The 72,089-nt window shown below is 34.5% G+C and overlaps 4 protein-coding genes and 1 non-coding gene across 5 annotated transcripts; 2 read left to right on the top strand and 3 right to left on the bottom strand.

Annotated features, from left to right (window-relative positions):
* Positions 1–4,556: 4,556 nt before the first annotated feature.
* Positions 4,557–6,688, bottom strand: LOC110115699 (AAA-ATPase At2g46620). Its single transcript, XM_020849017.2, has one exon. The coding sequence runs from the start codon at positions 6,337–6,339 to the stop codon at positions 4,864–4,866; it is 1,476 nt and encodes a 491-aa protein (XP_020704676.1). The 5' UTR covers positions 6,340–6,688; the 3' UTR covers positions 4,557–4,863.
* Positions 6,689–24,378: 17,690 nt separating this feature from the next.
* Positions 24,379–26,712, top strand: LOC110115734. Its single transcript, XM_020849070.2, has 2 exons — positions 24,379–24,524; positions 25,895–26,712. Exons 1-2 carry the CDS (start codon positions 24,403–24,405, stop codon positions 26,373–26,375), a joined length of 603 nt encoding a protein of 200 aa, XP_020704729.2. The 5' UTR covers positions 24,379–24,402; the 3' UTR covers positions 26,376–26,712.
* Positions 26,713–27,552: 840 nt separating this feature from the next.
* On the top strand, positions 27,553–57,316 carry LOC110115788 (UPF0160 protein). Its single transcript, XM_020849160.2, has 7 exons — positions 27,553–28,007; positions 33,353–33,499; positions 51,541–51,633; positions 51,797–51,988; positions 52,448–52,567; positions 56,719–56,790; positions 56,888–57,316. Exons 1-7 carry the CDS (start codon positions 27,744–27,746, stop codon positions 57,122–57,124), a joined length of 1,125 nt encoding a protein of 374 aa, XP_020704819.1. The 5' UTR covers positions 27,553–27,743; the 3' UTR covers positions 57,125–57,316.
* LOC114580813 lies at positions 51,029–51,147 on the bottom strand. Its single transcript, XR_003702393.1, has one exon. It is a non-coding gene; the product is annotated as a 5S ribosomal RNA (ribosomal RNA).
* A 9,367-nt stretch (positions 57,317–66,683) lies between the features above and the next one.
* LOC110115706 (mitochondrial import inner membrane translocase subunit TIM23-1-like) lies at positions 66,684–67,650 on the bottom strand. The gene has a single exon (XM_020849022.2). It carries the CDS (start codon positions 67,494–67,496, stop codon positions 66,921–66,923), a length of 576 nt encoding a protein of 191 aa, XP_020704681.1. The 5' UTR covers positions 67,497–67,650; the 3' UTR covers positions 66,684–66,920.
* Positions 67,651–72,089: the final 4,439 nt, after the last annotated feature.

Below are 72,089 nucleotides of genomic sequence, written 5' to 3'. Positions count from 1 at the left end.
AAAATTTAATCATGAAAATTTTTATAGGTAAAATGAAATAATACACATATTTCAAAAAATCATAATTTTGTAAAAACTATTATTTGTTTGGGTTTAATTATTAATTACCACTGTATTTCATGTTCACTTATCAAAATCTCTTTAACAAAATAAATAAATAAATCCACACTAATATTTATTTATATCCATTTTATTAGTGGTCTAATTAAGGCTTCGTTTGGGACGGCTTTTTTACTGCTTTCTAAAATGAAGTTTTAGTACAACATTTTTTATTTTTGTACTAAAACTCCGTTTTAGAAAGCAGTAAATAAGGCTTCGTTTGGGACGGCTTTTTTACTGCTTTCTAAAATGGAGTTTTAGTACAACATTTTTTATTTTTGTACTAAAACTCCGTTTTAGAAAGCAATAAAAAAGCCGTCCCAAATGAAGCCTAAATGTATTTTTTCTATATTTGAAAAAAAAAAATCACTGTAAGAAAAAATCTTAAATTGTTAACTTGAAATATTAGTTATTTACAATTTTCTTACTGTTTCATTTTTAATCCGTAATTACAAATCCATTTAACTATTGATATCTTACTATTTTTAAAAAATTGTGATTAAAAGTTGCTTTTTACAGTTAAAATTGTTGATGTATGTTAGCTCTAAGAAAACAATGTTTGATTAAAAAAAGTACTTATAATATTTATAACAAATTTAAGCTTCGTTTGGGACAACTTTTCTGCAACTTTCTAAAATGACTTTGTAGTACAAAAATTTCTAATTCACAAAATTTTGGTATTTAAAAGCTGTTTTAGAAAGCAGCAAAAAAGCTATCTCAAACAAAGCTTAAAAAAAATTACTTTCCTTACAACAACTTGACAACCATCTATTTATAATATTGCAGTCATTCCAAATAGACTGTAAGCATCTAATTCACATGTCCATAAGTTTCTCTCTTAAATCTTTAAATCAAGATAAGAATTTCTTAATTATAATCAATTAATCATAAATAATAACAAAATGTAATGATGTAATTTAAAGCCTTAATCATGTATCTAAACAATATATGACTTAATAATTCCAACTCATATTTTTCATCAAGTGTTTGGATTATTGCTTATAGCTAGTTTTTACATATGAATTATTATTTTATTTGGGACAATTAAACTCTTGACAGCACTAGAAAAGCAGCGATCAAAAGCTATTCCAAACAAACTCTAGATGTTTTTAGCATTGTTTATAAGCATCTAATTCACATGTCCATAAGTTTCTCTCTTAAATCTTTTAATCAAGATAAGAGAATTCGAATATCTTATTTATAATCAATTAATCATAAACAAGAACAACTATTAATGATGTAATTTAAAGCCTTAATTAATTATGTATTTAAACAATATATGACTTAATAATTCCAACTAATATTTTTCATCAAGTGTTTGGATTATTGCTTATAACTATTTTTAAAAGATGAATTATTATTTTATTTGCGACAGCTTTCTTGTAACGTTTTGAAGCAATATTTTAGTTAAAAAAAACTCTTGAAAGCACTAGAAATGCAGCGATCAAAAGCTATTCCAAACAAACTCTAGATGTTTTTAGCATTGTTTCATTAATTATAAGAAGCGATAATTGTTAAGCTTCATGAGAACTCAAATTTATTGTAATATCTCCATTTGTCTAAAAAAAATCAAATCAATATCTTTTTGACCATTTTAAGCTAAACTCGCACTTTCACCACATGTCAATGTACCATTACACTTACAAATGCCCTTTTTATTTTTACCAAATTATTTCATAGGTCATACATTTCTTGATGATCTAACATTATGAATTTGTGAAAAGCATTTATTGTTTCTATCACACTTTTTTTTCATATAAATATTTTTCATATGTAATTATCATTTTTTCTTTTAATTATAATACCCAGTGAAATAATATTAAATAACCTTATTAATTTAATTCGACTAGAAAATCATAGTTGGTACTGAAATGGTGAAAAATTGTCATTTATTTTAGTTATTTTGTTGAATAAGATTACCATTTTATGTGTTTTATGTTATTCAATAAAGATTTGGCAATTTTCTTAAATTTGACTTTGATCATCTTTTTAATTACTAAAGTAACATTTTCTAAATAGTTTTGTTGCATCTCAGAATATTCGTGGTGGTAGAGAGTGATATAGTTTAGGTTTTAGCTTTGTACGAGAATATGGTTATAGTATTTATAAGAGACACCATAATTTTTACATGAAAATCTCTGAAAAGGAGAAAAATCATGAGGCCTAACTGAGTTTGAATGAATCCACTAGTGTTGACAATTGATCACAAATGAGGTCCTTCCTTAGGAGGAAAGTTTTGAGTCGATGTAGCAAATATACATCATATAGAGTGCGTTGTATAGTGTTGACAATCAGTGTTGCTATGTTCGTTTGAACGGTAGGAACATAGTCGGCGAGCTAGCGATGTAGGTTGGTAGGATCGTAGTCGGGTTGGCAGTGGTTGGAAGGACCGTAGTCGGGCAACGGAGATCGAAAAGGCCGGTGGTAAGAATGATCAAAGTTTGTTATTTTCTTAAATTTGACTTTTATCATCTTTTTAATTACTAAAGTAACATATTTCTAAATAGTTTATTCATATTTACCAAGTTAAGTAAGAGCATGTTTGTTGAAATCCTCTTCGAGCGGTGTTCCAGCTTAATAATTCTTATGCTCGGTTCGTTAAAATTAGGGGTATTAATTTCGAGTTACGGGTCGGGTTCGGTTCAAACTCGAAACTGACCCGGCACTATTCAGGTCAACCCTAACTCGACCTATTTTTTTGCATACGGGTCGATTTTCTAGACCCGAACCCGACCCCCGACCCGACCCGCTTCGGCAGCGACAACAGGAGCCGGGCAGCGGCGTTCGCAGCGAACGCGATGGCGAGATGGCACGGCCGTGCGACAGACGAGGCGATGCGACATGAATGCGATGGCGTGGCAGACGAGGCTCGATGCACACGGGTAGGCTACGCGCCTATGCGGGCAGGCGGGGGCAGACGGGGCAGGCGGGCAAGCGATTTTTTTCGGGTCATTTCGGGTCGATCCCGGGTTTTCAGGTCAACCCGAACCCTACCCGATTTTGCAAACGGGTCAATTCTTCAAACCCGAACCCGACCCGCATTAGGTTGGGGTCAACCCAAAATTTGCGGTTCGGTTCGGGTTTTTAGGTCAGGCCAATATTGACAGGTCTAGTTAAAATCATGATTGCTTGAGGTTAGTTTGAGCTCGGCTTATTAGCTCACGAAACAAGTTTTATTGAACCAATCATCAATTAACACTAATTGTGTCATATGTGCTGGTTATGAAGAAATTATAAATGACACCTCATCTTTTCCTAAAACAATAATTTATAACGAAATATCATCACATATTTGTTGATAGTAACTTGAGAGAATCAAATAAGATTAATTTTTTACGAAGAAAAATAAATCTATATGAGTTTAACGTTTATAAATTTATTAAAAGATGAGTGAAAACAATCACATTTTATATTAAATTCATCTCGATATAAATTTCAGAGTTTTAAAATACATTTTATTAAAAATTTAATTAGAATATTTTTTATTATTTCAAAATTTTGATTAAAATTCATGTAAGGATATTCTATTATAATTTACAAAAATCATTAAGTTTATTTTGAGTTTAATACTATATATGAAGAATTTATAATACAATTTATTTTAACGTTAAATTAATGATTTTCAAATTCCATTATGATAAAATAAATTATATTTGAATGTATTTGATATTATATAGAGTATATGTAGGAGCTGATTCTGCGAGCCAAAAATTTAAGTGTACTGTGTGATTGATTGATATTTATTAAATAACAAATCATCAACATAAATTATAAAGAATTTCTGAAGATGACATGCATGTAATTAACAAGGCGCGTGCAAAAATCGTGGTCAGTTGAGGTGGCTTTGGCCGTCCAAGCGCACTGGCCCGGACACCGTGACCCGACGAGCGTAGGTGTTACGGACCACGATGCATTTTGTGTTCAGAAACGCGGGTTGATTTTTTGGACCTCGAACCCCGACCGCTTCAGGTCATTGTTTTTACTAAATTTTTTTATTTAATTCAATTTTTATTTATAATCTAAATCCAAATTTAATGTAATTTTATGTTCAATCAATTAAACTAAATTCAAGCGTCTAATAGTCAATTGGCAACATAATTTATTATTTTTTTGAAAATAACATTTATTTTATTTCATAGCATCTTTTAAAACTCTCTTAAATTAATAAAAATGAGTTCAAGTCAAAGTTGATTTCGATTTCTGGGTCAACTCGTTACCCTGATCACCGGATTCCAATTGTAATCGGATTTTAGGTTCGCTATCAAATAATGACAACCTATATTTATCTTAATTCTAATAATTTTTATATATAATTTTTTCTATTATAATATAAGTTATATATATTTTTTGAATATTTAAATCAATTAAAATAAACTCACACACACAACACAAACATTAAACTCGAATCTAAATGACTAAAAATATTTTAATTGCTAATAAAAAATCCCAATCAACATTGCAAGATGAGTTTCATATATAAATTAGGATAAATTTTTCTCTAAAACTGTCTATTAGACTATTACTATGAAAAAAAAAAAGACATATTTCCCAAAAAAAAAAAGACAAACTTAACCACAAGTATTGATACTTGTACCTGAATTTACAATTTACACCCTAAAGAAATTGAATTTTATCACTCAGCCACAAGAATCCGGGACGACGGAATCGAACTAATGCCGTGGCGGAGCCACAACTCCAGTCAGAAACCCACGACACGGAACCGCCTACTGACACAGACATGTCCGGTGTCCCAATGCAATTAGATCATCTCCTCTCATCCACTACGCCGCCGGCATCCGCCGCATTGCCGGCGACGTCCGCCGGCGTTGTCCCCTCTCGTCTGCTTCCGCTCCGCAACTTTATAAGACCGTAAAGCTTCCTGATCTCCCTTACCGTCGTATCCTTCCCGAACCCTAACCCCATTCGCCCTGAAGTGCAATCGATTAATTCCGACTCCGACAACCGTCGGCTTCCGGATGAATAGTTCGTGACGAGCGTCTTCTCCGCGTCGTTAAAAGAGGCGGATCGTTGCAGGGCGTTGATAACGGATTTGAGCGCTCGGCTCGGCGATCCTCGATTAGCGATCATGATCTCGCCGATCTCGGCGGGGCTTAGTTTTGCTCCGGTCTGAAACCCTTCTTCCACCTGTGGGTAGAGCTTGTGGTCTTTTAGCCCGAGGTAACTGCTTGCCAGAGTTTTGAAGGCGGTGAAATCGCAGAGGGGAAAATTGATATGGACATCGAGACGACCTGGTCGGGTCACCGCCGAATCGAGCTTGTCCTTGCTGACGCTTGCAGTGAATACCATCACCCGCTCCTCGGTACAGCAGGAAAAGATGCCGTCCATGAAGTTTAGCATCCCGCTGACATCGCCACCGGCGGCGAGGTATCGGTCGAGATCCTCGATTAAGATTATTGACCTCGGGGTCGTATCAAGGAGGAGGGAGCGGAGATCGGCGGAATCGGATACGACGGAGAGGTCGAGGTCGTAGAGATCGTAGCTGAGGAATCGCGCCATGGCGGCGACGAAGCTTGATTTTCCTGTTCCCGGTGGGCCATGGAGGAGGTAGCTTCGCTTCCACACGCGGCCAAGCCGAGTGTAATAGGCCCGCCCCTTTAAAAACGATTCAAGATCGGACTTCACCCTATTCTTGATGTCCTGTTCCATTGCGACGGTCTCCATCGTGGCTGGATGCGTCATCTGAACGGATCTCCACTTCCCGGCGGCGATCGTGTACATCCTAATCTCTTTCCGACGATTCTCGATCTCCTCCGCAGCGTTCTCCACGTACTGAAGATACGGCCGGAGCACGCGGTACCGATCCTGCCGCCGAAGCCGGAGCACAAGGCATCCCCCATCGCCGGCTCCTGGGTGAAAAGTCCAAGAAACCCGAGCCCCGAGAAAAAAATCGTTAATAATCTGTCCAGCAGCGAGCTGAGCCGAGAACTCGTTAGGCCGGACTCCGGAGGAAAACAGATTGGTGTGATCGGAATCCTCGGCGGCAGGAAGCGTGGCAACATAGGCTGCCGCTTTTCTATACAACGGATTCTCCTGCAATCCTTCACCGTATCGCGGGACATTGAAGCTCTGGTACGCTTGGGTTCTTTCCTCTCCCCATCGCCACAATCGACCGAGGAGGTATGACAGGGATTTCAGAGACAACACGAACCGAAGTATCGAAATGATGAAGACAACGGCGACGACCGCGCGAAGGAGGTTCGCCGCCGACGAGGCGATCATTGGATTGGGGAAGTCGGAGAATAGAGAAGATGAGGTAATAGTTTTAGAGATCAAAGCATTTGATTTTCTTTCTTTTATGGTAAGAAATTTATAGTGATTGAAATTTCAGCTTTTTGTTAATGAAGAATGGGGGCGAGAATTCTAAGCTTGGAATGAAAAGTCGGCGTGCCATTTGGACTTTGGGGTTAGGCGATGAATTGGTCCAAATAAATGGGTTTTGTGAAATTAATTGATTTCTTCTTCCCTTTTCATACGAAGAGAAGAACGATAAATAAATAAATAAATAAATAAATATTTGAATAATGCGGTCCATAAATTTGTAAGTTTCATTCGGTGTAATAGTTTTTTCTGATTTGTGAAACTTTGTCATTTATTTTTCGTAGTGGATTTCAAGTTTGATATATTGGGGAATTGTTGGATGAAGATTAGGGGTGCAAATGAGTCGAGTCGAGCTCGAGTTATGAGGTGTTCGAGCTTGACTCGCGAATTAAATACCGAGTTTGAACCCGAGTCGAGCTCGACCTCGGCTCGTCCCACTGAAACGAGCTTGTCAACCTGCTCGATTTGAAGTTTCGAGCTCCAATTTTGTGCCTGAGTTTCGATCCCGCTCCCGAGTTTCAATCCCACATCTGATGCCCAATCTTTCGTTTCCCGCCCGCCAACTCAGCTGCTTGCGATCTTGACGTTCATCTGGCATCCAACCTTTTGTTTTCTCGAGTCCGAGTTCTGACTGTGATACCGACGTTCATGTGGTTCTCGTCTTTCGACATGCAATTTGTCTTCCGCGTGTGATATGTCGTCCCCCGTTGTTTCGCTTTCATCGAGCCGCTCGAGTAAACAAGTCTAGCGGAAGGTTGCTCGAACTCGATAAGGCTATCGAGCTCGAAATCTTGCTCGAGCTCCACTCACGAGCTAGATAAATTGACTCGTCGAGCCTGAGCCGGCTCATGAGTTAGCTTGACTTGGTTGCACCTCTATTCAAGATATTCTAATTATATTTTTTAAATAAATAGCAAAGGAGGCTCACTGATATGGGTGTAAATGAGTAGAATCTAATCGAGTTCTTACTTTATTAAACCTGCATTGTTGACCAGGAGCTTTGCTTGAGCTAAAAATATGAGGACTCAACATGAACTTGAATGCTCGAGTTTAATTCATTAATTTTAGCTGAATTTCTTATTTTGAATAGGGATAAGAAATACTTAATTATGCTAATATAAATATTTGTATGTTAATTGATATTAATTGAGTTTTCGACAAGCTGATAAATAGAGCCGAGTTAAGCTCCAGGTAGAGTTTTTATATTATATGAGGCTCACTGTGTGAGCTCATTAGTCAGTTGAGTTCGAACTGGCTCGTCTCACTTACTTTAGTTTTTGCCAACCCATCATCATAGCTTAATATTTGTAATTAAATTTTAGCTTAATTTCATAATGTCATGAAGTTTTTTTTTTAATAATTATAAATATTTTTTTAATTCAATTATAAATTTTTTAGTGAGTTCGAAAATTTTAAATGATATGATAATATCTTCTGTAAAATAGAAGGGATTATTTTGTACTTGATGTTTTTTTTTTTTAAAATTCTGACTTAAACTAAATTGAGGCAGGCAGATTGAAAACGAATTTAATTAATATAATTATTTTTTTGTGAACATAAAATGATTTAGATTTGGCTATGGATGAATTGTGTGTGGTGCTTGGCCATAGATTAAAGGTTTCTTTTAGTTAATTTTCTTATGAATTCTAATGCAATTTTTTAAAAAAAATTATTAATAATGAATAAAAAAAAATTAAATATAGTGGTAAGCTATATGAATTAAAATAATGTATCATTATATATTAATATATATATATATATATATATAATATATATATATATATTATTTATATATATATATATATAATATATATAATTTAATATTGAATTGTAATGTAGGTGGTAAAGAGGTCTGGGTCAGTGGCTAATTGATGGCGGGTGGACTGTGTGGCTGACGGTGTTGGAATTGTGGCAGTTGGCTGCAGTGGTGGTCGGCCGCAGTTGGCGACGGTGACTGTGGTGGTGGGCAATAGAGGCAGATGGGGGTTGTGGTGGGTGATAGTGGTTGATCACAATGGTTACTGTAAGCGGCGGGCGGTTGTGCAGACGATGATGAGCGACAAGCAAATTAGCCAACCTTGAAATTATTTATACCCCTTTTATTTCAAATCTAACAACTTCTTAATTCAAATTTTATCTCCAAATACATTTGATATCAATTAATGGATATGCCATGCAAATTAGCCGAATTTATTTGGACGATTTACGTCATAAATGTGTTAATATAATATTTTAAATATTATGCATATTAATGTTGGAAAATTTTGAGTAAGGATAATGTCAACTAATTTTTCATCAAATTAGACTTCAAAAATTAATATGCGGCATGACAAATATTCTCAATAACGTGCCAATTTGCAACACGTGATATAAAAATCTAAAAAATACATTGCATCTTAATTATTAATTAATTTTAAATATTTTCACAGCAATAATTTCACATTTCTCTTAATGTTCTTTTTTATGATTGTATAAAATAATAAGAAAGTTATTCTAAAAATGATTTTGTTTAGGACAACTTTTTTATTATTTTTTAAAATAATTTTTTAAATTATAAATTTTTTTATGAAAAATTACTTTAAAAAAATAAAAAATTTATTCCATAGGAAGCCTTCGTACGTAAATATTATAGGAGACATTTAGATAGGGAACTGTGTGGTGATAAGCAACGTCATTTTGTGGTGGACTTTTTTGGAATATAGCCCAAAATGCAATTTTCTAAGTATCAAAGCAATATCATATCCTATCAGAAATGGTGGGTTACTATTTGTTGCTTGCTTCAAATGTGGTGAAAATACATGTAAATAGTTCATATTTTAATTTTTAGGAATTTTTTTGGGGTATTTTGAAAAATTTGCGGCGATAGAGAGATTTAGAGTTTAGCATTATGATTTTGTATAAAATCTAGCGCATAAATAGACAAGAGTAGAGATGCAATATTCATAAGAGAGTCCAATATTTTTTCTTTGAAAACCTTCAAAAAAGAAAAAAAAAACACATCAGGTTTTATCACATTTGAATGAATCAATATAGTGTTTGTAGTTGATTACAAATGATGTCATTCATCGGAGGAGGGTGTTGTTCAATATAGTAAATACATAGTGTACACTACAACATTGAAGATGTTACTAAGAGAGTATTGGTATATTTGTTTATCAATAGATCGTAGTTGGCAGGCTACGGTGGTCGAAGGGACCATATCGGCGCTGAACTGGTTGTAGTGGCCGCAGTTGATGTAAGACGATGGTTGGAGGGACCGTAATCGACCGATGATAGTGATCGAAAAGACAATGCTCAACAGGTGATAGTGGTGAGGGGCCGTAGTCGGTGGATGACGATGGTCGGAAGGATTTGTAGTTGATGGGTGGTTGTGGTCGTATGGAATGTAGTGCGCGGGCAACGGTGGTTGGAAGGATCGTAGTTAGCGGGATGACAGTGGTAGACAAGAGCTCCGATGGTGGCAACAGTAGATGGAGGGAGCAAGATAATTCTTTTGTTTTATAATTGTAGTAATAGGAAATGCACAATTTTTATATAAACATCTTATTAAAAAAAAAAAGAAATTATGGAACTGATCTCATTTTAAATCATTTCTCCATTTGATTTCAATGATATATCTATTCTTATAATGAGAGACGAGCAACAAATGCAACTTCTATCAATGAACTTTATCTAATTATTATCAAACTCTTCATCGTGGAAAATTTTGCAAAATACAACAAAACTTTATCTAAATTATCAAAACACTCTTCCAAATGTACAATATTTATTTATTAATTTCGAAGGACAATCACATAAAAATCAATCAACACCATTAAAATTTTGAAAAGTTTGAAACCACCCGAAAAGTTTATCCTTGTTGGTTGACGGTGATCACGACCAAATAAATGAAGCTGTTCAATTTGGGCCACGCGATGATTGGGCCACCTTGATTTCTGATCGGGTGGGATAGATCCCAGCTGTCAATTATTAAAAAAAAACTTCGGCTGGCCCATTTATTGATCTACTTCTTGTTGGGCCCACCTCTGAACTGGGAACCGTCGAGCTCGTCAAGTTTGGTTGGTTGGAGCCTTAAAGGGCATCCAGTATGATTTATTTTTTAAAAAAGTAAATTAATTATAATTATATTTTAATAATATATTTCAAATATTTTGATTAAAAAAATTAGCTTTTTTAAGCTTCGTTTGGGTATTTTTGCCACTAAATTTTTACAACTTTTAAGAAATTTTTGTACTTAAAAACTACTTTGTTAACCAGTAAGAAAATTATACCGACCAAACAAAATCTAAAGTTTTATTGAGATTGCTTTATAAAATAGCTTTTTAGTACATAATTTTTATTTTAATAAATTTTTTCTGCAAAAAAGGTACTGTACAAAGTCTTATAAAGTTGTCCTAAATAAAGTCTAAGGTTTCGTTTGGGACAACTTTCTTACTGTATTTAATATAGTTTTTTGTACAATTTTTTTTTAGTTATAAATTTTTATACTAAAAAATTATGTTAATAAACAGTATAGAAGCTGTCCCATAGATTCTTTGCTGCTTTCTAAAACAACTTTCTAGTGCAAAAATTTCTTAAATTAAAAATCTTTGTACTAAAAAATAGTTTTATAAATTAGTAAAAAAGTTGTCCCAAACAAAGCCTAAGTTTAAATAACAACAAGCTTGTTTCTAAATAATAAAATATGGCAATAATATTTTGTATTTTAGTTCAATTTGGAACAATTTTCTTACTGTTTTTAAAGTAACTTTTTATTTCTAGTTCAAAAAATATTATACCAAAAAACTATTTCATGTAGTAGTAAAAAAATTATCCCGAACAAAACTTACTCTCACAAATCATTTTTTGAGGTAAGTGTGAATGGTACTATTTAGTGATTTGAAGTTTTGGTACTATATGAGAGAGAAGCTAAGATAACTAATTAAATGATTAAGTTATAAATGATTTTTTATGACCTTATTCAGCGATATTAAAATTTCTTCTAAAATTAGTCAAAGTCTTGAGATGTTTCGATATATCGATGCTCATTCTGAAAAATCATATATTTTATAATTATAATTTAAAATAAAAAATTATTATATGCTAGAATATTTATAATAATAAAGAGATAATACAATATCTTCGTCTTATTTGAAAGTCCAGCGTGGAAAAAAATAAGAGAACACATGAAACACTATAAGCAAAAATTATTTGTTGGGGCTTGGCTCAACTAAAATTGTTCCATTAGATAAGCATCGATACAAAGATTTACTTATGCTCTAATTTAGTATGGGTTACTACTTACTAGTTTGAACTTTTAGAGGGGAGATTAAACATATTGTGGAGGTGAGAAGAGTGGAGAGGAGTTTGGATGGTTATGTATAATGACGTTGGTATGATGATGACCCGATGATGATATTTCAATTGAGTTAATCAAATATAGGGAATCTAACAGTAGCAATCGGGCCATCATCCTTGGTTGAGCAACAACAGTCCAATGATGGAAGTTAAATAACAACAGTTTGATGATGGTGATTGGACAATGAAAGTCTAAGAGAGGAGGTTTGAGATGAGGTGGTCTGATGACGATGGTGGTCTAATAATGGTGGTTAGGGAACGGTGGTCCGGTTGCATAGGTTCAATGATCGTGGTTTAACAACGGTGTTCGAGTGGCGACAGATTAAGGAGGATGGTTGGATGACTATGTTTCAAATGACAATGTGCTCGTCATGGCGATCTAACGATGGTGATTTGGTGTTGGCGGTCCTACGTTAGATCTCATATGACATTAGTTTGATTATAAAGGTCAGCGTCAGTGGTTTGATGACGTAGGTAAGTGGTGTGGTTTGATGTAGAGAATGTTGTCTATTTATAGTCTATTACATACACATTTTCTATAAAAATATAGTTGAAATTCAAAACGCTCTATTAGATTATATAGGAGCTATCCCCTTGATCATAAGGTGTTTTTTTAAATGTTTGAGTGCCTTGATGATATCATAATTAAGCAATTTTCAACTTGTTAGATTCATCTATCCAATATTTACATTTTGATTATAAGCATACAAGTTTTGAAGACCATTTCGACTCATTTGAAGTTGGATCAAATCACTTTGAGATTGTTGAATTCATCGCATCAAGATGTTCAATTCAGTTAACTTATCAAACATAATATTAGACGACCAACATATATATATATATATATGTTGCTTCCTCGAATATACGCGGCAATAGAGAAATATAAAGTTTAATGTCTTAATTTTATATGAAGATCCAACACACAAACAAATGAAAGTTTGAGATATACATCGTTCATATGAGACACCTGAGTTTTTACGTGAAAATTTTTCAAAATGCGTAAAAATTATGGGGCCTTGCCCAATTTAAATGAATCCACTAGTGTTTGTAGTTGATTACAAATGAGGTCCTTCCTTGGGGAATGTCTTGGCCCCATGCAACCAATATACATTATATAGAGTGCCTTACAATGTGGGAGTTAGAAGAATCATAATTGACATGTTCGTTTGGTCAGTATGACCATAGTTGGTGGACGACGAAAGTCGAAAAGATTGTCATCGGGTGATGCGGTTGTAGGGACCGTAGTCAACGGGCGACGGAGGCCGTAAAGAGTCTAAAGACCATATTCTGGTGATGGTGATCGGAATAACCATAGTCAGCGGACGACGAATGTCAGAAAGACCATAGTCAGGTGACGGTTGTCGAAAGGACCATAGTTGGAGGTTAGAAAGATTGTAGTACGGTTACATTGGTCTGAAGGATTGTAGTCGGTCGACGATGGTTGGAGTGGACCTTAGTAGGCGGGCGACGCTGGTCTGAATGGACCATAGTCGGCGGGAGACGGTGGTCGGAGTGCAAGTCTGACGATAGTTGTTGGCCTGATTGAAATTCAGAGATAGTCCAATGACGATTGGTGGCTGGTGGTGGTCGAGTCACGGCCGATGGCTGGGCAGAAGTCTCGTGACAAACTGGTGGCAAGGTGGTGGCCGATTATGAGCTTGGTGGCAAGAGTGATATCAATTTTATCTTCTTCTCCTCTCTTCCTTGCCTCCCCCCGTTCTTTGGTTCCCTTTCATCTGAAGAATGAGTGACTATTTATAGCTTTTTGTGAATGACATGACTAGTAAATATGAAAAATATAATGGGCAAGTTTGGAGTATTTCCAATAGATGATCAATATCAACTCTCTTGATCATTGACCATTTATCAAGTATTTAAGTGTCTTAATGATGTCAGAATTTTGCAATCTAGGACTCATTGGATTTTTCTCGTCGAATCAAGCAGGCTGACGATTCGACGCCGAAAAAATATAAGCATGTCATATTTGGTTATCATTTGGTCATCCAATTTATGGTTTTAAGATTCTAAAAGTGCTTCCAGTCCTGATTTGGACTTATTTGTGCTCGAATTGAGTCGAATTTAGTGTTGTTGGATTCGTCTTTTCGAGTCGTTCAATTTCATTATAAATTTGCTGAAATTGAAGCTCATATGATCCCAAATTTATTTTTGAAAATTTCCGACTCAAATTTGCCTAGAGATTCATACCTGGTCGAGACAAATTTTTGATGACAAATCAATTCGCAAATAAAACTATAATTGACGACTTCAGTGATCTGTAGTGCTAAAACTCAACGTTGGTCAGTACAACATGACCAAGCGAAAACTCACGCTCCTTCCAATTGGCCTATATATTTTTAAATAAAAGCGTTCTCTAACATTTTGTATTTTTTAATATTAAATAAATAAGAATTAAAAAAAAAAACAAAAACTATGGAGTTCAGACGCCTAGCAAGTTAAAAAAAAGAGAGAAATTGCACCCAAAAAAAGAAACATTTAGAAAAAAATTATAATATTTTATTTCTAATTTGTCTTATGATAAAATTTATTTTATGTTTTATTTTGTCAGTGTAAATTCATATTTTGTTTTAGATGACAGATAACAATTAGTTGGATGAGCTTTGTTTTATTAAGGAGCTGTTTGATTTATGGTATTTAAAGCGCATTGTAATCTGAATATGCTTCATAGAATACTATCAAAGCATTCAAAATACACTGCTTTTATTTTCATCTGTATATACCCCGCCAAACAAGAAAATTAGTTTTCCTGCATTTACTTTGCAGACAATCAAACAGTTTCATTGTATTATAAATACACTATTTTCTTTTTTCAGTTAATTTTTGGGCTATGATTATTTGTAAATATTGGCTGAACAATGATTTACATAAAAAAAATATATAATTTTGGTTTGATTTAGTTAGGTTTCGTTTGGGATGGTTTTCTTATTGCTTCTTAAAGCAGTTTTTTGGTATTAAAATTTAAATTTTTATACTAGAAAGCTGCTTTAAAAAGTAATAAGAAAGCTGTCCCAAACGGAGCCTTAGTCTTGATGCAAGCATTTGGAATCTTTTTATTTAATGTGTTTTCTTAAGTATTTTTATATTTTATTTTTTAATAATAATTATGACAATGACTCATCATTATCATTGTTGTCGCTATCTTTTCTCATTGGTTGCCTCTGCTACTCCAACGATGAATTTTATGGGCATAAATAAATTATTTGATATTCAATAATAATAATAATATATATGATCTCAAATGGCATCTTAGTATAATTATGTGCTATGCAAAAAAATTCAAATGAATTTTATATTGAGGGTAAGTTGGAATCCTAGTGACCCAATATATGGTTAAGCCAAGTGGCAAAGCTCTTTAGCAAAATAGGAGAAATAGCTGACTCAATGAATCTCTTGGGTGAGTTTGGTGGCTCAACTTTTCTGAAACTTTAAGTTCAATATCGTGTGTCTCAATAAGAATAATCTAATGAGCTCAAGCTCAATCAATTTTATTTTTATTATGTTGTGAAAATACTATTTATTTGTGAAGAGAATTGCAACCAATACTTAAGATGTATTGAAAAATTCTAATAAATTGACTCACTCGTGCCCCAGCCCTCTTAGTTTAGTATCTATGATCACCCAACCCCATCTGCCTCGTCACCCGACCCATCGTTCAACCAATCGAGTCCCTATGACTGATTGAGATGTTCACCGTTCATCATGGCTTACCATGGGCCTCAATTTTTATGCAATATTATATCCACCAAATTCATTTTGGCTAATTAATTAAGTCAATGCATCATATATATTTATGACTATGCCAATCATGACGCTATACAACTTAGTTATTTGCCTTTCTTGACAATGGGTATCATATCCACATAGCCAGATTAGAAAAAAAAAAAAAAAAAAAACACCATCTAGCTCTTTAATTTCATTGAAGTTGGCATCTCATATAAGTTATTATCAAACCTTACATTCATAATTCATTAAGAACAAATATGTATTGAGATCAACTGAATCAATTTGGTATCATAGATACTAAACTAAGAGGAACTCATATTCATGTTCATTCCACATTGACTTAGTTCAAGGATGACCAAACATAGAATAGATCAGATTCCTAATTTAGCCACACCTCTAGCTAATACGACAAATCAATTAAAGTTCATCCTAAATTACTTAACATCACATTCAAGTCCTGGTCTACTCACACCTCAGTGTAATATTTAGCCAACCAACTAAGATTCATCAAAGATTAATAAACATAACACTAAGTCAATATGATCCATTTTTCTAATAGAAATATGCAAATTATATAACAATTTTTATCTAAGTTATGACACTCTAATTAATGTATCTCAACCAATCCTTACTAAAAGAAATTTGTTCTTAGTTGAGCTTACCGATTGTAGATACCTTATGGTGAGGATAACAAACTTATTTTCCTTAGGAAGTAGCCTTCACGCTATACGATAGAATGTGTACTATTCTCGCATATTACAAAATCACATAAGAACTTATGTCTCTCCCTTCTTCGTCTCTATAACATGCAAAATTTAGAGGGTTTTTAATCGTTCAAATGAACAAATCTTTTTTTCTAATTTTATAATTAAGTGACTGACATTATCAAAATTTGATATTTTAGCCCATCGTTATTAGTAGTGATTTAAAAGTCAACACTAACTAAAAATCTTTATTTCAAGTCAAACATCACCCTCATTTAAGCTATACAATATTTATTATTAAATAAATAATATTATGAATGAAATAATTAAAAAATCTACATAAATTTGAATAAAAGAGTTATTAGCATTGACTTTAGGCGTTGAAAATTGCTCAATGATGTGATCAGCAATTGTTGATGTTTGACATTTGCAAGGTCAACATAAGAGCGGGCTATCTCTAATTTATTATGAAAATAATTTTTATTTTGTTTTATAAAGCCGACCAAGAGATTTATTCTTTGGGAGAAAATTGAGGTTTGTGGATTTAGTTTGACTGCAAATGTAGTGATTTTAGTCAATGGATGTTGGTTGAATCTTAAAAAAAAAAAATATGAAGAGGTTATTAGGTTATAATTATTAGCATGTGAAACTAAGGGGAATATGACGATTTTGATTGATATTTAATTTGAAGTGAATCAAATTCAAAATATTATATAGGGATTTGAAATATATTCGAATATTTAATTCTGACGAGTTCAAGATTAGTTTAAATGAAACAAAATTCTAAGTACTCAGGTGTCACGACCCGACCCGACGGGGACGGATCCCGCCCGAGCCGGATCGCGACGAGAGACCTTTCTTAACCAGGATCTGGCTTTGGATTAGGTTACTGAACTGATCTTTCAAATTCTTAACTCAACAGAAGCACACAGAACAACAGAGCTACTAAAAACATCAAATGCAGCGGAACAAAACATCTATCTTTTCATTTCCTCAAAATAATCATCTACAGAACAGTACATGGCTTTCAACAGAAAGAAAGACAGAACAGAAAAGCCATGACTGTACAAAAATCAAAAGTACAAAAGTACCTAATCTGATCAGACTCTGAAACCTAGTCCTGAACTTCCTTGCCCTTCCCAGAACCTGAAAACCACCAGAAAGCAAGGGTGAGCTCAACAGCTCAGCAAAGCAACAAACCACCAATCTAAATTCTCAGAAAATAAAACCAAATTCATCGGACAGAAATCAGATCAGAAATCGGAACAGAATCGGAAATCAAAACTTACGGACAGGTATCAAATCACATCAGAGTCGTACAGATCGTATCAGAACAGAACAAATCAACAGAGTCAGAATCAGAAATCAGAATCGTACGGATCATATCATATCATAATCACAATTTCGTACAGAACAGAACAGATACAGAAAATAGTACATATACATATAGCTAAATGCCCTGACACTGACGGAATCTCTATGGATTCCGGCCCCTTATGCCTCCCTTCCCAGACACTGACTGAATCTCATAGGATCCAGGCCCCTTATGTCTCCCTTTGTGCTCACGGCACCAAAACAGATGTGCTTATAGCACCAAAACAGAATTCATCGGATCCGGAACAGAACTGATTTCAGAATTTCAGATTTGAGCTCATTTCAGATTTTCCGTTTCACTAACTGAATCTCATAGGATTCAGGCCCCTTATAACTCCCTTTTTATAGCTTATACACATAGCATTTCAATTCAGAAGAAATACGGACAATTCGAAAATTACCCAAAAATCGGGCAGCACAACGGCAGTATACGGAATTTACACAAAAATTCCTGCAAAGAAAATTTACCGAATTCGCACAGAATACAGATATCAACATTTCAGAACATTTATTCTACTGCACAGATAAATTCCAATTTCACAGAAAAATCTGGTCGACTAAAAACACAGTCGAATCAAAAATACCCGGACGAAAATCTTCAAAATATAGTCAAAACGTGCACACCCGGCACGGCAACGATATCCAAAAAGTTACGCGGTAAAAACTGAGTCAATCAACAGATACAGACAAAAATCATTAACGAAAACGAAATCCGGATAGAATATACCGCCAAACACGACGGTTCTGAAAATTGAGAAAGGCGGAATGTGCCTTACCTCGAGCACAGCAATTTCCTCAACAGCCACTTCGGACGAAAACGGCTCCGCGTCGTCCGAAAATCAACTTTTCCACTTTTTCCTTCGTTTTTCTCTCTCCTCAGCTTTTTCTCTCTCTTCAAAATATCTCATTTCTATATATATCCAGACTGATCGTCCTGGACGATCGAGCTTCGTACCGGACGATCCATGAAGAGAGGAATTCCGTCCAGACGAAAAATGACATATCGTCCCTGGCGAAGGGTTCACGGGAGAATTTTCGTCCAGACGATCCTGATTTCGTCCAGACGAACCATACAGCCAAAACTGATTTTCTGCACAACCTGTACCGATCGTCCCGGACGATCCAACTTCGTCCCGGACGAACCTGGAGCAAAAACTGATATTACAATCTCCCCAACTTAAAAAAAAATGTCGTCCTCGACATTATCCAATCCAACCTCCGTCAAAACAAGTACGGGTACGACCGTCTCATATCAGACTCCTTCTCCCAAGTTGCTTCCCGTGCAGTCCGGTGCTTCCACTGGACTTTAACCATCGGAATCTCTTTATTTCTTAACTTTCGGACGTCGTACGCCAAAATAAGCTCTGGCTCTTCCTTGTACGCCAGATTCTCCTGAATCTCCACCTCATCAGCTGACAACTTCTTCCCAGAGTCTGAAACCCACTTCCTCAGAGTGGATACGTGAAACACATTATGCACGTCAGGCATAGAATCAGAAAGCAATAGGCGATAAGCAGATTTTCCAATTCTTTCCAAAATCTCAAATGGTCCAACATACCTTGGACTAAGCTTACTCACCTGACCAAATCTGCTCACACCTTTCATCGGGCTGACTTTGACATACACAAAGTCACCGACCTGAAACTCAACAAATCTGTGCTTCTGATTGTAATACTTCTGCTGACGATCTTGAGCGGCTTTCAATCTTTCTCTTATCAAATTGATCTTCTGAGCAGTTTCATCAGCAAAAGTGGCCCCCAAAGCCTGTCTATCTCCGACCTCCGTCAGAGTCAAAGGAGTACGACACTTCCTGCCATACAAAGCCTCGTACGGTGCCATACCGATACTGGACTGAAAACTGTTGTTATAGGCAAACTCAATCAGCGGAATATGATCCTCCCAACTTCCGCTAAAGTCCAGAACACAAAGCCTCAACAGATCTTCCAGTACCTGAATCGTCCTCTCAGACTGTCCGTCGGTCTGAGGATGAAAGGCTGTACTGAAATGCAGTTTCGTACCCAAGCCTTGCTGAATGCCTTTCCAAAGTCTGGAAGTAAAGCGTCCATCTCGATCAGATACGATCACACGAGGCACACCGTGCAATCTGACTATTTCCTTCACATAAATCTGTGCCAAGCGATCAACTGAATCCGTCTGTCTGATCGGAAGAAAATGGGCTGACTTCGTCAATCGATCTACAACCACCCAAATGGCATCATGTCCTTGTCGTGATCGAGGAAAACCCATCGCAAAATCCATCGTTACCTCCTCCCATTTCCACTCAGGGATAGGCAACGACTGCAACAGTCCACCTGGTCGCTGATGCTCTGCCTTCACCAACTGACAGGCTTCGCATCTCGACACAAACTCTGCCACATCCTTCTTCATCCCAGGCCACCAAAACAAAAGCTTCATATCAGCGTACATCTTACCACTGCCTGGATGAACAGTATAGCCAGAATGATGAGATTCGTACAGAATCTCCTGCCTCAAGTCTCCAAACACAGGTACCCACAACCTGTTCTTACAGAAAATAACACCAGAATCAGAAATTCGAAGTTCAGGAGTCTTACCAGATCCAATCTGAGCAATCAACTTCGAATAATCAGAATCTGACTTCTGGGCTTCTTGAATCCGTGCTTCCAAAGAAGACTGAATACTCATCTGAGCCAACTCCAAATCATTGGAGGAAACCACCTCCAACTGCAATCTCTCCAAATCACGAATCAGAAAGTCATCACAGGTAAGCTGAATACCTGAGAATCCAGAAGACTTTCTGCTCAGAGCGTCCGCTACCACATTCGCCTTCCCAGGCTGATACTGAATAGTCAAATCGTAGTCCTTGATCAACTCGAGCCACCTCCTCTGTCTCAGATTCAGATCCTTCTGAGTAAAAATATACTTCAGGCTCTTATGATCAGTAAAGATCTCACACCTGACGCCATACAAGTAATGACGCCAAATCTTCAAAGCAAAAACTACTGCAGCTAACTCCAAATCATGTGTCGGGTAATTCTTCTCATGTGGTTTCAACTGTCTCGAAGCATAAGCAATTACCTGACCATGCTGCATCAGAACACAACCCAATCCTTTCAGTGAAGCATCACTGAACACCTGGAAACCCTCCGTACCTGACGGAAGTGCCAACACTGGAGCTGAAGTCAAACACTCCTTCAATCTCTGAAAACTAGCTTCACACTCCGGTGTCCAAACAAAAGGTACTGACTTCTGAGTCAGTCTCGTCAGAGGAGTCGAAATCTGTGAAAATCCTTTCACAAACTTCCTATAATACCCGGCCATGCCCAAGAAACTACGTACCTCAAATACCGTAGTCGGCCTTGGCCAATCAGCAACAGCCTGAATCTTCTGGGGATCTACAGAAATCTCTTTCTTTTAATTTTCCTTGCATCGAATTCCCTCCCCAAACTTCCTACCCGACGGCCACCACTTTCCCCTTCCCCTCATGCCGCCGGCCACCTCTACAATCCCCACCATTATGATGATCTTCCTCATCATAATTGCCTTCCTAAGTTAAGCCAAGCCAAGAGGGAAAGAATTCAAATTATTTGGAATTCAAATTTTGAATTCAAATACTTTCCTTATTTGGAATTCCAAATTAGGAAAGTGAATAAGTCTCAATCTAATTTGAATTTTAATTAGATTGGATATGATAATTCCTTTCCTAATTTACATAGCTTATTTTGATTTTGAATTTCAAAATTCAAATCCCCCCTCTTTGCCCCACCATTAATGAGGGTTAATAGCCTCATTACACCTTCCCAAAATATTATCCCTTGAGTTAGGAAAGAGAAGTCCCCAATTTTGAAATTCGAATTTTGAATTTCAAAATCTTTCCTAATTTGTCACCGTCATATTTGGAAAGTTTTAAATCTCATTCAATTTAATTTTAAATTGAATAGGATTTAATTATTCCTCCTCCTTATTTAGTGGGCTGCATTTAGAAGCTTGAAAATCCTCTCCAATTCCCTCCCTCTCTCAATGCCGCTGGCCACCCATTAATGGTTTCCCCATTAATGTCCATTAAAGCTCCCTACCCCTCTTTAATTTGAATTCAAAATTCAAATTAATTCTTCTTGCCCGACCAGCAAAGTGTTTTCTTTGCTGCCTTGCACGTTTTGAAGACTGCAGCTTGCTGTCCAGAATACTCCCAGCACCTTATAGCTGCTGTCCAAGGTTTTCCCAAGCATCCGAGGTAGCTGTCAAGAAATTTGCAAGTGTCAACGCTACTGTCCAGCCATAGTAGCAATCTCGTATTGCTGTTTTGCTGGCCTTAAAGTTCAGAGTTGCTGTCCAGAGTTTTCCAAAGTGCCAAGACTGCTATCCAAAGGATCCTGAACCTCTCTGATGCTGTCTTTCCATCCGAACTGCTGTCCCCTTTCATTTCAACCTTCCAACGACGTACCCGGATCGCGCATCTCTCTTGGTTTTGGGTAAACTCCTCCCCCGACTCTTTTATCTTCAAATTGCTTCTCAATTGTAGTCTAGTAGATTCATGACGATCACATTAAGGCTTTTCCGCTAAAGCCTAGTAATTAGAAGAGTTGTGTGAAGGATCTTCTTGTAGCGACTAATCTCACTGTTAGTTTAGGGATTCATCGTTGAAAACCAATCATGTACGCATCGTTAGATTAAATTGAATATTTTACGATCTTAACTCTTTTTATGTGATTTAGCCTAAGCTTGTCTTACCGCTCTTAGTGTTTTATTGCGTCGTTAAATCCAACATTAAGATATAATTCTTTGTTCCAGGAATATTACGTGTGCAAATTCATTAAAGCAATTCATCCATGCATGTATGTTTCACATCACTCTTTCTCAGCTTTTATCAAAATTTTTTCCTTCATCTATATTTCCATACTCATGTTTTACGTAAAACCAATCTCAACATCAAAACCTCAAATGCCAACAACTTGACTTCCAACTCATGAAATTCAAAGAATGTTCAGTGCTTCTTATGTATTCAAGCTAGCATTGATATATTGGTTTGCAATGCAAGAGGTTTGAAACAGATGTATGATTCCTTTAAAATATCATGTCATCATCATTAACCTTATCTCAGCTATTTAGTGTTGTCATCTTGAATCCTAATTTTTTATTCATTCATGTTGAATGCTTATTATGGAGTTAAACCTATTATGAAGAAATCAATTTGAATTACTTCTATCCATATTATATTTGATCTAGTCCCTATGTTTCCTAATCTTGTTATATTATATTTATCTACTTATCTAGTAGTTACATTTTTCACCCCTCATTATACATATCAAAATGACCTAACTATAATTTTATTTACCTTATCTTTAGGCGATTCCCCTTTTTTTGTTCATCTATATAATTATTCCTTAATTCATACTTTGTTTTGTGACACATCTTTCTTGATACTCTCATTTTTTTCCCACACTAAACTTAGCTATCAATAATTTTTATGTTGCCAGACACTTAGATCCATATAGCGACGATGGCCTAAGTGCAATTTTGTAAAATTGATTTTTAAGTCTCCATGGTTTCCTCTCATTGCATAATATTCTTAAGGCACTCATTTTTTAGCTCTTAATATTTAATCAGGTAGTAATTTCCTCTATATCCACATTCTCTATATAATATATCAAAGGCACTTAAACTCAACACACTTCGGTTTTATTTTATCTTCTAATGAAATTATTTCATAATTGTTAATACCACACTCTTTAAAATTATATATCACATATTTAGCCGTTCTATTTTTTCCAAGCTCATTCTTCTAACAAATTCTCTATTGTTATTATAAGCAATTTTTCTATGCAATAAATTTGATTAAACTAGCTAGAAAAAGCCGTTAACTTTGGATGATTGCTTGAGCAAATGTTTGGTTTGAACACAGCTCACCTTGGCCTGTTGGTTGAGAGCTTATGCTTTAACTAAAAGGTCCTGGGTTCGAGTCTTTGTGTATGCGTGGTGTGTGTGAGTTTGCCTTAATTGGCCTAAATGTCCCAAAAAAAAAAAAATGTTTGGTTTGACTAAAACATGAGAACACACCTCGATTCATTTCATACTTGACATTATAAATAATAATAATAAATTTTTCTTTTGAAATAAAATTTGATGGCCACCACAATAAGAATATTTAACAATAAATGAAGGGATTATAACAATGATCGTTGGTTATATAGAGGGACTCATTTATCAATTGAAATAAAGCCCAAGGCAACTCAAGGGCAACAAATGGCCTCTAGCCCAGCCATATCAATGAGTCCACTGATTCCTATTGTTGGAGGGCAAGTTGATATTAGCAATAAGTGAACTAAAGGGTCAATCCATGGATTGGAGTGGTGAGCTCCAATGAGGCACGAAGCCATTCAATTTAAAACTCTATTGTATTATGATGGATGATACTGACGATGAAGCATGAGAGCACATTCTTCCGTTTCTGATGTTAGATATTTAGGCTTTGTTTGGGACGGCTTTCTTACTGCTTCTTAAAATAACTTTTTAGTATAAATTTTTATTTATTTTTATTAAAAAGCTGCTTTAAGAAGCGGTAAGAAAGCCGTCCCAAACGAAGCCTTAATTTACCATTTAGCATGTGTCAACATTTCACTAACATTTAAGTTCGTTTTTGCTCTTCAAAATCTATAGGTGATTTTGCTTTCTGATGTGGGCTAGCTGGTATTAGGTTTTGACTTCATGACATGCATCTCATTTTGAAATTGTTTTGTGAGTATTGTCCTACCTTAGGAAGTCACTATTGTGAAAGTAATATGTAGTAATGATGTAGAGATAAATATTTCTAAGTAGAATCTCCTATTTAATGCAGGAAGATTTGCGCAAAAGCATCGTAGACCAGGTTAAACAGTCTGATGTTCTTAATCATGAGGGGTCTGAGGACTTGAAACCAAGACAGCTTTCAGATGCTATTTACCAAGAGCTTGGGTACGCATGGAGTTTTAATTATGTATGATTATGAAGATTTTTTATCTTGTCCTTGTTCAAATCATCTTATTTATTTTTAATTACCTCTATCTTTAATGGACAAAACGTCAATCATTTTTTTAATATAATCATTCTTTAATTTATATTTCCTAATTTCATCACATATTATCTTAATATTCTCTTCTCTTCCACGCTCAATTTAAATATCAATGACCTTTTACTACCCATCTCTTGAATTCATAACATTGTAGATCTAATTATAATTTTATTAATTTTTTTTTTTAAAGTCTTTATCCCTTTTAACCATTTAACATTAAGTTAATTCTTCAATATAATAGATCCCATGCACTTAAACTTATCACACCTAGTTGTCATTTATCTTTTAATATATTGATTAGTAATTGCTTCTATGCATATAATGAAAAAGTTTGATTCCCTTAAATTTATTAGAATCGTAAACATCTCCTTTATTTTAATGCTTTGTTTGAAACAATTTTTTTAACGCTCTCTAAAATAAATTTTTAGTTAAAAATTTTCTTGGATTAGAAATTTTTATACTAAGAAGTTATTTTAGAAAACAATGAGAAAGCTGTCCCAAACGAACCCTAAATATCAATATCAAAATGCTCCACCAATTATTTGTCTTTTTTTTTTACTTCAAAATATCCATTGAACAAATTTGTTAATCAAATTATTGCAATATCTCTTATAACTCAAAATCTCACTAGGCCTTTATTCAAATTTAGCTTATTCTACTTCTTTTATCTATAATATATTTCATTATTTTGTTCACTCATATTTTTCAAAAATAATTATTTTTTCTTAAAACTCTCATTAAATACTTTCCTAAAACAACATGTCCATATTTCTTTAATATCTTATTATCTTCACTTTAAATACATATAATTTGATCAATATTTTTATATTTCTTATCTTTTGCTTGAACTATTCTATTGACGGTAAGGTTTTATTTGGGACGTCTTTTTTATTATTTAAAAAAGTTTACTAGTATACAAATTGTAATTTTTTAACTAAAAAGTTATTTTAAGAAGCAGAAAAAAAAGCTGTCCCATACAAAGCCTAAGGTTTCGTTTGGGACGACTTTCTTACTGTTTCTTAAAGCAACTTTCTAGTTCAAAAATTAAAACTTTTGAATTAAAAAGCTGCTTTAAGAAGTAGTAAGAAAGCCGTCCCAAACGAAGCCTAAGGCTTCGTTTGGGACGACTTTTTTACTGCTTTCTAAAACGGAGTTTTAGTACAAATTTTTTTATTTTTGTACTAAAACTCCGTTTTAAAAAGCAATAAAAAAACCGTCCCAAACGAGCCTTAAGTCTCATTAATTTTAATTTTCCTCACTTGAAAATTTTCAGGAGAAAAATCATGGGCCAGATCTCTGATGAGATATGGAAGACCATCCGGTTAAATGATAGCATAAAGGATGATATCAGAAGTACTGTAGAACATGTTTTCAACAAGATGGTCGGCACTGAAGCCCAGGGGACTCAAGTTTCTACTAATTCCTCTTTCTCCCATGAAAGTCAAATCGCTGGAAGGGAAGCTAATGGTATTATTAAAACCTCGATGACAACTCCTACAAGAGAAGCAAATATTCTGAATTCAAACGAAACTAGTGAACCTGGGGCCTTTGCTTCCAGTGTTGACAAAATTGATGTAAGTATAAGTTCAGATCTACAGGAGAATGAACACAGTCCAGGTTTAATTCAAAATACAGAGGAGTTATTCAAACAAGCAAAAGATCGTCCACCAGGATTAGGCTCGAGCCATGGTAGTGGCGATGGTGGTGGTGGTGACGCTGATGATGATTCTGATCTTCCTCCAGGATTCGATTAATTATTATGTGTGGACACCAAACGCCGTCCGGAGAACAGCCAAAATGCGCCATGTCACCTCTTTGTTCGGCACTGCTCGGTATCATTGATGTGGCACAATCTGGATGTGGCGCATTCTAGTTGATCTATAATCGGCATTCTGCATCCAAACTCTGCATAGAACAATTTCTCCCAGGATTCAACTAGTTATTACTGCTAGGTTTGTTATTTAGTGTCAAAGAGAGTTGAAGAGAGAAAAGAGAATCACAATGATAAAAAGGTTTAGTGTGATGTGCTGTGGGCAAATTTGTTATTTATATTTGTAGATGTTATTTTCATGAAAATTTTGTCTTTTTAGATGATTTTGAGCTCATAGTTTTACAGATCTTATGCAAAGGTGCTGTTTGGTAGCAGGATTTAGGCCGGATTTGAGGTGGATTTGAGCGAAATCCACCAAACGACCTAAAATGCAAAACCAAATCTCATGATAAATGAAAATCATGGTGGACGGAAAGTTGCTCCTTTTCGTGGTAAATCTTAGATTTCTGAAATGATTTCCTCTTATTTGGCGGATTTAATGCTCTATTGGCGAGAGAGGAAGAAGAGTTCGCTCGTGTCAGAATTTAACGCTCTATTACCAAACAGTTATATAAGATTTATTATCAATGTTATCAAATAGTTTTCAGGATTTAACTTCCTAGGATTTCATAATTCAGATTAGAGGATTTACAAAATTTTACTTAAATGAAATCGTGGAGGCTGTTATCTAAAGTTTATTTAGAATCCAAAATTTTCATATTAACTACATGCAAATAAAGTGGTTGTTTGGTGGCCACTTGAAAATCTTTCTATTTTCCTATATTGGTTTGATTTATTTGATTAGTTTTTATATATAAATAATTATGGTACTGAATAATTTTAAATTTTACAAATTTGAATTTGCATAATTTATTAATTATATTAGCATGTATAAATAAAATTTATATTTAAATTAAAATAATGATAATTATATTTTTGATGTAATCTAAAATTTATTTAAAAATTAGGTATATACATTCATAAACATTTTGTGACATTTACATAAATCATCAGTGTACGCTACTCGGAAAAGCCTTCGCCACAAGCCCGGGGCATGCTTGTTCGTCGGAGCTGGAGGTGGCCGAAGTTAGTCCTGTTACGGAGCATACAACCTCGGAAAGGTCTTACATCCTTGGTGGATTCTCTCGACCTCTTACAATAAAAAATGTATTTAAATTAAAATAATAATAAATTAATAATTATATTAAAAGTTATTTAAAAATTAGGTATATAGCTTCATAAACATTTTGTGATATTTACGTAAATCATCCGTATATGCTACTCGGAAAAGCCTTCGACACAAACCCGGGGCATGCTTGGTCGTCGGAGCTGGAGGTGGCAGAAGTTAGTCCTTTTACGGAGCCAAAGCTTCTTCTCTTCGATGGCTGGGGTCGCTGTTGCTCCGAAACGGCTTAGGGTTTCGTCCTTCTCCACAAGCTCCTCAAACCCTAGCATTGTCAGGAGGGTAGGGACTCACAATGGCAGCTTTCACTGCGACGAAGCCCTCGGCTGTTTTATGATCCGCCTCACCGATAAGTTCGCCGGCGCAGAGATCATCCGCACCAGAGATGCTCAGGTATTCCCTTGCTTTTTGTCACATCCTTTCATTTTTTTTCTTCTCTTTAATGAAACATCTGAAAATGTAATTGTGTTAGGGTTCATTTGATTGATTGGAGCTAGGAATCATGGTTTGAAAAACGGTGAACTTCGTTAAAATCATCATTTCGTTGGACTAGTTAGGCATCATCGTTGACTTCAAACTTAATGAACTTCTCAACCAAATTCTCACAAAAGTGATGATTTTATTTTCACTCTAAAAAAAGTGAAAACAAAATCATAGTTTTCTATATTATGTTATCTATTTACCAGCAGCCATATGAGCCCTATTTTATTAGCTGTAGTTAGCAATCAATGTTAGTTATAAACTCTAAAAACACCTTTAAAGTACCAAAAAATGATAGATTTCAGAAATCAAAATATGTTTTCTATCTACAAGAAACCAAATGAGCTCTTATAATGGAATGGAATTTTGAAAGAAGTTAATATTAATGCATTCCGTCAAAGTTTATATTGTCATAAATGTTGTAATCAGAATTGTCCACGAATGATATCAATATTATACTCTCAGGTCTATGAGATTTTAGCCGATAAAATGTAATGAAAAAGTGAAGAGAGAGAGAGAGAGAGAGAGAGAAATGAGCTAGAGAAAATTCGAGCCTATAAAGAGAAGTTCTTGAACTTTATCGACAACTTTTACTGTACCAAAGCTTAGACCCCAAAAAAGGTCCCTAAAATGGCCCTTTTACATTGTATTTACAAGATTTTAGGCACTATAGAATTGACTGCATACATGGTTATACAAAATACATAAGTTGTGTATCTTAATTGTGATATCTGATTTGATGAAGTCATCCACAAAGCTCATAGAAGTTGTTGGCTTGTCTTTTATTGGTGGACAAATAACTATATATATTTCCATATGAAGGAAGTCGCCAACCTGCTTAGTTTCAAATGCTGACTTGATGTGTTGCAGTCACTTGGGAAGTCTCCTACTTGAGATGAGTTCTTAGGATGTAGCCGCTTTCTTGAAACGAGTTTTGAAGACTGGTGCATTCCTTCCGAACTTAGAGTACTATGGATTATATTTAGCTTTGAATTGAGCTAACTTAATTTGAACCTAGCCGACTTGGCTTGAACTGATTTTTTTTACATTTGGTTGTACAATGAACTTATTAATATGAAGGAAACTACTTGATTGTTGTGAATTTGAGTTCACTTTACTGGGTTTCAACATGGGAGGTGATTTTTTAAGGGTATGCTTAATTAATTTCTATTTCCAGTTATTGATTAGTAGTATGTAGTATGTAATGTTGTCAAATGGGTTAAAATTGTGGCTTGATTTTGAGCAGTGACTTTGCGTATTTTGCTTTTTTTTTTTAAGAACTCCTGATCTTGTTACAAGTACCTTTTTGAACAGTTGAGTGTAGTGGAGGGATCTTGCACTAATTTTGAATCTGTGATATGGAATTTTTGTGGTTACACCGCTCTCTCTTACGCAAAATGTATGCAAAAGACGTTTTTCTTTATATAAGAGAAAGGAAGATAAATTCATTAATGAAGGGTAAAGCATAGACTTTGAGTAGTTGAAGAATTGTTCTCTGAATAATACGTATTAACCTTGTGAATAAGGGTACGGTGTAAGTGAGCCGAGCTGGTTCTAGTTCGACTCGATAACAAGCTCTCTAGCTGAGCTTATTGACCTACTAGTTCGAGCTTGAACTGAAACTCAAGCTCGTTTATTAAAGAGCTAGAGTTCGAGCTTGACTAGGCTCGGCTCGTGAGCTCGCTCATAAATATATAACTAATTGAATTTTTTTCCTTAAACAAATCAACAAATAAAAATTTTCTCTAATAAAATTTGTTAGTATTGAGAAAAGCAGCCAACTATTTACACCCCCCCCCCTCTCAAAAAAACGTCCATGATTTGAAAAGATCTTATATTTCCAAGTAAAAAGCTACTTTGCATTCACGAGGCTGTAGCAAATTTAAAAAAAAAAAATCAAACACACAGATACACACACAACTACTGCATTGGTTCACAAAAAATAATTTAGAAAATAGCTTCCTCCTCTTCTCCCCTTCTCATACAACAACCAAATTGGGGGTTTACCGATTGCGGGCTCGAGACATGCAGCAATGGAATGCCTTCTTCTTCTTAGGCGACATGCTTTCTTCCTCTCTAGCAGTATCATGTGAGGTTGCCTTTTGCGTGATCTCATGAGCTGCTTTCAAGTCCGTTTTTATTACCACGAGCCAAGCTCCAGCTCCCTTTTTGAGCTCAAATCGAGTTTGAGTTCATGATTTGGCTGACGAGTCGAGCTTGAGTTATGCATGACTCAAGCTCGACTTGACTCATTTACACCCTTAAATGAGGGCATTTTCTTGAAGTAGCGATTGATGAATGTAATGGCATCTAGTCCGTGTTACTTTATGGAATGTCCATCATTTAAGTGCAATTGGAAATGAGTTAATCAGTACAAAAAAATGTACAGGGATAATTACTATATTGAATATTTTCTCCTTTCATTTTTTAATAAGCATTTAAGAGCATGCTACACATTTGATTCATGAATATCTAGACTATAAACAAAATAGTATTGGTAGAACGTTGGAACCATAAGTATGATGGAATCTATGATGCACCGACCCTTCTCCTCGATGAGGCATGCAGTGTCCGACACGACACGCTTCCGACACACCTTCGACACGTGTTGGTCGGACACACGAAAAACATGTATGATTAAAAAAATATTAAATACAAATTGAACATGCCTGTCCGATATGCGTGTCTTAAATATTTTATGAATTTTTAAATATAGTTTCTTGTATTTACAATTTTTATTTATTTATGTATAAAAACTAAATTTCATATTTCCTCTCCACAATACTAAATAGGGATGTGTTGGGATGTTGGGGTGGTATGAAAGGGGGATTAGGGTTCTTTTTTTGGGTATCTTGCTAAGAAAAGTCTCTTTCTAGTTTTCTCTTGCTTTTCTAGGGTTTATTGTGGGAGATCTTGTCCTTCTCGAAGTGGACAACTTATCTTGTTTTATTTTTTTTTGGATTTCAATACGAATGTTCTTGTCCTATATCTCATTTCTCTTGTGAATGTTTTATTTGCATTTGGTGGACAAATTCTTCTCTTGTGAGAATAATTAGGGCAAAGACAAATTGGTGAAATCTAGGGTGTATCAGAATGTAATGGTACATAGTCAGTGTTACTTTATGGAATGTCCATCATTTAAGTGCAATTGGAAATGAGTTAATCAGTACAACAAATGTACGGGGCTAATTACTGTACTAAATATTTTCTCCTTTCATTTGTTTAGAAGCATATAAGAGCATGCTACACATTTGATTCATGAATATCTATACTATAAATAGAATAGTATTGGTAGAAACTAGAACGTTGGAACCATAAGTATGATGGAATTGATCATCTTGCTTATTGATTAGTTCTTGGTGTGAGCAGGAAGGACAACTGGTAAAGTAGCACATAATGGAATAGGGGTGTAATTGATTCAAGTTGACACTTGTGAGTTTGTTCGGGCTCAATTTGATAAATGGTTCATGAGCTGAGTTCAATGAGCTAATGAGCTCAGCTTAAATTAATCCTGAGTTGACTTGTCAGTTTATGAGTCGATTTGTTTAAAAAATATTAATATATAATACTCTTGAAATATTTCATAATTCAAGGATTTAAATATAAAGTTATTAAATATTTTTACAATTTCTTTCTTGCTTGTTTATCTCAATAGATTTCCTTTTTTTACTTTAATATCATTTTTTAAAAATATTTTATTATAAAAACTACTTGAATTGAATCTTTTCTCCGTTATATTAAATGAGTTGGCTCGCGAGCTAACTCAAACTCAGAGAATTGATGTCGAGCTCTAGTTTAAATTTGATTAATTAATCAAGCTCAAGGCAGGGGTAACTCTTTGCACCTTTTTAAATATTTTGATGTATTAATGATGCATTGTAGTTTGCATGATTTGAGTGAAAATAGGGCTAAGAATTGGTAGCATGTAAGAGTAAATATAGGTTTATAAATAGCAAGCACTGCATCTTTTAATGTAGGATGGCTTAGGATTAGATTTTTTAATGCAATTAAAGTTATGAGATGCATGTAGATCGTGCAAGAACACTTAACATTCACATATTTTAAACCAGTAGATAAGTCAACAACTTGAATTATTTAAATGAAAGAATAAATATAAGAATTTGAACCCATATGATAATGTAATGATCAAATTAATTTGGGAAAATTAACAAGAAATTTGAACCACATGAAATCTTCAAACAGTTGCAATTGAATTATGACAAATAGAATTCTAGTTGTGCCAAATTTGAATAAAATTAGGAGAACTAACTAGAAAATAACAAATTATGTAAACAAAATAGAACCAATAAAAGAAGTTACCCAAGTAAGAAATTTAGGCATTACACCATTGCATGAAGATGACTTTCTACAAAATAAGTTGATCATAATTGCACCACACTCGAAGGATACACACATCTAGCTTGTACACACAATATTGAAAATTGAAAGAGAGTTTTAATTGAATTGAAGCTGTAAGATTTTAGAGGATAGTTTTGGTACAAAAATAACCTAATTTGATTCTAATTCATTCAAATTTAAATTTTGGAAGTATCCATGTTTCAAAAATTCCATGTGCTGAGGTCAAATCAATAGTATCAATAAAAACAATAATCCTTTTAACGGTTTCCTAACAAACGGCACTTGTTTAGCATTTTTATACTAGGCATCCCACATTTAGCATTGCAATAGAGTAGAAAATAGCGGCAAAAGAAATCGTAAAGGACCCCAGGCATATTTGGTGAAATTTCTTGGTAACAAGACCTGAAAAAAGGACTTTTGCAACCGTCCTGCATCATCTTTTTAAGTTGTATTTTTATTTAAAATTAAACTTTGCATTGCTTTGGAGTGGTTAACATAATATGTGCTTGTGTATAATTGGTTCTGTCGTTCCCTTGTATTGCAATTTGAATGAAGGTTGAGCTAAGAATTAATAGTATGGACAAGTAAATATTGATTTGTAGACAATATGCATCACAATATATTTTTATGTATATCATCGATTTAGTTTGTTTTTCTTTTGAGTGGGTAACACAATATGTGCTTGTTTATAATCACCCATTTCATTGTGCAAATTTTTCTCTTTGCATCATAAGACCTTTCAGTTTCGTGCATTTTGAGCTTTCAACTGATTTTGTGTTTCTTAGATATATTTTCTGTTGTTAGATAGAGCACATTATGTTTATGTACTTCTACCGACAAAATTTTGAATTATTCTTTACAATTTCCCTACCATGATTATTTGGGAAAATAATCTTCAGCAACTTGAGACATTGGATGCTGTACTTGATGTTGGAGGTGTGTATGATCCTAGCCATGATCGATATGATCACCATCAGAAAGGGTTCAATGAGGTTTTTGGGCATGGATTCAACACCAAACTTAGTAGTGCTGGGCTGGTCTACAAGGTATGATATCTTCGATAAATGTGGTGCAATGATTGGAGTTCATTATACAAAGGCTAGGATTTTGCTTTGAGCTAGTGTACTGTTTTTGAGGCTTACTAAGTTTATTGTTCAAGAGGTCTACAAATATGTGCATAACTCTTGGAATATTTATATGATAATAAAAGATGTTTTCTAAGATGACTTACATCTTCACAGTATCTTGTTTTTCATCTATTTTAATGTATTTGATTTATATCTTTGGCATTACTTTGTTTTCAAAATACAAACTGATTAGAAGTTGAGTTAGAATATGATTGATTATTGACTGAAAAAATAAAAAAGGCTTCCATTTATTTTCATAGACCTACCCTTTCATTGACCCGTATTTCTCCAATGCCTTATTTGTACAAATCAAACCGGCTACGAAAATGAAATTAGCTCATTCTACAATTTTTGTTGTCTTTTAGCGCAAATTAAATTGGTAAGAGAGTAAGTATTAACTAAATGCGAGGAGCTTTGGTTGGAAATCAGCCTGTCATTGTTGTGTTTTAGAGATTTATTCCCACAAAATCTAAATTTCTCTCTATAGGATTTGAGTTTGAAAATTAGTTTTGATTAGATTTGTTGCCAAACATATCTGGGATTAGTTTTAACAGCTTTGACTTGGTTAATTTCGTATTCAGAATTTATCCAACTCAATTCGACTACTTTGGTCTCCTATAAAAAGATGTACAAATCTGCAGTTGTAGATATGCTTGATAGGGCGTAGGATGAAAGCCATCTCAGGTTTTTGTAAAATAACCTTTTTCTAGGAGCCTTTTTGATAATTTGAGAATGTGCAGAGCATTCTCCAATGCTTATATTTTGGGGTTTGTATGTGCTCGGGTAATTCCTGCAAGAAATGAAATGTAAGGCCCTCAGGATAGTTTACTAAATCAATTTCCCGCTAGCCTTTGATGACAGGATGGATGATCAAAGAGATTCTCTGATGAGGACATCGTCAGCGATTTCGACACGTGTACTATCGGAGACGTCGGAGATCGACGGCCACGATCAGGAGTTTTATTTTGAGTCATTTTATGTATTAGTTTATTTTATTTTTTAGTTTTTACTATTTTACCCTTATGGGTGATCATTTGATATTGTAGCCCCGAGGGCATTTATGTCTTTTAGTTTTTGTTTCATTTTGGCCTATTTATAGGATGCCTCATGCATTGTATGAGATGATGAATTATTGAATGAAAAAAAAGTTTTGTGCTTGTTTGGTCTCTTAGTGAGCTCATGAGAGGAGAAGCCCGAGGAGGTGATTCGCAATACCCGTCAATCTTTGGAAGAGTCCAAGATTCGCGATTCTTACGATCTCTTTGTGAGTTCATTATTTTACATTTATCTTATTTGTTTTTCTTTCATCTCCTTTCTTCCCCTCTCCATCCACCACCAAGTGCTTAGCCTCCACCATCCAATCCCACCACCACCCAAGCCCACATCAACTCAGTGGCAACTCCTTCCCTTTGACCGCCGGCCACCTCCTCTTTCGCCGATCGTTATGATGATTTCAATCCTCATAATGATTTCCAAATTTGGATCAAGCATTCAAGAGGGAATTTGTGAGTTTTGAAATTCAAATATCAAAATTCAAAAACTTTCCTTATTTGCAAAATCTAAGGAAATTTTCTAATTTCGAATCTATTTGAAAGTCAAATTTGAAGGAGTCTTTAGTTCCCCGCCTCGTTGTCCATTCTTAATTGGAAAGAAAATAAATCCTCATAATCCCTCTTCCCCCTCTCTCCTTGCCGCCGGCCTCATGCATGGCCCCCTCCCATCAATTCTCCAATCAAGGCATTAATGACCACTTAATTTGAAATCAAATTTCAAATTAATTCCCCCCCCATTTTCATTCAAATCCTGAAATTAATTTCATGATTTGAAATAACTCCCCTCCCCCTCTCTCTAGAACCCGCCGGCCCCCCTTCTTGATGGGTCCCCTTAAATGCCAATTAATTCCCCTATATTCTATTTGAAATTTGAGATCAATTTCAAATTGATTCCCTCCAAAATTACTCAAAATTTGAAATTAATTTCAGATTTGGAGTAAATCTCTTCCTCCCCCGTCTAACCTAAACCCTCTCACCCAAACCACCCGCCCCCTCTTCTCCACTTTGGCCGCCCCTCTCCTTGCTCCCCCTTGGGAAGTTTGAAGCCAATAGAAGAAGAAGACGACCTAGTCTCCCAACCTCATCGTCATCGGTGCATGGCCGATCCTGAGATCGACCACGGATTTTATTCTTCCCGGACGTTGGATGCTCACTAGTCATCCCGTGGATTACCCGCCTCCGGCTACTTCTCCAAGGACTACACTTTGGGCGCCATTTGTCTCCTAGTTGCATCGCTCTGTTTGCTCTCAATCTTCCTCCGTTAAAGCTCCACCGTCAAGTGCGTGAGTGAGGGACCCAAGGTGAAGAGTTCTATTTGAAAAATGTGGATTATTGTTTCTCACCATAACATTACTCTCTATTTATATATTGTCAATTTGATATTGTCTCGTTAATCTAGTTGTAACCGCATGCCTTACATAATTTCGACTTGATAATTCTGAAAACCTAACTTGGGTAAGCATTAATTCTATAACTAGCAAAATTTTAATAATCTTATATTAAAATCCCCGAGCAGTCCTTGTTTCCATGCATATGTTTCACATCATTCTCATTGCTAGAAGTAGGTTTTGAGTTCATTGGGGTATCAAGAAGTTTGCAACCTCAAAAAGCAATTTCTTCATGAAATTAATAGCATATTTCTTTTGAGAGAGAGAGATGTTCCTTTCTTGCTATAGGTAAATTCTAACTTTAAGAACATGTTTTGTATGCCTTAATAACAAAACACTTTTTCAAAAATTTTATTTATCTTAAATAGCCTTTTTATCACTCTAAACAAATGTTATCAACATAAATAATTGACAGAGATGAGCCACATGGAGTATGCTTGATAAAGATGGAATGATTTGCGGTGCTATTGTGAAGGCCGCTCTAGATTAAAAACTTTGTTGAATTTTTCAAACCAAGTTTGAGGCCTCTATTCAAATCCATAAATGCTTATATTGAGCGGATATATATATGATTTTTTCCCTTGAGCAACAATTTTAGATGGTTACTCCATATAAATTGTCTGATTAAGATCATCAGCATAGAGGAAGGACTTATTCACATTGACACATTCATCGACAACATAAATTATACTTGATTGATAGCTACATATAAAAAAATCCGAACAAAGTTATGCTTAGCAACCGGGGAGAAGGTTGCAAAATAGACTTTTGATATGTGTGAATCCTTAGGCAACCAACCAAGCTTATTATCAATTGATCAAGTTGTAATGATGAAATTTGAGATTCTGAATACCTATCAACAAGAAATTATTTTAAACCCAGAAAGAGGGAATAATCAAATTCGTTGTCCTCAACATCTATAGCTTGTTTTCTTAAACAATTTTGCAATACTTTGTGATATATCATGTGAATAGTTATAGATGACATGGATAAGACAAATGCACAAAAGGAAATAGAGAGTGTGATCAAACGACAAAGAAGATTAAATGGACTACTAATACATTGTCTTTTACATTTTCATATGGCAATTGTCAAATGTAGATCAAGGAGCATATCAACAAAAGGATGTAAGTTAAATTTGATAATATGGAAAGAGGTGTTATTGTGGTAGGTGTTTGAGGTTATTATGTGTAAATCTTTAGAGGGGTAACATTTAGCTATGACAGTTTCCAGATATAAAAGAACATAGGTTGTCAAGGTATGAAATTTGAGGGAGAAAAAAGGAATTTTCATATGAAAAATAACATTGGTCAATGTGAATAAGCATTGGATTAGAGGATTATAATATCTGTAACATTTTTTATTTGTTTAATGCCTGAGAAATATCCATTAAATGACTCAAAAAGAAAACTTGCCATGCAAGCAAAAAGCAAGACTAAAGTAAACACAATCAAATACCCGAATTGCAAATGAGAGTAACATATAGAGCTGTGATGTGCAAAATATTATGAGGAGAGTGGAACATACACAATTAATGAGATAACAAGCTATCAAAATCACATCACCTAGATGATGGGGACATCAGAGCATGAATCGTATATCAGAGGCGTGTCCGACGATCTACGACCATGATCGCGTCGATGTATTTTGAGATTATTTAATGTATTTGTTTTATTATGTTATTTGTCTTTTATTATTAGTTATGTTGTAATTATTTTCCGTTTTTACCCCTTAAAGGAAGGTCGTATGTAAGCCCTGAGGGCATTGTTGTCTTTTTATTTTGAGTTTTATGTATGAGGCTATTTATATCCCCTATGTTCTCTTTGAAAATTAATGAATGATTATTATGAGAAATTTCTTGCACTTGTTTGTTTTGAGAGCGTTTTAGAGTTCTTGGAGAGAACTTTGGAGAAATCCCTAGGAGAGGTAAATTTGGATCACCCACCAACCTTGGAGACGGCCGAGTTCGTGGTTCTACCTTCTTTTTCGTTTCTCCTCCTTCCTCCCTCAATTAGCCGCCGGTTTTGAAGTCCATCCCACCCTATTAAGCCGCCGGCCACCATACAATTTTCACTCGCCATTGTGGGTCTCCGAAAGGATTCCGCTCGTGTGGTTCGAATGCAAAGAGTACGATCACACTATCCCGTAGGACAAAATGGTCGTAGGCCTTTACAATCGACACAAGCAGGCCGATGGAAGAGCAGATGGAGTTATAGATACGATTAGCCATAGAGGATAGCGGCTTTCACCTACCAACCTCGATGGATAATAATATCTATAACCCTAAATTCACGAGATTTCCCCCATTCGATACATCAGCTCGAATGGGGTTTATTTGATTGTGGGGATCGGTTTCCTACGGGCGCAAGCCCCCGTAGTTAATTACATCCTAAGCCTTGACTTAGGAAAACTCTCGATTAAGGATGTTAGATTATCTCCTCTAAAGTGGGTTTAGTGCAAGGGATTTCTAGGTCTTCCTAATCAAAGGGGAATGTCCCAACTTGGCTCGATCAGTCATGCAAGGTTCAATCAACATCCGGACGGCTAAGAGAAGTGAAAACTGGAGAAAAAGAAGAGAGGCGAAGCATCTCAAACAAGCACGAGAGAAAGAAGGAAGTGGCGTCATCTGTGTGACGCAGATGAGTAGGGTTTATAGTCTCCGAAAGAATGGAGAACTCACCCACCAATAAGGTGTGTAGAAGTACACTCATACCCCTCACCTTTAGACCTTAAATCTATAAAAGATGTAGTGTTGCACACACAACACTAACATCTACGACCTAGCTAATGCAATCCTGGACTTATATCCCTGCCTGAAAAGGGAAGCCAGCTAAAATCCTAAGCACAACCAATCGCCCTATATGTATGCAAGATGGGAAGGCTCTATCTTAAGGATTCAAGGATTAATAGTTCAAAAGACTCAAATTCTACTGCGCAAACAAAGTAAGTAAATCACAACACAGAAACAAAATCCCACGAAAAAGAGTGTCCATGGCAAGTGCCATACAATATTACATCACAGAGTACAGTAAGTAAAGGTGGCCGGGCTCCACCAGCAACAACCCGGAAATGACGCAAATCTTTAAAATGAGGCATTTTACATCTTCAGTCTTCTTCTCCACTTCCTTGATTCGTCTTTGGATCATCTTCATCTCTTCGGGCTCCTCGTAGTGGATCCTCCAAAAGGATACCCAAATGAAAAAGGAAACCCCCTGTAGGGGTTTACTTTTCCCTTTGGACTCATCGTAGTGAGTGCTCCAAAAGGATATCCAAATGAAAAGGAAACCCTCTGTGGGGGTTTACTTTTCCCTTTGGATTCCTATCTCTTTAAAAATGTCTCATTTTAACGATTTTCCAAAATTTACTATCAAATACATTACATGTATATATAAAAAAAGAAAATCTAGACTCTCCTGCAGGGGTTATCCTAAGCAGTTATAATAAACATCCATCAAAGCAGTTATATATATGAATTAAAATGCTCATATCAATCACTTGGCCGTGCTCTAATTATTAGGGGCTAAGCAGCTGAAGTAGGTACCTAAAGCAGTTATAAATAATTATTAATTTTAGCCCCCTTTTAGCAGTATTGTATGAGCACGGCCACCTGCAGGAAGACAACATTAGTATAAAAGAGCGTGCCTAACCTATGGGTATTCTAACGTCACAACCACAGTACAGAAAGAAAAGCTAAAAGAAAGCAGTACAAAAACGACACAGCAGAAAAGCTACAACAGGTAGCAAAAACAACAACCAGCACACGAGTCACATGCAGAGCGTCACAACAAAGTACAGAAAAAAAGTAAAGCAGAACAACAGCCTAACCTAAAGCTAATAGTCGTGTCCTAGCAAACTCATCTATGTGTGAGTCGGCTGTGTGGTTTTGGTAGGTCCTAGATATGATAATTTAATTAGAGTTGTTTGTATTTTTCTTTATTTGTTAAGAAGGGCAAAGGAAAGAATTTGGTTAAAATTTAAGTATTAGTGTTTTAAGATTGATTTTAGGGATATTTTATTTTTTTAATGTTTGATTAACTACCACCTTTGTTTCACACCGAGGCCGTGAGGTTTATTTCACCCTCCTTGGGGCTAACTTAATAGCCTCGTAGGCCTGGATTACCCAGTGATAATTAACTTTGTCATTATTGTTTTGGTTTGTTATTAAAAGAAAAGAAAAAAAAGGTGTATTAAATATCTTATTAATCAAATTGGTTGATTGATTTTTTTTAGAAGTTATCCTAAAGTTTGATATTTAGAAGTATTTTTTCCTAATGAATTTTAATTTAGTATTTGATCTCCTAATCAAATCTACCTCTTTTAGATTTTAGGTGAGTTAGAAGTTAATTCTTAAATTAGTTGAATTGATTTAGATTTATATTTTAGACTTAAAATTCAATAATTACAAAGGTTAATAATAAATTGATTAAGAATTAAATGTTTTAATAGGTTTTAGAAATTATATTAAAATTGGTTAGTTGATTATTAGTGGATTAAGAAAACAAAAAAAAAACTAATTCTAGGAAAGCGTGTCACTAGGTTTTTGTTGTAAAAGTCTCTATCTTATAGGGAACATGCATCATAAGTCTATGTTTTCTAAGACTCGGTCCTTAATTTTTGTCCTTAGATGTCACTAGTGTTGTGGGATCGAAAGTGATGTTGTTTTCTAATTCCTAAGACTTCTATACGGATGTCACAGGGTTTTAGGGATCTAAAAAAAAAAAGAGTAAAAGCAATCCTAAATATATAATTGAAGTTTCTAAGGCCCTAAGGGTGGGAGACGTACAACCATCTAGGCCCCTAAAGGTTTTCTAAGTTTTAGTAAACTTACATCACCGGGGGCTACGACCCGGTGGTTCCGCCCGTAGCCCCCCTACCAGATGGGTAGGGACGACTGATGCTTGGGTCCGGCTGTCCTAGCTCCAGCTCCAAGTGCTCCTTGTCCATTGCTTTCCAAAAGGTACCTCGCAACACAAAATAAAATAGGCATTAGAGCAGTTCTATAAATAAATAACAGTGTAAAGAAATGAAAAATGCAATAAAAACTAGAACGTACCTTTTATTATTTATCGAGTCGTATGTCTGTGGATTCTCCTTAGTTTGTAGGTGTGCAGTACCGAAATGCGAGAGAAACAGTGAAGAAACTAGCAAAGCTAAGCAAAAGACAACTAAATGCGAAGAATATAAAAAGAACGAAAATCAAATACAAAAAGGGGTGTAGGCATTGTTGTTATTGGATGCACTTTGTAGGAGTCAAGTGCATCCTATAACAGCAACAATGTCCTTTGCTGTTCCCACTCCAAACGAGGCACTTGATATATTTGACACTTCTACCCACATTCTAAACACATCTAATAATCACTAAAGGGAGACTGACTTCTAACATAATCACTAAAGGGAGACTGACTTCTAACACATCTAAAAATTCTTTACTTTTATCTTTAGAAACTAACACTAAAGTGATCCAACTCAAATAATTAAGGACTGTCTCACCCCCAAGAGGACACTAGAGGCTTTCCAACCTAAAGTTCCCTAATACCTCAAACTCTAAAATTCATCCTATAGAAAGAGACTTTAAGGGAATTTAACCTAAAACTTCCTAAAATCTAAACCTCAAAAACTCATCCCTAACCATAACCACTAAGAGGTTTTAACTCCAATAGGAAAGCACTAACTACTCCCCCCAAAAGATACTAAGAGATCTTTACTAAACGAGTTCAATTATAAAATCATAGATCCCAAAATGATTTGCAAGAACTACAACAAAACCTCCCAAAAGTTACCTACTAAAATCTCTCTTCTTTTCACTTTGTTGTTTTGACACAAAAACTCTAAAAAATCTTTTACCAAAACTTCATCTTTTGACACAAAATCCTACCCAAAGAACCACTAATCAAGTGCCCCTCCTCTCATTTGGAGTGGGGTAGTTTGTGAAAGTTCCTCAAATAAATGGGCACTAAGAATCCCTCCATTTGAGAAACGTTCACAAAACACACTATAAAACTTCGTCTCAAAACAATTCACAAAACATTTGACAAAACTTCTCGATATAAAATAATTCGTACAAATTCTAACTATAAAGTCATCCGAAAAAAAAACTATTCAATTTTATTGACACAAATTTTATATATATATAAAAAAAAAAGTCGAAATCCGCAAATGCATGTTACCTCAAATGCTAACGGAAGCAAAACCATTTAGAATGACTTAAACTACTCTTCAATCATAAGTGCATAAGCCATCATTTCCAATTATATATGCGTTATTAGGAAATACTTATAAGTTCAAATATCTCCAAACATGAAAGTAAACAGATGTTTTTTTTATGACATTAAAAGATAAATGTAATTGCAAGTAAGAAAGGTACATGCTTTTATGGGAGAAATTAGAGAAACTATCCATGTAATGCTTCAACTTTTCACTTTCTTTTGTGCCAAACATGGATGAATAAGAACAAAATTATAAAGCATAAAACTTTTCCAATCCAACATTTGAGCTACATGTACTTAACAAGAGGAAGAGATTCTCATGTCATCATTTCGGAACTCAAGTGAAAAGGACACTATATCAAACAAAATATAGATTTGGAACATGAGATGTATAACCATTCTCCAACAAATTCTAGTTTCCACATTCACAAGTCATCTAATATTCCCAACAACATTTTAATACCAATCCGCAAACTTACTTTGATAGTATCAAGTGTCAAACGTATGATTTTGTAAGTACTTCAATAGGTGCCAACTACACTCCTCCAAGTTAACCCAAGACATTAAGTACGAAGTTATATTAATCACATTCCAACCATACATATTTCGAGATGTATGCAAAGTGAACATCAACATCTCATTCGCAAGAAGTTTAAATTTTGTAAAGAAAAGATGCTCTCCAATTTTCATACTTAAGTATTTTTTTTGAAACAATAATATTTCCTTTTGGAAAACCTTAGCAAAGAGGAGCAACTCATGTCTGAAGTTCTATTTTTGAAAGTATATAGAAATCATACTTTTAACTACTCATGTAAATGCATGGCTCATAACAAATTTTACCCAACAATTCATATCACATACTACAACGAAGAGCAATAGAGATGATACATAAAACTTTCATGCCAAGTATATTCCTAAAGCTTTAGACAATGCTTGAACGGAATCAACAAATATGCCAATAAACTTCATAAGTAAGAACTACCCAAGGAAGCCGCTCTTCCTTCTCCCTCTCTTTTTTTTTTACTTGCAAACTTCTAAATGATATATTAGCAATATTAAAAAAAAAATGCTTCGTACAAAGCTCCAATATATATCAAACAATTTTGATCTTTCTCCAACAATATTTTACAAACAACTTGGCGTACAATGGTTGCGAAGTTATACAAAGCGGGCTACCATAAAAGCTAATATTTATACACATGATTTATCACAAAACTACCAATAATCTATATAAAGAAATTTTCATGATTTATGTAATCGATCCAACAAGGAAGCACCCGAACATGCATATGGAAAAGAAGGCGGGAAGAATGCTAAATCCCATTTTTTTTTGTAGGAAAGCAACCATAAATTTTATTAAAGCATTATCATAAGTATTATGTAAGCAAAATTTGCAAGATTCCATAGAGCATGCTAGTAAGAGAAACATGTTTCAAATATCTACTTGATTGAATTCACCCAACCAAACTACACAAGAGAACGATTACTCTTTCCATCATTAGAGTGTAACACCTAAACAACAAAACTCACCAATAATAAGAAATGCTTGCTAATATCAATATCTTGGAGAATAAGAAATTATTTCTATAGAAGGATGATGACGATGCAAGATCACCCAGCCGATTAATGAATTATGGATGCTTATAGACATTTCGATAGATGCTTCTCAAATATCAAAGGTTTTTTTTTTTTACCTTGAGATGAACAACCAACACAATACTTAGCAACAATCAAATTTATTCATGCCAACCAAGTAAGCCTATACAACCAAATTCACAAACTTGACCAGTGAATGACACTTGGAATAAACCTTGGGTGTAAAAAAAAACTCATGTGGCTTCTATGGAAAATGCCAACTCATAGTTCAAACTCTATTTCCCTTTTTGTTCAACAAGATCTACCATGCATAAGCATCTCAAGAAATAAAACTTTAGCAATCACAACTATCCAAATCTTCGTATTGTATGGGGAGTTGATCTCAACATAAATACTAAATACCTTGAACACATAACTTTTCTAATAAACACATGAATTTGCTCTTCTTCTCTTGAAAGCGCACATGATAAATAAACTTTTCAAACATGAACATGACTAAACCTTTATGTAATATTTGAGAAATAAGTATGAGTGTGAATGTAGAATGGATCATTTAATGACTGAAAGACAAGGAAGAAGAAAACTAGAGGTTATCATTACTTCATTAAAAAAAAATGAAAATGAAACTTGCATTATGTATTTCAAGAGAGCTCATTATACAATGTTAAGCAATAGCACAAACGCCTTGTGTGCCCATCAAAACCTTGCTTAAAATTCGTCAAGAATAAAATGCCAACCATATGGTTCATAAGTTGTAATCAAAGCAAAGTTTGTCTTAGACCAAAGCTTCACCAATCTCTAAATATACACTAGGTTGGAAACCTCACCAAAGAATATACTCAAAGTTCACCAAAATTTATCATGAGCAAAGTGCCAACCGTACTAAAGACATATGAAATCACTTGAAGCAAATTACTATAAAAGGTAAAACTTCCACAATTGCATATCTTCATGAAAGCTTTAGATGGGTACTTGAAAAAGGTCATTTGAAACTTATCAAAATTCATCATCAACATCACTAGTTAAAAGAGCCTTAGTCACTACAATAAGGAGATTTCAAAAAAAATAGCTTTAAGATGATCATGACATAAATGCTAACAGAAGTATATGAATTATTAGTTTTAATTAGACTTATCAAAACATGCTTATAAATCTAAACTTCTCCAAGCATAGACATATAGGATTCAAATGGCAAGCCTAAGCATGAATGATAACGAGATGCACATGCTTATGAAAGAAGACGAAGCAACTCCTACAATCCATAGACTTACATCACAATGAAATAAGAACGAGAATTTCTTTGCTTGCCACCTCTTTCTAACTCCAAAGAGCTCAAAGTTTCAGGTGAAGCACTAGCACAAACATCTTGTGTGAACACTTTGATAGAAGATCAAAATGGCCTCTCATGCACTCTTCATGGTTTACACCTAAATCTCAACTAAACCTCTCTAAACAACTTACCAAGATTTTCTTAAAATCCACATGATAATTATCTCATCAAATAGACATAGTCTATAGCTTGTTTTCTTAAACAATTTTGCAATACTTTATGATATATCATGTGAATAGTTATAGATGACATGGATAATGCACAAAAGGAAATAGAGAGTGTGATCAAACGACATAGAAGATTAAATGGACTACTAATACATTGTCTTTTACATTTTCATATGGCAATTGTCAAATGTAGATCAAGGAGCATATCAACAAAAGGATGTAAGTTAAATTTGATAATATGGAAAGAGGTGTTATTGTGGTAGGTGTTTGAGGTTATTATGTGTAAATCTTTAGAGGGGTAACATTTAGCTATGACAGTTTCCAGATATAAAAGAACATAGGTTGTCAAGGTATGAAATTTGAGGGAGAAAAAAAGGAGTTTTCATATGAAAAATAACATTGGTCAATGTGAATAAGCATTGGATTAGAGGATTATAATATCTGTAACGTTTTTTATTTGTTTAATGCCTGAGAAATATCCATTAAATGACTCAAAAAGAAAACTTGTCATGCAAGCAAAAAGCAAGACTAAAGTAAACACAATCAAATACCCGAATTGTAAATGAGAGTATTATAGAGCTGTGATGTGCAAAATATTATGAGGAGAGTGGAACAGACACAATTAATGAGATAACAAGCTATCAAAATCACATCATCTAGATGATGGGGACATCAGAAGCATGAATCGTATATCAGAGGCGTGGTCGACGTTCTACGGCCATGATCGCGTCGATGTATTTTGAGATTATTTCATGTATTTGTTTTATTATGTTATTTGTCTTTTATTATTAGTTATGTTGTAATTGTTTTCCGTTTTTACCCCTTAAAGGGAGGTCGTATGTAAGCCCTGAGGGCATTGTTGTCTTTTTATTTTGAGTATTATGTACGAGGCTATTTATAGCCCCTATGTTCTCTTTGAAAATTAATGAATGATTATTATGAGAAATTTCTTGCACTAGCGTGTTTTGAAAGCGTTTGAGAGTTCTTGGAGAGAACTTTGGAGAAATCCCTAGGAGAGGGAAATTTGGATCACCCACCAACCTTGGAGACGGCCGGGTTCGTGGTTCTACATTCTTTTTCGTTTCTCCTCCTTCCTCCCTCAATTAGCCGCCGGTTTTGAAGTCCATCCCACACCCTTAATCCGTCGGCCACCATACAATTTTCACTCGCCACTGGGTAACTTCAACTCCTTCTCCACCCTTTTCTGATCAACCCAACACCATCATCACCACCACTGAATTTCCCCCTCCCAAGCCCACCAAGCCGCCAGCCTCATCTTCCTCCTCCCAATTCCCCATGTTCCCTCCACAAATCCACTCCTTGAATACTTTCCAATTGCAATCATTCTTAATTTAGGAAGGTATAAATTCAAAATTCAAAATTGTTTGAATTTGAAATTTTTTCCTAATTTAAGAAATCTATTTTATGAAAGTTCCTAAATTAAATCCTATTTGAATTTCAAATTAATTAGGATTTAATTAAAACTTGCCTAATCTCTAAATCCCCAAAATGGCAACCCAAATAACTCCTCCACAATTCCCTCCTAACCTTGGAAGCCACCGGCCCCCCTATTAACTCCATGGGATTTGTTTCCAAATCAACTAATTCCCCCCTTGGAAACAATTCCTAATTCCCACTTCCCTCTTTGGTCGAATTTCTCCTAACCCCTCTTAATTAATTTCTTTCCAAAGATCCTCCCTCTTCTTTGGAAACAAATTAACTTTCCCATCCCATTGAAACCGTCGGCCCCATCATGGGCTCTCATGGAATTATTTCCATAACCACCCTTCCCCTCTTGGAAATAATTCAAACCTCCTCTCCCTCCTCCTTAGCCGCCCCCACCCTTCCCTAATTAAACTCTAATCCTTTCTCAAAATAAAAAGGATCAATTGGGGAAACAAATACTTATCCCTCCACCTTCTCTTCCAAAATCTGAACCAAATTTCTCATCCGAGCTTTCATCCTTAGCCGGCCACCTCCATCCCTCTTCCTATATTGACTTCTCAAGATAATCTCCTCCCTCTCAAGAGTAGACTTCAAGGGGAGCAAAGAGGATCGTCTTCAACATCTTGTTTACTAATTGTCGAGCTTCAACAAAGTTGAACCTTCAAGGGAGCTACGACAAACTTCTTCAACATCTCACTACTTGCTACTGGGTTTTGATAAGTGTGAACTTCTTCCCCTTTTTATTTACTTCTCTAATCCCCTAATCTTTTAGGTGATGAAGATTCACAAGGAGCCGAGCTTCACCTTTGCCTAAGCTTAGTAAACGTAGGATTTTGTTTCGCCGTTGCCAAAGCTTAGTAAATGTAGGATTGAGTGCATTTCGTTTGCTTCTAATCTTATTGTTAGATTAGGTATTTTTGTTGAAAACTATTTACTTTGCATGTTATTGAATTTCTACTTGTTTTGAATCACCAAGTGTTTGGCATGTGGCTTAGCCTAAGCGTAGGCACCCCTCTTTTATTTTTTATTGTCGTTTTGATTGCTAATTGTGGTAATCTTACGTGCTTAATTCAAGAACTCGTGCAAATTCTTATTTCATTCATTTAAAAGCATTTAGTTCTACATCACTAGAATTGACAAGTGATATTAATATGGAACATTAATGCCCTACGAACAGTAAGCAGTTGATAACTTTTGCATTAATGACACATTTTTATTGACGCATAGGAACATAAAGTTTGATAAATAGTATCATTATTAGAGTATAAAATGCATAATTGAGACAACATAAATTCTAGAGCATTATCTGATATAGAACTAAGTGCGTATGTAATTATACAATGTTGAAATTAAACGCCTTTTTAAAGTAGAGCAACGATAATTAAGTTTACTTCAAGCGATTTAAACAAATCTTGAAAACAAGAGAGAGGTGCTTTAAGCTTAGGCTAAATTACACGATAAGAGTTAGAATCATGAATAATCAGTTCCAATTAGGATTAGCATAGCATAGGGGAGTTCAAAGGAAATTCCTAAATTAACATTTAGATTAGGCACTAATTGGATCCACTCACTCACACTCTTGAGTGAGATTTTCCTCTGAATAAATTGTGCTATTTTCCTTCCGATGTGTCAAATTATTTTTAAATTTGCATATCATTTTGTTGAGGGAAAATATCTTAAAATAAAGAGTGTAGATGGGGGAGAGATGAAATTTTTTAAAGCATATGTAATGAAGAAAGTCCTATATCTTGATAGTCGTTTGAGTGAACTAAACTATGATATTGATACGGGAAAATTACTTTGAATCATTAAGAGTTAGTTGAGAGTTTATAATATTGTGTGAGAGTTATAGAATTCAAAAATTAAATCATTGATAAAAAAGAAAGGTGATGTAGGAGGTGGTTTTGCCCTAATCTAGGGGGTGAGTGACAATAAGTATAATGGAGTGAATGGTTGTTGCAGTAGGAGGTAATGAGAGGATCCAATGATAGCCACAGATGCACAAGAAGTGTGTTGGCACTTGTGCAACTTGCAAGTAGGTAGCATATGGGTTGGAGGTGCTTTGTGTGTGAGTAGGTGTGGAAAAGCATGAGCATGGGTTAATGGAGGCATTTTCAAACGCAGACAGAGCAAACACAAGCCTCGGTTAGTACGTGCAGGGAAGGGATTATGAGCATGGGTAGACATTAAAATGCTAGTGCGGCAAAAATGAGATTGGGGTTTTTGTAGAAAGAATGGGGAGGGGTTTTGGAGGAGGGAGAGAGGAGGGTGGAAGGGATAGGCCTAACCCTGACCTAATATCATGTTGGAGAGGAAGGCTCTTTCTTATATATTATTTATAGGATGATCTTGAATAAGTACAAAAGTACAACCAAGTAAATACACCGTACTGACAAAATATAGAATACTTTTCAAATTTTATATTCTCCTATGCTAACAATGTGAAGGACATCAAAGTTTTGCAAGTTGCATCTGAAAGCTTTTGGAGTTTGTTGTGAGCGACCATTTAAGAAGGCATAGAATGGGAAGGGACATTATATCTTGCTTTGGAAACAGTGAGAAGGAAGAAGACATGTGATTATATTATAACATAATTATAGATATTATATAATATCATTTGTTTTGTTTTCAATTTGTTTCTTCCGTTTTCTTGATGTTAGCCGGAAGGAAAGAGAGGGAAAAGGATAAGAAGAAAGAGAAACTAAGAGAGAAATAGGAGAGTAGAATAATATTTAGAGTTTTTATGGTACTTAACATTTTAACTAGTGCATCAGCATCACTTTGTGCATCTGTAGATGCAGGCATATATTGGCTGAGCTACATAAATCTTGGTATTTTATTGTAATGCTTGATTTTTATATTACTTTGTGGTTATCATATTTTGCTTTCAGAGGAGCTCCTACATAAAATTTAGTTGTTTTGTCTAACAATCAGTATTAGAGCCTAATGATGAGTACCATGGCCATGAAGTTTGAGATAGAGATATTTGATGGATTGAAGAGTTTGAAGAACTTAGATATATGGTGCTTTAATCTATCGATGATTTTGGTAAGCATTTATGGCTGTGCGAAATTGAGAATCTCCTTAGATCATAAGTGAAAAAGGGCAAAGTGTATTTGATTGATGCGGTCTTGATGGAGTACTTAGAGGAGACAATCGGGAAGGGGTTGTGACTTTTACATGACCAAAACCCTCTCTCTAATAGGCTATATCAAAAGCATTGACTATTTGTTTTGCATGTAGGAAGGTATTTGCTTCACATAGAAAGATGTCTATTAAATTTATCTTAATGAATTTAATTTTATTGTCTAGGATTTGAGGAATATTTATGTGATGATTGATGGGGTGTAAATCAAGATTTATAATTATTTTGCTTCTTCCTCCCTCTTATAAGCATTTTTGTGACATCATATTCTATGAGGGACATAATCAGCTTAGTGGATATCAAGAATTTATTTCTTTCTAAAAATATTATTGCTGAGCTTAAGAGTATAGGAGATGAAAAGCTAGCCAAGTTATTTTCTAGTTACAAGAGATTTTTTTAGTAGGGTTCTATCTCTAATCATGACAGAAGTTAAGTCTCGTAGAAAATGTAAATATTACTTGCTTCTACTGCAAAAAAAAAGGCATATTAAGATAGATTTTCATTCTTCGAAGAAGGTGCATCGTGCAAATGACAGCCATAAGGAGTACAAGTTTATTTGGTTCTAATCTAAGTGATTCACTTGTGGTGATGGGTGAAGATAAATGCAAAGATCAATGGATTTTTGGGTTTAACTTTCTTATAGAATAAGAAGTTGTTTTCAAGATAAGAGTTATATTTTGGCGGCACGCTTATAAGCGAAACAATTCAATATGCAAGATGTTTACTTCTGACATGTAATGCTGTGATTAGAAAATTAGGTGCAGTTAGGCTTTTGTGAACTCTATGTGCCATAATCTACGTGAGTTGAAGAAGTAGAAAAGTTTAGCTTATTAATTATTTGTTAGGTTCCAAAATAAAAAATGACAATGACACGTGTTACATTATCTATCTTAATATTAAGCCGCACCATTACAATATTCAGAGTGCTGAGAATCGTTTCTGGAGTACTAAAATTTAGTGACAGGTGTAGTATCCTTATCAATGCATCTATTTTGGTGTATAACATATGTGCTCTTGGGGTCTTTCGTGGGTGTTAAGTTCAAATGTCACTCGGGCTTGTTAAGGTTGTGCGATGCCTAGTCTTTAGGGGTTTTGGGAGCTTTTTTTTTTTTCTTCAAAGGGTGCAACATGAGGACTTCCCAGGAGGTCACCCATCCTAGTATTACTCTCGCCCAAGCACGCTTAACTGTGAAGTTCTGATGGGATCCTGTGCATTGGGGCTGGTATGGTCGCACTCGTAGGGGGTTTTGGGAGCTTAAAATGCTCTTATGGATGCCACATAGCATTGAGCCGCTCTTAACATTACACAAACTTAGAGGCACTTTGTGTTCTATTATATTTTGGGGACAGTTTCACATAAACTTGGTTACTTAACATAAACAACTTATCTTTAACTTTAGATTAAAGCAGGTTCAGATATTACAAGGCAATTATGGATGCATGCGGAAGTCAGACGCATGTTCTTTTAAGAAAAGATCTGCTCTTGTGAAGAGCATACGAGCACTAATGTCCATGTACTTTTTTTTTTGTAACATTTAACTTGAAAATAAGCCATGTAACATATTGGCATTGTGATGTTGAATTTTCAACGCTTCTTAAATGCTGTTTTATTGTCTGGTTTCCACTGCAGCACTATGGTATTATTTCCAAGGAGCTTCAACTTGATGAGACACACCAAGACGTACTACGACTATATCTAGCTATATACAAAAGCTTTGTTGAGGTGACATTCTGAACATTGGAAGGAAATATGTGTTACCAGTGCTAACGAGCAAACCAAAAACATGCTTACATAAATACATGGCATCAGTTTGCTACTGTCTACGGCATTTCTTTAGCACTTGTTTGCAAGAAGTTCATAATTTTAGTTGTTTTTTATTCTACAGGCCATTGATGCTATTGATAATGGAATTAGTCGGTATGACACAGATCAGCCTCCAAGATATTTGAACAACACACATCTGTCTGCACGGATTGGTCGACTAAATTTGGATTGGATGGATCCTGATCAATCTTCTGAGAAGGAAAATACAGCCTTTGAGCAGGCAATGATGCTTGCTGGAAATGAGTTTTTGGAGGTTATGATTGCTTTATTAGTATAATGCTGCCTTTTTTGGTTATGGAACTATGATAATTATTACTTTAAGTGGGGTGTGCGGAGCAGGGGAGCGAGATCAGGGGATCAACCCATTTAGGCCTAGTTCGATTGGGCATTTTTGGTGCTTATTCCTTTTTAAAACCGTAAATTTATTGTTTGGTCCCTCAAACCACGTTCCCAATAACATCATTTTTTTTTCATTTTTCTGCTGTTTTAAGAAAGTTTTTTATATGTGTTTTTCCGTTAGAAAACTCATTTCTCTGAACCGATGTTTCTTAAAACTATCTTTTACAAAAGTACCGGATAACCAAACGAAGCCTTGATGCTGCAATCCCTTCAAACCACTCATTCTCTAATGTTAAGCTTCCAGTTATACTTTATTTCAGCATGTTAAAACTTATCAATCTAACTAAACTTACTCTTCCTGGAAATATTTCAGAGAGTTCGTTATCATGCAAATTCATGGTTACCAGCAAGGTCCATTGTTATTGAATGCATAGAATCCAGAAGAAATATTGATCCAAGTGGAGAAATTATTGTTCTTAGCAAATTTTGCCCTGTAAGTATGGTTTCATTTTTCTATTTATCAATCGCTATAAGTGGCTTTTCTTGTTTTATTTACCAAAACTACACCTTTGCATACCCATATTTATCATCTGCTTTCTTTGCTTTTGGTGTCTGGATAGAGCTTTGATTTGTCCTTCTGGCTTTGTAGCATTGTCTTCTACTGAAACTTATGAAGCGGACTAAATAATATCATTTTCTTCATACTATTCCCAGTTCTGTACACATTAACTGTAGAAACTGTACTGATTGCTTTAGAATACATAGGTGGGACGGCTACAAAAAATATAGGTAGGAGGAATTTTTCTAGCATGTGCTACAGACTGGCAAATCTAGTATTCTCTTACCTGTTCACCCTTAGGATTTAACCAATCCTTGGTCATCCTTCGCTCTGAGGCTCACAAGAACTCAAGAGAGCGAAGTTAAATCTATTGGCCTAAAAGAGGATTTTTATTTTTTTTTTGAAGTTAGTTAAGCTTAATTAAATTGTTAAGACTCCTATTAGTTTGGATCAAATCCTAACGTTAGGCTCAATTTCATCCAATTCAGATCAAGAACCTAATTAATTGAAGATGGCGCTTAATTAGCCTTAAGAACCCACCATGTACTATGCCCAATAAATTACACATGTACTAATTCGATTTTGCAGATGATTTTTTATAACTACGATTCTTTGTTCCAAAGTTGTGATAGCAGAGCTCAATCTTTGGGCATGTAAACTTTTTTGGATGAGCTAGAAAGTGCACGGATCTCTCACTTGTTGAGATATCCATAACACATGAAAGTGAATAATGTGAACCAAAATTTTTAGATCGTAATACCCACTTACGCCTGAACTGTTCTCACTTGCATGCTTTTGGCTCTCTAGTGATTGCATTGGCTTGCCCTTCTCTAGTGGCCACCTTAGCTTGCCTTTCTCTAGCGATTGCACTTGCTCCACATCTAGTGTCTCCCTTTCCTGAAGCCCTTGTCCTCTAATTCCCAGTCTCCCATAACAGTGAGTCTTATGCGCTTACTTGAGCATTTTTCCAACGCAACTTAATTGTCATTACTTGCCTTGTACTCCCATAAACTCTAGCGCTCTCTCCTATTTGCGGAATTGTGCAACCCTCTTATGAAACCTCTTTGTTGGTTATGCCCCTAACATGGCACTAAGTACTCAAATAACAATACGGTTAAACTCTTCGGAATCAACCTCTCATGAATTTTAATGTCATAAATTGTGTCGCACAATGCCATGACAATTATCTATAGGAGAGTTTTAACAGATGTGCTGAGTCGAATTTTCAGAAGATAGATTATATTTAAAGATAATAAGTTGCTCATACATTTTGGCCTTAGGGTTTTAAGCCCCGAGTGATTAACTTTAAAATTTGAAGATATTTTAAAAATTATTTAGTCCCCTTTATTTGAGCCTATGATGCACAGACACGGACACGGCGACACGACACGACACGGACACGGGACACGTTAATTATTGAAAATATAGGATACGGGTTGGACACAGTATTATAATTTTTATATTTTAAAAATAGTGTATAAAAATTCAATAAGCATAATTTTAAAAGTACTTTAAAAATAATAAATCATTTAACTATAATTTGTGCATAAAATGATTAGTATTAGAATGTCGAGAGTCATGCATCGATGCCGTTTATCAGTCACCGAGAGAGGAGATGAAAATAGTTTCACTGCTAAAGAGAAATGAAAATGAGAATATTCGATGAATGGGTATTAAGTGCGAACGTTGATTTGGTGGTGGATAGAAAATAAGAAATTTAGTTTAAATCCCGCCAAATACAAGAAATTATATTTTTTTAAAATTCATAAAATATTTAAGACATGCGTGTCCAATTCGTATTTAATATTTTTTAATCGGACACGTTTTCGACGTGTCAGACACTGTGTAGGAGTGTCGGATGAGTGTCGTGTTGGATATAGTGTCAGACACTGCACGCCTCTTTGAAGAGAAGTGTCGGTGCATCATAGGTTTGAGCTATACTTTATTAGCGTAACATTTAAGTCACTTAAAAATATTTATATTTGCAATTGAAATTTTGATTTTGAGAATTAATCCCTTTGATTGAGATTTACTTTCAACACTTATATCATCGGAGAGTTTAAATATTTTTATTATGGTATTTTCAACCTTGTGAACTCTACTAGAAGCAAGAGAATCGGGTCTAAAATCCATGCAACATTCTAGTATCTCAAGTTTAGGAGTGGCATATTTGGTTGGAGCACACGCGAGAATATTTAATTTTCTTTTGAGTGACATGCAAGTTTTTTGATGAATTTACACTGTACACTTACATATTTTTTGGTGCATTTGCACTATGCATTCACACATTTTTTTAACATTCTTGCGTGCTTTTTGGTGCACCTATGTAATGCACTTGTACGTTTTTTTGTGCATTATCATGACACACTTGCACATTTTTTAGTGCACTTACATTGCGTTCACATGCTTTTAATATTTGTGTGTTTTTCGACGAGCTTCACCATCACCTTTATGTTTTTTTGATACATTTACATAGCGTACTCACCCGCTTCTCAATATACATTATTTAATAAAATTTTCTTTTTTTATAAATAATAACATGCTTCTTAGGTTAGTTGTATGCTTCTTAGGGTATCATCAATAGCATGCTTCTTGAGGTAATGTTACATTTCTTAATGCGATTGCACTCTTCTCAAGAAAATGAAATGCTTTTCAGAGTGCTTCTAACTAAATGTTACAATCAGTCATGTTGCCAACAATTTAATTAAATATGAACAAAATGATGTCTGAGCTTATATCTGCCTTGATAATTTCAAGCATGCAAAGATTAAATAATTTCAAAGATAAGAATAAAGATGAATATCACTATAAAGAAAAAAACAAGCTCATCCAAGTACAAAGAGTTTCGCCTTAGGAAGTAGTTGTCTATACCTGTCAAACACTCAAAAAATACATCCAACAAACACACAAGAGAGAAGAATTGGAATTTTATTTTAATATTCAATCTCCACTGAATTATGCATATGCCTCAGGGATCATATGTACAGCCTAAAAGGGCCAAAAATAAGAAACTGAACATAATATGTAGAATTCTACTCAAGAACAATCGGCTCCAATACATTCATCATTAATGCCAATAGTAGTCACCTTTCCATATATTCCGCATAAATACTTCCAAAACTCTACAATATAGGATAAATTTTACCATAGAACATAGAGGAATTTTAGGGTAAGAATTATGGAAATTGTAGCTTAGGCTTTCTCGGGACAGCTTTAGACGACTGTTTTTTCCTGTAATTAAAAATTTTTTTGTACTAAAAAGCAGTTTTACGAAGCAGTAAGAAAGCCATCCAATAGTGGGAATATGAAGGTTACAACTTTGCCTTTAGCGGGAAAGACAAGGTAGCGGAGACGGAAAAAAATGACCTAGGCGAGAAAGTAGCTTGTGGAAAGAACAGAGAAGGGGGTGGACAGTTCTGCAGTGAAATAATGAGAAAAAGCAGATGTAGGACCTGGAAAGAGCAGTAGAACCGGGGTTGGCAGCAAAAATAAGAAACATGGAAGGCAATGGGAAGTTGAAAAAAAAATATAAATTTACATTATGTAATGCTTATGAACTCTACTGGTACTGATTGGAATTGAATGAATTTAGTTGAAATCATGCAATAATGAGTTAGATAAAATGCTAGAGAACACATCTCATTCATATAGAAGCCAACAACATAAGCATTTTTGCACTTCGAATAAACTAGGAAACAAAAAATTAAAGCTTCATTTGAGACGAATTTTTTGTTGCTTCTAGAGAATATATATATATATGTCAATATATTGAATTTAATGGGTTTAGTGGAAATCATGCAATATCAAGTTTGGTCTAACAAAAATTTCAAATTGCTAGTGAACACATCAAGCCAACATCATAAGCATTTTACTTACACTTAAATAGAACCAGGAAAGAAAAAAATTAAGAATAAATCAAACATGAATTGCATTCCAATAAGGAAAACTTTCAGATTTACTTCACGCTTCTGTTTTATTTATTTATTTTATTTCGAATTATGGTCATTGGTTTCACTTATTCTGTCCTAATAATTTCTTTGAAGGATTCAATATTGTTTGATTTTACTCATCATAACTTGAAACAGTGGAAGCTTCATTTATTTGAGCTTGAAGAAGAGCTAAAGATTGAACCTACCATCAAATATGTTCTTTATCAGGTCAGCTCCTCCTCTTCCATAATCCAAAGGCTTCCATTATCTGATTGCAATGATGATAAGTTCCCCCCAATTTTAACAATTTTGAACTGTTTCATAGGATGATCGGAGTGAAAGTTGGAGGATACAGGCTGTGGCAGTATCCTTAGATAAGTTTGAAAGCCGAAAGCCGCTTCCATTGCCATGGAGGGGCCTGAGAGATGAAGATCTTTCCAAGGAGTCAGGGATTCCTGGATGTGTATTTGTCCACATGAGTGGATTTATTGGAGGCAATCAGACTTACGAAGGTGCCTCAGCCATGGCTACAGCTGCACTTAGTTTTCCATCTGAGGAGTAATTCAATCAGACCTGGTTAGCTTATATGGAATTACCAGACTTTTCTAGTTATTTATAAAAGCATTGGCAATCAGAACAGAAGTTTACTGTTGGTTTTAGAGAATTTAAGAGAAAAACAAAAGAATGGCCTGCGGACATTTGAATTAATCTTTTAATAGGAGGAAACGATTAGCTTGGAGAAACAGGAGCAAAAGAGAGAGAATACCCGCCGTTGTTTAGCTTGATTGGTGGGTGAGTAGTGAGTACGGTTGAGAACCCCCCAAACCGTGCATGATTCCCCTCTGATTCCCCTCGAGTGGCAACACCTCTTAAGTAAGGCCCAATAAGATGCAGGCCTGAAGGTTTTTGGAGTAAGTTTCTAGAGTGGGTGCCTCTTCTAGGTCAATCGAGGATTAATGCTGCCAAGCACCTTTTCATATATGGCAGCGAATGGATACCACATTTAATATATATATATATCATTTCAATTTCTCCTTTATTTTTCTCTTTCTCCAGTTATATCTATGTATTGTATGTGAAAACTAGAAATTCAGCAGGAGCATGATTTTTTGTTATTAGTCTTATTATAATTATTTGGAAGAATCAATTAGGAATCCTTTCTTGTTCTTGCTTAGTGTCACTTGCATCAATGTTATTTTATATGAATGAAACTCTCTGTCTGTTGTTAGTCTGATAGTTGGAGAAATTTCTTGTTAAGTGTCACCAAAATTATATTAAGATGGACTTTATAGTGCTATAGTCATCAATTTTAATTTAATATGAATATAGTATATAATTAATCTATGTTCTAATCAAAACTATGTAAAAATTTTAGTTCAAAATTTTGTTTTTTTAACTAAAAAGCTGTTTCAAATGAAACTTTAATCAGCCTGCTAGTTCTCTGATTCTCCTTTCTGGATGAGTTTTCTTTAACTATGGCTATTCAACTACTTTAATCATTAAAATAAACATACAACAAAATAGTCTATTTGGATGAAAACAATAAGAAAATTTCTACGCAGTTTTTCCCATCATTTGCTTCATAAAAGCTGCATTTAAAAAGAAATAGAATAAAATTGCGTTTGAGAAAGCAGGTTTCAAACAAATTCTAACAAAAGCAGAAAAATTATAAGTAATCCAAAGTTCATTTGGCAAACATTGTGAAGATGGATGAAACTTAACTATATAACAAAATGTTAAATTATACAGCAAGGTTAAATGATCAATCTGAAATTTAGCCAAGAAATCTTCATGGTTATTCAAACACTATATGAACTTGAACAATATAGACAAATTAAGTATGTGTAAGTGTTGCAACGTTTGCACAGATGAAGATGTTCAAGTGGATGAGTGACTTTACTCTTAAAAATAGAATACAAAATAAGCATATACGTCAAAAGGTTGGAGTAGCTCCAGCGGAAAATAAAATTGGAGAGAGTCATCTTTAGATGGTTTGGTCACATAAACCGGTGGTCTTCCGATGATCCGGCTAGGAGAGTAAATGTATTAGATTTTGCTTATGTTAATATAGGTAGAGGCGAACCTAAAAAAGGCTTGGTTAGAAAAAGATTAGAAATGACATTTCTTTATTATATTTAAATAAGAATTTGACTCTTAACAAAACACAATAGAGAAAAATGATTCATGTAACCATCCATCTCAAACGCATACTCATTTTTACTAGACCTGATTTGTTTATCAATTAGTTGATTTACCCCTAAACACTAGAGAACCAGGCAACATTAATTAACTAAGTGCAATTTTATAAGATAGTTGTTAGGAATGAGTGTGCCCACAACCATAACTCCGCAGAGATCAAATAATTCACTAAACTTCAAATTAAAAAAAATGAAGAATTATACACTTCAAATAAACTTAGAGATATGGACAAAAGCTATGAGAAGATGCAGTCACCAAGTGCACAGATGAATTATAAGCTTGGATGTCTCCTCTCTTTCTTTTTCTCTCATCTCTTTGTTGCATCTTGTTGTGGGATGCTCTACAAGTGTGGTTTAAGTGCGCTTATATGGTGAAAAATTCACCTTCTAATATTAATAATCAATTACCACTAAAGTAATCTTATCCATAATAGTTGATGAAATTAAACTCCACACTCCCACACTCCCACTTGGAATGAATTTTCAATGCACCGTTCGAACTCGTTTACAGTGAGACGAGCCGAGCTCGAGCTCGAGCTCAGCTCATTTATGAGCTCGCAAGCCGAGTTTATCGAACTCACGAGTCGAGCTCAAGCTCGAGTTCGAGCTCGATTAGTAAACGAGCTCGAGTTCGAGCTTGAGCCGGCTCAGCTCGTGAGCTCGCGAGCCAGCTAGAATAAATATTAATATTGTTAAAATAATTTTATTTTATTCTTATATTTAAATATTAAAAAAATTATAAAAACCACCTAAATTTTATTTAAATGTTAAACATTTCATATTTTTTTTCTAAATTTTGAATTAGTTTTAAAAATCTCGCCTCATTTTTAAAAATCCCGCCTAAATTTAAAAGTTCCCACCCATGGCTCATAAGCCGGCTTGAGCTTGTTTACAGTGAGACGAGCTCGAACTCGAGCTCGCTTTCCAACTAATGAGCCGAGCTCGATAAGGGCCTAAACTCGACGCAACTCATTTGCACCCCTAATTTGAGTACATCTCTGTTCAGTACATCCATGTCATCAGTTGCAAAGGTTAATTAGGGCTTTGCAATAACCATCCATTAGTGGCATTCTAAACTTTGTTTAATTGTTGTTAACTATTTATTTTGAATATTCTCTTTCTCCAGTTTTATCTATGTATTGTATGTGAAAACTAGAAATTCAGCAGGAGCATGATTTTTTGTTATTAGTCTTATTATAATTATTTGGAAGAATCAATTAGGAATCCTTTCTTGTTCTTGCTTAGTGTCACTTGCATCAATGTTATTTTATATGAATGAAACTCTCTGTCTGTTGTTAGTCTGATAGTTGGAGAAATTTCTTGTTAAGTGTCACCAAAATTATATTAAGATGGACTTTATAGTGCTATAGTCATCAATTTTAATTTAATATGAATATAGTATATAATTAATCTATGTTCTAATCAAAACTATGTAAAAATTTTAGTTCAAAATTTTGTTTTTTTAACTAAAAAGCTGTTTCAAATGAAACTTTAATCAGCCTGCTAGTTCTCTGATTCTCCTTTCTGGATGAGTTTTCTTTAACTATGGCTATTCAACTACTTTAATCATTAAAATAAACATACAACAAAATAGTCTATTTGGATGAAAACAATAAGAAAATTTCTACGCAGTTTTTCCCATCATTTGCTTCATAAAAGCGGCATTTAAAAAGAAATAGAATAAAATTGCGTTTGAGAAAGCAGGTTTCAAACAAATTCTAACAACAGCAGAAAAATTATAAGAAATCCAAAGTTCATTTGGCAAACAATGTGAAGATGGATGAAACTTAACTATATAACAAAATGTTAAATTATACAGCAAGATTAAATGATCAATCTTAAGCTGAAATTTAGCCAAGAAATCTTCATGGTTATTCAGAAATTGAACATTATAGACAAATTAAGTATGTATAAGTGTTGCAAAGTTTGCAAAGATGAAGATGCTCAAGTGAATGAGTGACTTTTAGAAATAGGATACAAAATAAGCATATCTGTGAAAAAAGGTTGAAGTAGCTCGAGCGGAAGATAAGATTGGGGAGAGTCGTCTTTAGATGGTTTGGTCACATAAACCGGCGGTCTTCCGATGACCCGGTTAGGAGAGTAAATGTATTAAATTTTTCTTATGTTAATATAGGTAGAAGTGAACCTAAAAAGGCTTGGTTAGAAAAGATTAGAAATGACATTTATTTATTATACTTAAATAAAAATTTGACTCTTAACAAGACATAATAGAGAAAAATGATTCATGTAACCATCCATCTCATACGCATACTCATTTTTACTAGACCTGATTTATTTATCAATTAGTTGCTTTACCCTCTAAACACTAGAGAACCAGGCAACATTAATTAACTAAGTGCAATTTTATAAGATTGTTGTTAGGAATGAGTGTGCCCACAAACTCCACAACAACAACAACAAGCCTTTATCCCACTATTTGGGGTCGGCTACATGAATCCTTTTTCTCCATTGCGTCCTATTAAAAGTCAAATTCTCGTTTAAATCAAATAAAGAAAGGTCATTTCTAATATTTTCTAACTAAGTTTTTTTAGGTCTACTCCTACCTTTCTTAACATAAGTCAAATCTAATACCTCTATTCTCCTAACCGGGTCATCAGAAGGCCGCCGTTTTATGTGAACAAACCATCTAAGGCGACTCTCTCTAATCTTATCTTCTACTGGAGCTACTCCAACCTTTTCACGTATATGCTCATTTCGTATCCGATCTCTAAGGGTAAAGTCACTCATCCACCTGAGCATCCTCGTCTTTGCCCACAAACTCCACAGAGATCAAATAATTCACTAAACTTCAAATTAAAAATATGAAGAATTATACACTTCAAATAAACATAGAGATATGGACAAAAGCTATGAGAAGATGCAGTCACCAGATGCACAGATGAAAGGTAGACTTCTATTTATTGAAAAAGTGAAAGAACTCACTTGCAAGCACCTGCAAGACTTTTTCCTTTCTTTCTTGGATGTCTCCTCTTCTTCCTTTTTCTCTCATCTCTTTGTTGCTTCTTGTTGTGGGATGCTCATTAAGTGTGGTTTAAGTGCGCTTATATGGTGAAAAATTCACCTTCTAATATTAATAATCAATTACCACTAAAGACTTTCGTAGCTTACAATGTAGATTTATGTAGTAACCACCATTTAGGATTTTATTTGTGATAATCTTTATTTAGGACTTTATCATTACATTCAATTAGAATTTTGTGGTAGCCAGCAATATAGAAAAAATTAAGATAAAATCTTATCCATAATAGTTGATGAAATTAAACTCCACACTCCCACTTGAGTATGAATTTTCAATGCACTAGCTTAAAGATCATATTTGTATACATCTCTGTTCAGTACATCAATGTCATCAGTTGCAAAGGTTAATTAGGGCTTTGCAATAACCATCCATTAGTGGCATTCTAAACTTTGTTTAATTGTTGTTAACTATTTATTTTGAATATTTCCCTGTCATATAATGCCCTTTTGTCCTTTGAAATATTCCACTTAGCATAAACTTTAGTTTGCAGTACTCGTCCATAATTATCAGCAATAGATTCCAAAAAATCTCTCACTTTTCTAGGACTTACATCATATTCTTCGTACCATTCAAGCTTCCATAAGCTACCCCAACAGTTATAACAACCTTGATACATAAACCTTATGCAGTATCTCATATAAGATCTTTATCAATACCTCATCTGCTAAACACAGTTGAATCATTGTCAAAACCTTACTATTATTTTTCGAAGGCAATGTTAAGTTTCTCTCCTATTATTTTATTATAGGACTTAAGATTGATTCTCTAATAATTAGCATAATCTCCAATGTCACTTATGTTCTAAAATGGTGGTATCATAAAAATTCTTCTTAAATCATTTGGCATCCTCATGGTCTTCAAAATCCAATGAAAATATTGTTAAACAACTTGTGAACTATGGAGTAAAACAATCTTCTCCTAGCAAAATTGTTTCTTTTGATTATTTCCAATATAATCATTAGATATATATCTATAACTAATACCTACAACCTTCCCAAAAGGAATTATCTTCCCTTCTAAAAAAATGTTTATTTATGAATAAGTGACTGCACTTTTGAATGTGTTATTCTTATTTTGTAAAGCATGTGATCTTTATTACATGTGCTCGAAATATCAGATCACTCCTCATCATGGGTGAAATATCATAACAGATTGTAGCATTTAATGTAATCTAATAAATCACCTATGTCGCAACCAAAATCTGCATTACATTGAATTTGTCATCGAGATATAGGAAGGTTGTGCAGAAAGATAGTGACAATGGGCTTTTGAGAGAAAGGTAGATTCCACCATAGATCTAACTACAGTAAATTTTCCTTATAGCTCATGACTGTGTCTCAATTAAACCAAAATAAGTCGTCCTGGCAAAATCTAGTCCCTACCCTATTACCTTAACAATAATCACCATATCAATAATCAAATTTGCCTTGACAATGTTCTCTTTCAACTCTCTATAAACTAATATCCCCACCTCATGCATATTATTAACCATACCAAGATACAATGAAGTATATACTTATCCAATAACTCTAGGTTTCTTCCATTTTCATTGAGTTTATTGCAAACAAGTGATATTAATTCTTCTTCAAATCATTATGTCCACAAATTTTATTGTCTTCTTATTCAATGTCATAAATTCCATATAGCAAATCCAATTTAATTCAAAACCTAATCAACAATGCCCAAGTTTCACTACAATTGGAAGAAATTGTGCTGCACCACTTTTAAGGACATCATAACAATCCTTGTGTACTTTTCCACACAATCATGTTAGGTTATGAAGTCCTAGCAAATCTTTGCATATTTGTTGTCACAATAGGAAGATCATGGCACATCATTTAATGGAAAAGCCACTGATCTAGCATAGCAAAATTAATAAGAAAATTGAAAGCAAGGCAATAAGGCTCATCACAATGTAAACAACAACATCATCATCAATCTTTTATCCCACTATGTGGATCAGCTACATTAATCATTTTTTCTTCATTGTGTCTTATTAAGAGTCAAAATCTCATTTAAATTTAATCAGTCTATCTCTACCTTTCTTAACATAGGCCAGATCTAAAACATCTACTCTCTTAACCAGGTCATCAGAAGGCCGACATTTTATATAATCAAACCATCTAAGATGACTCTCTGTAATCTTATGTACCACTAGAGCGACTCCAACCTTTTCACAACATACTTGTTTTGCATTCTGTCTCTAAGAATAAAGCCACTCATACATTGAGCATCCTCATCTCTGCAACACTTGCTTCTCTTTTAAATTTTAATGGCCAAAATTCTGGGCCATACTGCAAGTCTTCACCACCATCTTATAGAATTTTTCCTTAAATTTGACTACATTTCTATCACACAAGCCGAATCATTCCTCCACTTCAAGCATCCAACTTGAATTCTACTAATAATATCCCCATCTATTTCACCATCACATTGAACAATAGACCCGAGATATCTAAAATATGCACTATTTAATGACTTGATCACCCAAAGTCACAAACCCCACTAGACCTATTACTACTAAAATTACACTCCATGCATCCGGTTTTAAATTTGCTCAAACAGAAATCTATACTCTAAAGTTGACTTCCATAATTCGAGTTTTCCTTAAACTCCATTTCTAGTCTTACTAACAAGAAGAATATCATTAGCAAAAAGCATACATTATCCTCTTGCAAAAATCCATGACTAAAGCAAAAAAGATATGAGCTTAAAGCTGATCCTTGATGTGATCCAATCGAAATTAGAAAACACTTGGTCAAACTACCTTGTGTTTGAACACAAATAACAACACTTGCATGCATATCCTTAATGACTTGAATATAAGCATTAGTAACTCTTTTATTTTCTAAAACTCTCCATAGCAATTCTCTTGGAACTTGATCATATGATTTCTCTAAATCAATAAATACCATATGCACACCCTCCTTATTCTCTATATACTTCCCCATCAAACCTCTCAATAAATGTATAGCTTCCATAGTAGACCTAACCGGCATGAATCCAAATTGATTTTGAGAAACATTAGTATCACGTCATAACTTCCAATTACCCTCTCCCATAATTTTAATGAACGACGCATCAACTTAATTCCTCTATCATTTGGACACTCGTGTTCATCACCTTTATTTAAAAAAAAAAAAAGAAATCAACACACTCCACTCATCTGACATGTTTTTAGTCTTCAAAATAATATTAAAAAGTTTAGTAAGCCAAGAAATTCTTTCATCACCAATAATATTAAAAAATTTAGTAAGCTAAGAAATTCCTTCATCACCTAAGCATTTTCACACATCTATTGGAATAAGTTGACTTTTTTTTCAAAATATAAGTTGAAATTTTTATTTTTCAATCAAGAATTAACGATATGTTGCATGGTATAAGTTAGGAATCTTAGGCTAATCCAATACCTACAGAAAATTCCCTAAAAATAAATTCAAGGATAATACCATTCACTTCATCTAAATTAAGTATGATTAAAATATTAGGAAATTAGTTTTTCAATTATTGTATCCTGGCAAACAAAACTTTCGCATCTAAAATCAACCCTAGATAACAGGGGCAGTAACATATAAAGGATAGTAAGGAACAACAATAATGTACAAGCACTAGCGTCCTAACATGTACCAATAATCATGATTAAGCTAAACAAAACTCAAAGTAAAACCCCAACTGCAAAAATTAATATTGGAATTATCAATTCCAATCTTCATAATACATAAATTTACAATCATATCAGTATTCACATGTGGTGGGATAGGGTAGGGAGAGGTGACATTGTAGTATTGTGTGAGACTGTAAAATCCCTAAAACAAAACATATGACCAGAAACTAGGGTATAAATACAAGCTAGCCATGAAATCACTGAAACATTATAGCTTCAATTAAAAGCTGAAAACAGTTTATGAAGTATTCCAGCTCAGAACAAATCCACTTCTACCATCTAGAAATGCAAAACTAGTACTATGTTCTTAAACAGATAATCAGGTATATGCTAAAAAATCTTAGGCAACATCAACAAGATATGAAAATCATATTACATGCAACTTCAAAATGTTTATTTTCCAACAGAAAAAGGATGTAGTAGGCAGTCACTTTGATCGGGACAGTTTAAATGCATATGATGCACGCATGTATAGAAATATTATAGAAAAGTTTATATTCCTGAAAAAAACGAATACCAAAAGTACTGTTCTGAAAGATAAATTAGCTCTGGCAAACAAGGAACTGAAGAAGCCAACTGACGTATCAGATAGCATTCAAAATTAATTTTAAGTTCAAGCTAATTACTCAAAATGAGCTTGTTCTTCAAACCGAATATTGCAAGTTCAATAAATAACCTCATGCATTCAGATCAGTATGAACAAGTATTTATCATCTCATAGCGCTGAGCTTAAGCAAAGCTTGGCATGGCATCACATTGTGTAATATGCAAACCATAACCAGCAGTACAACAACATTTTAAAACCTCATAAGATAAATTTCAAGTAAAGAGGATAAAATGCGAATGGAAGAATAATGGGAAGATGCAAACAAAACTGCATACACACAATATATCAAAAACCAACAGCAAACAAGGCTTCGATCTAAAATAATGCACTGCAACATTCAAGCACACTGAATTTTCAACCCCTAGCACAAGGCAGGCTAAACTTTTTTCAGAACAGCAAGATGTGCCGTTGCAAGTTCACCTCAGAAATTATTTCCTAAAAGTATGAAATATGATGATGGTTTACAAAATCTACATGAAAACGTTATGTAAACTTAATCATTCCATCCTACCATCTCGATAGCCCATACTTTTACAGATTATCCGTAAAAAGATGGAGAAACGAAAATCTCAAAAACAGGCATGCTCAACTGAATATATAAATGCCAATAAAGAGTCCAAACCCAAAAGCTCCCAGATATATAACGAAAGAACAGTTGGGCCATATCAAAGGCACCAAATAAATTGAATTGTCGGCAAATTACTCAAACACAAATTGCTAACAAAGGTTCCGAACCCACAATTTATCCACACTACGATATGTGAGGCAAAATTTGTAATGCTTATGACTTCAAAGCTACATAAAAAATCAAACACTAGTATACGTAACATCGAAGATTCAGAACAAAACCTAAACGGGAACATGTCTTTTCAACACCTGTTTCCCTGCCATAGCAACTCCCACCATCAACCCTCCAATCGCCCCAGCGATAGCCGCCGACCTTGGTCCATTTGCAGCTTTATATATCGCGCCAGTACCAAGCCCTGCAACAACACTATTAATCCAATCATCAGAATCCCTCACGGCCACCATGCCGCTCTCCATCCCAGCATAAAGAAGCCCGATGATACCAAGCCTGTTACCCATCCTGCGGCCTTCCTGGCCGGAAGAATTGAGGATGCGATTTACACGTAGTTTTGCCGTATCCCCGGCTTCGGCGGCCTTAACGCCCTTATAGAGCCCTAGGGAAGCGCCAATGGCGGCGCCGCCGAGGTAGCCGACACCTGTGTAGAAGGTGAGATTCTCGCCCCAAGAGCGGCGCTGAGTGGTGGATTCCTCCTGGAAAAGGAACTCCGGTGAGGTGGGGAGGTCGTAGATGGCACGATAGGGAATTTGAAGGTCCTTGTAGGGATCGTAGAGTCGGCGGCCAGGTTCTTGACGGCGATCGGAATCCTCGCTGCGACCGAAAATTCTTGGATCCGCCATGGAGATCTCAAACCCTAGTTCGGTAGTTCGCTAAATATAGGGTTTTCTTGGAGAGAGGGTTTTGGAAGAAGAGAAGCCGCCTCCTTGCCTTTAGTTTAAGCCGACGGCATGCTTTCGATTTTCCCAGAATAAACGCGATGGGAGGGTTTTTGTCCTCTCGTAGTATAATATATATGAGATTTGATTTTATATGTATCTAATAATAGTAGAAATTAACAAAATTTCACAATTTAATTTAAAAAAATATATATTCTAATTTTTTTTATCAAAATTCTTGTTTTAGATTACAAACTATTCTTTTTTAATTCGCATTAAAATTAATTTGAACACAATTAAAATAAAAGTTGATGAGTCTCAATTAGGACTGACATGCTGCAAAACTTTGAAAATCATGCTTGAATTCGAGCAGGGACGGATCCAGCATCTTTTTTTAGGGTGAGCAAAAAAAAAAATTTAGTAGGGGATGGACAAAAATGATTAGGATTGATAAAATTAGGGCAAAAAAGTTTTTTGAGAGGAGGCAAAATATCCAAAATACTCAAAATATTCCAAAAAATATTCTCTAAAATTATATAAAAAAATTTTGGATATAATGAAGGAAGTGGTAGCTAGAATGGCAAAATTACAATTATAGGCTGCTTCACACAAATGTTTGACAAGTTAGTAAATGTTAAAATCAAAAAATTAGTGTTTTCTTTTTCTTTTTTGCCTCTCTATTTTCATGTCATTTTTCATGTTTCTGAGATCCATAACGGTCAATTTTCATGCGGTATTGATCTTCACAGAGCGGTATTCCTCGTTATTATCAAATAATACCTAGTAATACCGAGCAAATACCGAGTTTTTTGGCGGGATTTTGCCTCCGACCGGACGTTCCTCTACGTCCTTATACTGGACCTAATAAAAGTTCCTTTTTAACGCTTCTTAAAGTTGTTTTTTAGTAAAAAAATTAATTTTTATATTACAAAATTATTTTAAGAAGTAGAAAGAAAGCCGTCCCAAACAAAGCCCCAATTAGGACTGACATGCCAAAAAAAATTAATATATGATTGAATATGATGAAGATAATTAGAACGTTGTGTGATGATTCAAATAAGTTTTATATATGATTTAATATAGTTCGCACAAAATCTGACATTATTTGATTATGTTAAATAGCATAAATATAGCAAGTGCAATCACAATTTCTATAGCTTATAATGTTATTGTACAAACTTTGAAAACTGTTTGAATCCGAATAAGGTTCATTCTGTTGGTAAGTAAAATCACGCAACTAAACAAACAAGAAATAATAAAATGTAGCGAAAAAAAAAAAAAAGAATATCATCAGGATTTAATGTACAAAAACATGAAGCCGGAAAGAAATCAAAGAGTCACACCACACTAATAAATTCACTATAAAATTTTTAGGAGAAATATATCATCTTTCACTATCTCGTTATATCTCTTCACCACTTACACATTTCTCTCACAAGAACAAACAAAGAAAACTCTCATTAACCATCAAGGGACGCAACCCTCATGAAAAACTAAAAAGAAAAACTGACAGCCTGCCTACAGCTCAACTCCACCATATGCCATCTAATGTCAGACGCTCATTGCTATCTATCACTGGCCACTAGCCAGTGCCACCCATCTGCCATTGGCCACCACTATTATTGAGTTTTTCGATGCATTTCTTTTACTTCAAGCTAAATAAAAAATAACATTTGTATTTATTTTAATTATTATCATCAAAACAACTCTAAATATTTCATATATATTTATCTTTTTGCACTGTATTTCATTTTACTCGGGATTTTTTTTTTTCACAAACCTAACGGTCCCTAAAGAGTATACAATCACCTTAAAAATAATGCAAAAAAAAAAAACAATCTTAAAAGTTAATTTATAAATCAATATTAGCTTTAGATTGCATATCAACAATAATATAAAATAAACCAACACGATAATAATACAAGTTTGTTATTTCTTCACCTCTCTGTACTGATCATTGGTGAGCCTTAAATATAGAGTTTGTATTTGAAACATTAATTTCAAAATTATTGCAACGATGTGATACTTTATCCAATAAAAAATCTTAGTCATTATTTTACTCTGATGTAAATTTATCCTTTAAGTCATTAATAAAGAAATTATAACAAATCCTCATTAGATTGAAGGAATAAAAAACTGTTAAAAAGTTAACTGAATTTATGAAAAAACATATCTGATTTATTAAAAACACCATAACAAGTGGTTCATCGAAACAATTTCCTTTATTTCAGCCATAATAATTTCAATAATAACTTTTCTTACAACAAATTTCCATTTGACTTTACAATTAGCTTGGAGCAGTTACAATATAGTTGTAAATTCATTCATTTTGAATTTTGAATTTGATAAATGAATGGGCTTTAAAAAAGCGAAGTATTGTGTGGAAGAGAGAGAAACTAGCTGGCAATTGCCATTAAATATGACTATAAAAGGCTAACAAAAAATTGAAAAGAAACCACTAGCTAAAAATAATTGAAGCTTCTTTTTTTATCCAAGATAACACTAAGCAAAAGGAAAATGATTAAAAAAGGTGAATAAAAACCCACTAAAAACAATTGAAACTTCTTTTTTTATACAAGAGAACACAAAGCACAAGGGCATGATATCAACATGTTGATGGATATGTTGTATCAAGGAAATTTTTAGTTAAACAAAGAAAATAGTGGGCATGGAATGAACCACAAACTTACCCGGCAACTTTGGGTGAAGCAAGCGTCATGTATGTAAAATTGTAGGAGTAGCAGGCATCTGCATAAGAAGTGAATAGGAGAGAAAGAAAAAGATGAGAGGCTCAACGGCTGTGTTCATACAACGTGTGTGAGACTGTGACGAGAGAGAGTTGTTTGAGTGAGTGTGCATGAAAGGAGAGGATTTTGGGTAGCCAACTCTTTGTTAGGGAAAAACAAACTTTTTAGGGGGGTGGTGGAATTCTCAAAATCGCCTCTCTTATAAGTAAAAATTAATTTTGAGGGCTCACCTAGTTGGGGCTCTGTCCTTATCAACATCTTTAGTGCTCTCTCTTCATGATGCTCTACATATTTCCTTCTAAATGTTAGGGAAACTTCATAAGCCAATATTGTAATGTTAATGCAGTGAACTCATGGTTTTGAACTCATGGTTCACCAAATTCTTAATTAACCCATTTAGAGTCCTCTCACATGATAGTTTATTCTATATATATATATATATATATGCATTCAAAATATACTTAACTTTCTCAAACGAGGTAAACATCTTATTAAAAATTGCATTATGCTTAACATGGTTGAGTAGAACTTCATCTACGAGATAATATAAACCTTGCTTCCATATATCACCCCTCTTTGTGCAAAACATGCAATGATTGGTTTCTAATTTAGGCATGCATTCTTAAATTTCTTGACACCCCCAAGTAGTTATCTGTAAACCTAATGCTACCACTCAACCCTTTGAATGTCTCCTCAAATAAAAATTCTTTAAATCTTAACCCAATGATTGGTGCTAATTCAACTAATCCAAATAATATGTTCTTCTTTTAAACATAAGGGAGCATCCTTCATTCTCCCAACACCAATCATCCTCAACAGAAGTCATTGAAGCATAGCTCTAAAAAACTATAGATCAAGAGCATTGAAAAGCTGTATAATGTGAGATGTTTTCACCTTTCCTGTAAAATTAATTGCCTCAGACTGCCAAATAATTTGATCTATTACGCCCGCATCTTTTTATATGACCTAAGCATGTAATGTTTTTCTAGATATGTTATTAGAGCGGTCATCTACATAAAAAAGAGTGGTCATCTATATGCATAGCAATGTATTTCAAATGAATTTAATTCATCTAAGATAATGAGAATAATTAAAAAAAAGATTCAAATCATATTCTAATCTTGTTTGAACAAAGTTCAAATATTGTTCAAATCATAATCAAACTTACTTATACCGTATTCCAACCTTATTAGATCTGGCTCTAATAATATTAAAATCATCTTTGATCAACTATGCTAACAAATGTTTGAATCTTATTTGAACCATATTCAAACAATTTTCAAACCATATTAGAACTTGCTTGAATCTTGTTTGAGCCTTTCTTTAATTATATTTGAACCATAATTCAACTTCGAAGATGGTTAGAGCATGATTCAAAAAAGTTCAAGTATGATTCAAACATGTTTTGAGCGTAGTCGTTATATGTAATATGATGCCTATTGAGGTTTATGATTCAAGGTTTAGTGTGCAAATAAGGTCCTATAAGTTCATTTCTTGTTTGTTTTTCATACCTTGGATTCTTCACTAATCTCCTTATTATTTCAACCTACAACAATCGGTGATTGATGCATTGAAACATAAATAACAAAATGCATATGATCCCCAACCTTACACAAATCCCTGAACAAAAGATGGTTGGAAATTAAAAGTCAAGTTTTCATTGTTAAGCTTTAGAGCAGATTGATCACACGAAATTTACGATTATCGAGATAGATAAGATGTTTGGAAGAGGGAGATAAACTTATATATATATATATATATATATATATATATAATCATACGTTCACAATGACCTAAAATTTGAATTCTG

Source organism: Dendrobium catenatum, unplaced genomic scaffold (genome assembly GCF_001605985.2).
Source record: "Dendrobium catenatum unplaced genomic scaffold, ASM160598v2 fragScaff_scaffold_1297, whole genome shotgun sequence".
Lineage (NCBI taxonomy): Eukaryota > Viridiplantae > Streptophyta > Magnoliopsida > Asparagales > Orchidaceae > Dendrobium > Dendrobium catenatum.
Note: the sequence above shows the minus strand (reverse complement) of the source record. Positions and strands in the feature narration are given on the sequence as shown.

Coding starts and splice junctions, on each gene's coding strand:
- LOC110115706 (XM_020849022.2), bottom strand. CDS start 67,496: ATGGCGGATCCAAGAATTTTCGGTCGCAGCGAGGATTCCGATCGCCGT.
- LOC110115734 (XM_020849070.2), top strand. CDS start 24,403: ATGCAGGAAGATTTGCGCAAAAGCATCGTAGACCAGGTTAAACAGTCT. Junction 24,525..25,894: donor GCTATTTACCAAGAGCTTGG/GTACGCATGGAG, acceptor GAAAATTTTCAG/GAGAAAAATCATGGGCCAGA.
- LOC110115699 (XM_020849017.2), bottom strand. CDS start 6,339: ATGATCGCCTCGTCGGCGGCGAACCTCCTTCGCGCGGTCGTCGCCGTT.
- LOC110115788 (XM_020849160.2), top strand. CDS start 27,744: ATGCTTGGTCGTCGGAGCTGGAGGTGGCAGAAGTTAGTCCTTTTACGG. Junction 51,634..51,796: donor TATACAAAAGCTTTGTTGAG/GTGACATTCTGA, acceptor TTTATTCTACAG/GCCATTGATGCTATTGATAA. Junction 52,568..56,718: donor TTCTTAGCAAATTTTGCCCT/GTAAGTATGGTT, acceptor AACTTGAAACAG/TGGAAGCTTCATTTATTTGA.